The sequence below is a fragment of the Diceros bicornis genome, chromosome 26 (genome assembly GCF_020826845.1).
Source record: "Diceros bicornis minor isolate mBicDic1 chromosome 26, mDicBic1.mat.cur, whole genome shotgun sequence".
Taxonomy (NCBI): domain Eukaryota; kingdom Metazoa; phylum Chordata; class Mammalia; order Perissodactyla; family Rhinocerotidae; genus Diceros; species Diceros bicornis.
The window spans coordinates 29,525,916-29,577,451 of record NC_080765.1 but is presented as its reverse complement, the minus strand read 5'-3'; the positions used below and the strand labels follow the sequence as shown (position 1 = coordinate 29,577,451).

General features: G+C 43.7%; 1 protein-coding gene across 1 annotated transcript; it reads right to left on the bottom strand.

Annotated features, from left to right (window-relative positions):
- Positions 1-7,399: 7,399 nt before the first annotated feature.
- On the bottom strand, positions 7,400-49,803 carry ACSM1 (acyl-CoA synthetase medium chain family member 1). Its single transcript, XM_058569882.1, has 13 exons — positions 49,568-49,803; positions 39,198-39,408; positions 36,662-36,869; positions 34,610-34,750; positions 32,213-32,372; positions 28,033-28,112; positions 25,282-25,405; positions 22,636-22,716; positions 22,024-22,125; positions 11,507-11,634; positions 10,338-10,437; positions 9,338-9,457; positions 7,400-7,577 (listed from the first exon to the last, which is right to left on the bottom strand). Exons 1-13 carry the CDS (start codon positions 49,757-49,759, stop codon positions 7,491-7,493), a joined length of 1,734 nt encoding a protein of 577 aa, XP_058425865.1. The 5' UTR covers positions 49,760-49,803; the 3' UTR covers positions 7,400-7,490.
- Between the last annotated feature and the right edge of the window lie 1,733 nt (positions 49,804-51,536).

Below are 51,536 nucleotides of genomic sequence, written 5' to 3'. Positions count from 1 at the left end.
AGAAATCTGAGGGAAACAAGAATCTTTATTTCAATTATGAACTAAGGGCTTTATGGCAACAGTGACATCTTGATGAGGATAATCACATGCCCAGACTGTGTGATTTGAAAACATGCAGCAGCTCTGCGTGGACCTCACGCTGCCTTCACGCTCCCTGCTCAAGCTGCCTGCCCGGCTGTGAATGGCCTTCCAGCTCCATCTAAGGAACCCAACCAACTCCCACTGGGAACCTCCTTAAGGCTAAGAAGCCTGGGTCTTCTATTATATATTCATGAAGTACCTGGATAAAATTCTTTGGAACATCTCTAAAAATATGCCCAAATGTAAAAACAAGGAAAAAGGAAAAAATAACAATCAAAAATGTGTGAAAGACACAAATGAGAATAATATATGGAGAGATGTTTATGGACATGCACATAACTGAGAGACATGGGCAGCTGCTCTCATAATAACGCTGGGGTTATTATTCATACAAAAATTAATTCCAGATTTTTGTTTAGCCAAAGTTTCTAAAACCACTGAGGTGTTCTTTCAATGTTCACTTTGATTCTGAAGCAGAGCACACAAGGTCAGATTTCTGAAGTACATAAAGATTTGCATAATAGTGTGACCTTATATATTGTGATTAAAACCATGAGAATTGAAGTTAGTTAAAAACACACTTCCAAATAGCCAATAAAAAGAATTCACACTTGCATTTTACAGTATTGCACCTAAATCAATCAATAGCAACCATGAAAATTAATTTGTAAAAGAATGCAAAATTTCTAGAATGTATGTTCACCAAAACAAAAGGCAAGCATGTCGTTTTACGAAAACTAGACCCATAAGTATTTTAGAAGAAAATAAACTCACAATGTAATTCATACTAATCTGTACACCAAGCTTCAGTTTTGTGCAAGTAAAACTTCTCTAGAAAGTAGCCTCTGAAATCTATAACATTTTCATCTTCAGCCCTCACAGCTGGGGTCAGTCAAATGTGTGCTCATGGGAAACATACACTGTCTTTGAGTCGCCACTGTCTGAGAGAGCAGTAGCTCAGCACAATGGTTAAACACGTGGATCAGATGCACAAAAAAGACAAAGACCGTCTGGTCACTAACTGGTAAAACATCCCCAGTCATGGGCACTCTTGTTACATCTGGCAGCTGTCGGGAGCTGATATCAGTAGTTCACTCCCACCTAGATTCGATCCAATGGGCCAATAAAGCCGAGGTTCTGATATTCAATGACCATGAGCAAGGGTGGATGTGGGAAATGCAAGACAAGTGAGTTTATCCAGGTGCTCAAAGATGAGGTAGGAAAGAGAGTTTAACTCATCTATGAGAATGCAGCCTGGGTAGAGGGGGGAAATTCCAATAAACACTATCAAAAAATTTCTTCCTGGGGCTAGCCTGCTGATGTAGTGGTTAAGTTTGCTTGCTCTGCTTCGGCGGCCTGGGGTTCGCAGGTTTGGATCCCAGGCACAGACCTACGCACTGCCCATCAAGCCATGCTGTGGCAGCATCCCACATATAAAGTAGAAGAAGATGGGCACGGATGTTAGCCCAGGGCCAACCTTCCTCAGCAAAAAGAAGAGGATTGGCAACAGATGTTAGCTCAGGGCTAATCTTCCTCACCAAAAAAAGAAAAAAATTCTTCCTTTGTAGACTGAAAGGAAACAGAATAGATTCTTCTTTGATTGAAGGTATTCATTGGGATGATTCCTGACCACTGGACCTTTCCAGATCCCTAAGAATCTGCTACATGCCAATCAAAACAAGTCTACTTATCTCTAAGGGCTGTTCTCAGTCTCTCTCTCGCTCTCCCCTGAGGGTAGAGGTGTTTTTAAATGAGAGAATAGGAAAACTTTCACGGAAGGAATCTGGAATTTCTTTAATTTTGGACAATCCTAAGGACATTAAGGACCATTTTTGCTTTGAGTAAATCAACACTCTGGACATGAACACTTTACTAAGGAAAGGATAACTCATTCACCTCCTGGGCATGTCACTCCTAATGATTTCCCCATTATAAACATCCCAGCAGGATGCAGCCGCTTATTTTCTGACGGACTTCTCAGGGCTCCCATCAACCTGGTTGGACACAGAGTTCCTGGGGGCAGCTTCCAAGAGCAGAAAGGAAGGGACGACTCAGAAGTTGCTAAAAGTCAACAAGTCAGAAAGCACAGAGCACAAATGACATTCCACTTTTTAACAGACTAGCACCAAGACCAATGCTTAGATACCCCTGTTCCCAGGGCTGCCAGCCTTCACATATATGAATCATGTACTTACAGGAAAACAAACTACACGTGAGATGGACCCTACACTTGCATAGCTTGAAGCAGGATCTTGACAAGGCTTCCAGGAACCTAACTCTCCTGACTTCTGTTAAATAAAAGTTTCTTATGTTTTTAAAAACTTTATTGAGATATAATTCACATACCATACAATTCTCCCATTGAAGACTTACGACTCAGTGGCTTTCAGTATGATCACAAATCCTTCCTTCTTGATGTTGTAAAGTTACTGTTTTCAGGTTTCGATCCTGTTAGCCCTGCTGTGTCTGGTCCAAGCAGTGCTGACAGAACCCAGAACTTGATGTGGACAGCTGTGGCCAGAACCCATTCAGGCTGGTCCAGCAACCTGCCCTGAGGTCCTCAGTCTTCAGGAATGTCTCAGTTCCCATCACAGATTCCATGAAAAAGCTGTTATTTAACCACCATGTGAAAGAGCCCAATAAAAAGGAGGAAACATCTGATGTCCAATGTTTACTCACGTTTGTGTTTAGGTAACTGGGACACCGAAGCAAAAAGGAGCCAGAAGACCAACTTCTGTGCCTCCATGTCCTGGTCCTCTAGGGGACCTGTGGTCACGAGGAAGGAGGTGTGGAGGGAGGGATGCAAAGGGCGTGAGGGGAGGGGTGGGAGAAGAAGGGGGTGAGGGGAGAGGTGGGGAGTGGGTCGGGGGGGAGGTTGGAATTGGGGGTGGGATTGGGGAGGGGGTGTGGCAGGAAGGGGAGTTTTGGGCACCAGGGAGGAGGAAAAGAGGGGTGTCAGGGAAAGTACTGGGTCAGATCAAGTCCTAGAGGGGAAGGAGGAGGGTTCAGACAGGTCAGTAGGTCAGTAGGTCTGCGGGACACAAGGAACAGTGAAGTGGACTCTCAGGAGCAGTTGGAGGGGATGAGGGCTTCGTCTTCCTCCGAGTCTTCTCCTGTCTGGGCGCTGCCTTAGCAATCCCGATGCTTTATACTCGCCTTTGACCAATCCCCTGCCTTCACCCCTGGTTCATCACAGTGGACACCGTGTGACCTCATTTTTAGAATGCCTTTTCCCCACCCAGAGCCCGACCAGGACCCATCCCAATGACAGGTCCTCTCTGGAAACTTCACAGACCTTCTGGTTTCTGATCCTTCCTAACCCAGGGCCACTGTCCCCCACTTCTGGGCACTCCCTCCTTCCTTTCTGACCTCCCAAGATTTCCAGTGGCCATTGGCTGAAAAGCCTACAAAGCAAAGGATGACAAAAGTGAAAGAAGAATCAGATACACAAGCAGAGTGGGAGGTTCTCACCCCCCTCTCAGCAACTCATACCATAAGCAGACAGAACATCAGTAAGATGCGGAAGATCTTAACAGCAAACCGTCTTAATCATGTAGATGTAGCCGTATATCCATCTATACCCATAAAACAACTGTTGAGGGCACATTAATTTAAGAAGATATGATACATTTACTAAATTAACTATTTTTATTTTGTCCATACAGCAAATTTTAATATATTTCAGAGGAATGAAATCACACCGAGCACATTTCTGGTTATGTAATTGTGCTAGAAGTCACTGACAGAAAGCTAACTAGAAATTCCCATATGTTTGGAAACTGAGAAGTACCTTTATAAATGAAATATGAGTGTAAGAAGAAATCCCAAAGGAAAAGAGGCTACATTTGAACTGAATGATAGGATCATGATTAAATGGTGATAAAATATGTCTTCTTTTAGGCAGGATATTCCACTTAGTGTGACAAGACTGTATGATCTCAAAATCATTCCTAATTAACCAGACATTTTCACACCTGAAACAACAGTGAATATGTCACTTATCTATGTCATCCTGCTACCTGTTAGCACGGACTTTACATTATGAACCTCAGTGGGGAAAATCCAAGCTGACGCTCATGATTGATCTCCAGGGATCTCCAGGAAAGTCAGCATTTTAAGAGAAAAAGTTCATCATCTTCTCTCCTGGGGGACCTGAGGACAACATCCAGAGCACTTGGCAGCACCAGGAGTGATGGGAGGGGAGACCCAAGCAAGTGGGTAGGGGCCCAGGGACCCAGGTGACCGGGACAAACCCCACTGGTGATCATCTCTCCTGGGCCCCATCCTGAGCTTCCTAAGGTGCTGTTCTGCATGACTGCACACAGTGTTTCCCCAACTCATTCAGGCCCATGACAGCTTAAAATCATTGCTTTAAATCCCACCACTTTTTATTATTATGTAAATTTATACTAAACAGGAAACATTCTACCACTGTTGTAATGGAAAATCAATGTCTTTTACCATAAATATAAAGAAACCATTAAAAAAAAGCAAGCAAAACAAGGACAACATAACAATGGTGCATACTAAATTCTGTTGAGATGCTGTTGCCTGCCTGAAGAGCCCCAGAGGGGGCCTGTCCTGGTTATACAAGGAGAGACCAGTACAGAAGGGGCGGAAGTCAGACTAGCCCAGAAGTGAATGGGAGAGAGGCCCAGCCTGTCAGGGACTGGGGGCTTCCAGGAAGGGTGCCAGGGTCACCCTGATCACAGCTCCAGCAGGGAGGAGGGAAAGAAGGAGAAGTGACAGAGATGGGGGTCTGGAACAGGTCATTCATGTAGCCAAGGAAGCACTTGTTCCCCAAAGCCAGTGTCAGCCTCATGCCGGGGAGCCCCTCATGACCCCTGGAGGCCAGGCCAGGAGCCTTGGGCTTGAGACCCAGCTGTGCTGCTTCCCAGCTGTGTGACCCTGAGCGGGTTTCCTTCATTAAAATGGGAGTGTCCATGCCTGTGTCCAAAGATTGTCACAAGGACAAGCAGCAGCCACGTGCTGAGCCCCTGAGCACATCAGCAGCATCATCTCCCAGGGACACCTGTCCTCCTAGACCTGGTGCCTTGCAGGTGTGCAGCCATTAAAGGCAATAATGATACAACCAAAGGCCCCTCCTGTTACGGGCCTGTGCTAAGCACTGCACTGTGCAGGCATCATCTCATGGGGTCCTGAGGTCAGTACCATCTCTATCCCCCTCGCACAGATGGGGAGTCAGGTTCAGAGTGGTCAGGGAGAGGGATGTACCCAGGCTGTGAAAAGGGTCAGAGGGGACTGGGGTCTGGGAGGGGATGTTGGGAGAGGGGGAGGCTGAGGCCTGGAGCCTCCAGAGGGAGAAGGGGCCAGGAAGAATCTGCCCTGCTCTGAAGATGAGGCTAAACCTGGCGGCCATGGTCACATCCCAGCTCCTCGACCTGGGACCAATGGTCAGTCATTGCTGTGGTGATGATAATATTGTCATATAATAGCCCTGCTGATGTATTATTGTTGTTGTTATTGTGGGAGAGGGTGAAGCCCCCTCTGAGGCATGGCAGGGTCCTGGGGACGCTCATCTCTCTCCCTCTCTTCTCCTCGGGATCTGCTAAGCTCCACGCAACACCTCCACTCTAAGTGCACCCTGTCAGGGTCCCTGTCCCTACCCTGGGCCCTTGTCCCCAGAGCAACCCTACTCTGGTCACTCTCTGGCATCTTAGGACCCAGGCACAGCCTTCCAGAAGGCCCTGGCATGGGGCAGATGCCCAGCACTCAGTTTGGAATGAGGAAAACACCCCCTTCCATGTCAGCTTAGGTGGGGCAGGTCATGCCAGGGTCTATTCATCCTGTCTGCCTGCAGTGGCCTCCACTGAGTGCCAGCGCTCAATTTGTGCTGTGGGCTGGGGTAGGGGATGAGGGTCTGGGAGTGTGTATGTGTGCATGTGTGTTTGGTTGTGTAATTCTGCATTATGGACCTGAGAGTCGGAGTTTCCGTGTGAGAATATTGATCGTGGATGTGAGTTTTCCACTGTGTGGGACTCTCTGTTTCTCTCTGTGTGCATTTTTGTGTCTGTGAATGTATTTCTGAATAACTGTATGTCAGTTGTGCAAATCTCTGTGTGTGTTTGTGTGCATGTGTGTCCCTGCTGGAGCATCTATGCATCTGTTTTATATCTCTGTGTGTGTTGATTGTGTGTGTGAATTCCCTGCCCCTTTTTGTGTTCCTGATTGTATCTGTGCATGTGTGTGTGTCTGTGTTCTCTGTGTGTGTGTCCACTGTGTGTAGGGTTTGCCCTGAGGGGCTGTCTCATGTGGCCCTGAGTGTGTGTGTCTGTGTTCTCAGGGGTCGTTGCCTGTGTCTGCAGTGTGGGTCTGTGTGTGAGCCCGTCCATGAGCCCTATGCCTGAGTCCCCAGATGGGGGTGATTTTGTGCCTGTGTGTCTCTGTGCTTGCGGTGTCTTATTTCCCTGTGAGTGTGTGTGTCTGTGCACCCCAGAAATGGGCAGCTGCAGAGGGGATCTCTTCAAGGGTGACCCAGTGGTGGGTGAGAAGGAGACAATATGTGCTTCTCCCACCTCCAGACTTGGCCCCTCTGCCCCTGCTCCTCCCAGCCTCTGGTTTTCCCCACAGTGGTCCCATTTCAGGCCCCAAGGATGGATGGAGTAAAGGATCAGTTCACAGGACCCGAGACCAGGGGGTCAGGGGGGCTCTGGATAGCAGGAGAGGGTTATAGAGTGTGGGGGAGGGGTGTGTGGCAAGGACACTGGGCGCCTGGGAAAGGGCTGGGGGAGTCCTGGGCCCTGGGGAGAGATGAGCGGGTGGGCTCATGTGGGGGAAAGCTGAGGGGTGAAAGCCTCTGGGTATGAATGAGGGACCGGGTACCTCTGGAGAGGTCTGGAAGAGTCCTATGGGACTCCTGGGTTCCCAGAGAGCAGGTCCCTCACTCACCCATGCGGGACCTAGGCTGAGACCTAGGACAGGCTGGTGCCTGGGGCTGCTTGGAGCATCTCTCCTGGACCTCTGTGTCCTGGCCATCTAGTGGGTGCACAGGGCCACCCAGGAAGCTGGGGCCAGCAGGGAGAATCAGGCCCTGGGCTCTCTCCAGTGGGGATTGGGGAGAATTATGGAGGGACTACATTTATGCACAGCTTCATCCACAGAATTAATGCACGACACAGGGGCACCGTTGATGTTCATATTCGTATTTTATTACCTCCAGCCCCAATCTGTGTGCTCATCTGGGCAATCCAGAAGGAACAGGAGACTCGGAGGAAGAAGAGTGACTGATATTAATCTGAAAGAAACAAAAATGCTGAAATATGGGCACTCCTGATACCCTTCCAAATCAACTCTCTCAACACCCCCATCCTCACCCTCGCCATATGGGGAAACTGTGGTGGCCAGGGATTAGCCCAAAGTCACACAGTGGTTTCTGAGTTTATTGACGATCACATCTGACCAAACTCCTTTTTCCGAAGTTCACTCCTTTTAATCTTGCCAGTGACGGTTTTGGGCAGCTCTGGGACAAACTCCACCTGGTTGAGCAGAAAGCAAATCCATCCTGACTTAGTCCCGCCGTCACTTCCTACCAGTCCCCCTCCCCTCCTTTGCCCCTGTACAGTCCCCCCAGACGGGTTGGCACCATGTGGTGGCCTTAAGGGGGCCCACCAAGGATGCCAGGTTCTCCTCCTGACCCCCTGAAGTTGGATGCAGTCTTGGGACAGGCTTTGACCAGTGAAATGTGAGTGGGAGGGAAGTGTGCCACCTCTAACAGAAGAGCTGGGAACCAGTGAGCCTGGCCGCCAGCTCTGTCCATCTCTTATAGCACCTGGCAGATACTTGTATGGTGGCTGCTCCGTTATCCTGGTCCCGAGATGAGGGGGTGTGGAGCAGAGGCCCCAGGAGAGCCTGGACATGGTGGACATGTGACATGAGCAAGGAAGATACCTTCCTTGTTATAAGCCGCTAAGACTTTGGGGGCTCTTTGTTACCCACAGTAACATCTAGCCCATCCTGCCTGCTACGTGCCCTCTGTTCTCCTCTCTGTGAGGCCACAGAGCCTGATGTTAGAAGCAGGAACTCCATTGTCAGATACACAGGGGTTTGTCAGATACACAGGGGTTTGAGTTCCTGCTCTGCTCTTTATTAACTCTAATCTCAGGCAATTTACTGGGAGTCTCTGAGCCTCAGCTCCTCTATGAAGCAGAGTGATGAGACCATCTCAGGCTGTGGGGACGATGAAATGAAATAGTAACGCGTGTGCAGCACTGAGTCCAGGGCCCGGCCCACATGGCGCATGTTCACTAGACGTGAGCTCTACAGCTTTCTATCTGGATGGATTGTCAACGCTCAGACGACGGATCAAAGCACTATCACAAAGGAAGGAAATGGGGACTTTCGGTGTATGTGCCCTTTCAAACTCTGCTTTTAAACTGATAGGATAATATCATGTACATTCTTTCATTGCCTGCTTTTTTCTCTTAATAATACATTATTACAATATTTTAGTGTTAAAAATAAAAGATCTGCAATATCATTTTAAATTATAGGATAGTATTAAATTTCATGAATAACAATCATTTCTCTATTGTTGGACATTTTTGTAGTTTGCACACAGCAGTTAAAACAAATGAAGTAGGGAGACAGCCCGGTGGCATAGTGGTTAAGTTTGCCTGCTCCGCTTCAGCTGCCTGGGGTTTGCAGGTTCAGATCCTGGGTGCGGACCTATACACCACTCACCAAGCCGTGCTGTGGTGGCATCCCATATACACAATAGAGGAAGATTGGCACAGATGTTAGCTCAGGGCTAATCTTCCTCAGAAAAAAGAAAAAAAAACAAAAGAAGTAAAGAATATCAGAATGTATGGCATGTTGTAAGGATAAATATCATTTTCTTAATTTTTGTTTGTTACATATGTATATATGTATTGACTTGCAATATAGAATGTATTTCCTAGCATGAGTTATTTTTAAAAACAGTTTAGAAGCTGCTGATTTGGATTTCTTTCTCAAATTTTGAAAGATTTTAAATACCCTTCTTGGATATCTTTGGGCACGTGTCTGATTTTTTTGCTTTAGGTTAACGTGCCAGCAATGGATTCCTTTTGGGTTTCTGCCACAGGTTCCATCTGAGTAAGTTGGCTCCACCCCACCCCTATGCCAATCGTTTCTTCTGAAGAGAAAAATGCAAGTTCTACTGGCTGTTTAAGCTTCAGCCCAGCCACCCGACGAGACTCGGGCAGCGGAGCGCCAGGACGGCTCAGGGGGACCAGCCCCGTCCACCCGCCTCACTCACCTTCCTCGGGTACTTGTACGGGGCCGTCACTGACTTCACGTGCTGCTGCAGCTCCTTGGTGAGCTGGTCCCTGTCCCAGGACAGGAACTGTGGGGCCAGGACAATAAAGGCCTTCACCACCTGCCGTGCAGAACCAGAGCGGAGGCTCAGGGTGAGCGCCAGTGAATTGTCTAGTTTACAAAGTGAATATTTATTTAATGAGCGAAAACACCAAGCTGACACTTGAGCCTTTGGAAAAGGACAGACCAGGTTCTAGTCCCAATACTCCAGTCTCCACTCTATGATTGGAAAGTTACTCAACCTCTCTCACCCTCAATTTCCTTCCCTGCGAAATGGGGACAGTACAGGTTCATTCCTCACTGGGTTTATGTCAAGATTTCATGAGATGAAACATGTAAAACATGAGGCTAGTTTAACTTTATTATTATTCCTATCATCAGCGTTATCTTCATCATTTTTACTAGTGTTGTATGTATACTTTGTGCCTGGAACCTTGTGGGTATTTAATAATTGTTGGTAATTTATAATTCTTATGTTATTATTTATGTCCCCACTTAATTGCACAGGGCCTTGCACATAGTAGGTGCTCAGTAAACACCTACTGAATCAATGAATGCATGCTCTGGAGCCAGATTGCTTTGATTCCCGTTCTGGGTCCACCACTGTGCCATCTGGGCAACTTATTTAACTTCTTTAGGCCCCTGTTTCCTTATCTATAAAAGGGTATAATGAGAGTCCTGAAGTCTTTAGGTTACTGGGGGGAAAAACGAGCAGGCACATAATAGGAGCTCATTAAATGTTAGATGTCAGCAGCAGCATTTTCAGTCACAGATGAGGCCACAGTGCTCCCTGGTGACCACATAGTGTAAGTGCACACACACATCAACTGCGCCCTCTCTCCACCCTAGGTCCTGGGTAGACATGGCCTGGAAGTTTCCCCTGCACCTGCCTCCCCAGTGCCCACACACAGACACGATGACCCCCGTGTTCTCTTCCTCACCTCCCCTCGAATCGGGTCCGGGCTGCTCACCACAGCTGACTCAGCCACTGCTGGATGCTCGGCCAGGGCATTCTCCACCTCTGTCGGCCCGATGCGATACCTGCAGGATCAAAGGTTCCTTCTCTGGTTCTGAGCAGATGCCAGGGCTGGGGTGACCAGGCCCTCAAATCTCATGTTCTGGAGGATCGTATCTTCCCTTGGCACAGAGGGAAACTGTCACAGGGGGTCAGAGGCCTGTGACAGGCTGTGTAGTGGGACCACTGCAGGAAGACCTGGACGCTCCATGCTAAGAAATACAAGGCACAGGTGCTCTCTTCTCACTCACTGCCTCTGGTAGGAGGAGAGAGAGAGCTCTGTCCTCCCAGAGCTCTGTGGCCTGGCTTCAGGAGCTTCCTCCAGCATGGAACCTCTTGGAAGCCCCAAACTTGATCTTAAACATTCATGAAAATTCTCCACCCTATTCCCCACTACGTCAGCATTTGTTTTAGAAATTAAAAAATTAAAAATAAATAAAAAAACAAACTTGATTTCCCTGAAATAACCAAGAGAACTTGTTACTTGTGTCATTTTTTTCCCCTAAATCATGTAAGGGTTAGGGACAACGGGCTGGGAGCCAGACCACCTTGGTTCAACGCTGGGCTGCATCCCGTACTGTCTTTGAAACTTTACTCAACTTACCTCGCATGTCAGTGACTCAGTTTTCTCCTGTGTAAAATGGGCATGATAATCACATCTACTGGGTTATACAAAACACTGAGGAGAGTGCTTTCACCTAGTAAGCACTCCATAAATGTTAGCTATTATCATCATCATCATCATCATCATCATTATGTTCTGTGACATGTTGTGCCCCATCAGAGGAGCACAGAGAATAATTTCCTCCCACCAATAGGGGTCAAAGCAAGGTCTCCCTTCCTCTTTAAATTGCATGGTGTCTTATTATGGTTGTTCTTCCAGACCTTCCTGAACTTCATTTTGACTATTTCTTCCGGATGCAGGGGTTGGGGGAGGTGCACAGACACCCACGGCCCAGGGCCCCATAGACATGGCTCTGTTCAGAATTAGGCTGAGGGTCCCATCACCAATGCATGGAGTAACGTCTGGGCCAGCTAGATCCCACCAGGCGTGTGAGGGTGACACCTTCCTGGCTCAGGGTCAGCCACACCTACCCAGAGGCATTGATGACATCATCGCCCCTCCCCAGGAACCAGATGTGGCCCTCTGCATCCATGGTTGCTCTGTCCCCAGTGTTGTAAAAGTCCCCACACTCCACTTCGGCTGTCTTCACCGGGTCATCCTGTAAAGAGAACAGCACCCCTCTGTGGAGAAGGCAGCGAGTCTAGAGATGAAGAGCCACAACCTGGGGCTCAGATCTGGGCCCGAATCCTCCTTCTCACGCCACCTGGCACCTGGCAAGTTTTGTCATCTCGCAGAGTCTATTTTCTTTACACGCAAACACTCAATGCACTCTACTGCTGAGTTAGTGGGCAATATTACGCCAATTTTAAGGATAATTTTTAAAAATAACACCTCGCTTTTGTGTGGCTCTCCAGCAGAATACGATTTCCTAGACCACGAACTCTGTGTATTTGATTCACTGTGAGAAGCTCAGTGTTCACACAGTAGCTGGACAGACGGGAGGTGTCAATCAACATTTGCTGAATGAATTTTCTTCCCAAACACCACCTCATTTGATCCTCACAGAAAGCCTGTGAGGCTGGTATTACTTTAATTACACTTTGATTTTAGGATAATGGTAGATTTGCATGCAAGTTGTAAGAAATGATACAGAGCGATCCCGTGTGCCCTTTACCCAGTTTCTCCCGATGGTAACATCTCATCTTCCAACACTACGTAGTTCAACATCACAACCAGGATACTGACATTGATGCAATCCACCAATCTTACCCAGATTTCCACAGTTTTTCACTTGTACTCATTTGTGTGTGTGTGTGTGTGTGTGTGTGTGTAAGTGTATTTAGCACAATGCAATTTTATCACATGTGTATATCAACCACCAGTCAAGAGACAGAACAGTCCCGTCATCACCAGGAGCTCTCATGTTGCTTTTATACCCACGTCCACCTCCCTCCTCCTCCTTCTCTCCCTCCCTCTCCATCCCTAACCCCTTGGCAATGCCTAAGCTAGTCTCCTTTTTTTTCCTTTATTTTCTTTCTTTCTTTCTTTCTTTCTTTCTTTCTTTCTTTCTTTCTTTCTTTCTTTCTTTCTTTCTTTCTTTCTTTCTTTCTTTCTTTCTTTCTTTCTTTCTTTCTTTCTTTCTTTCTTTCTTTCTTTCTCTTTCCTTCTTTCCTTCTTTCCTTCCTTCCTTCCTTCCTTCCTTCCTTCCTTCCTTCCTTCTTTCTTTCGTGAGGAAGATCAGCCCTAAGCTAACATTCAATGCCAATCTTCCTCTTTTTTTTGCCAAGGAAGACTGGCCCTGGGCTAACATCTATGCCCATCTTCCTCTACTTTACATGGGACACCGCCACAGCATGGCTTGACAAGTGGTGCGTCGGTGTGTGCCTGGGATCTGAACCTACAGACCCCGGGCAGACACAGCGGAGTGCATGCACTTAATGACTGTGCCACCAGGCCGGCCTCTCCATTTTTATAATTTTGCCATTTTAAGAATGTTACATAAGTGGAATCATATAGTATGTAACCTTTGGGAATAGCTATTTTTTGTTTTCTCATTCAGTGTAATTCTCTGGAGATTCATCCAGGTTGGTGTGTTCATCAGTAGTTCAGTCCTGTTATTGCTGAACAGTATTTCATGTTATGAATGAACCACAGTTTGTTTAACCATTCACCCATTGAAGGGCATCTGGGTTGCTTCTACTTTTGTTTTGTGTTATTTTGTTTTTTTGCTGAGGAAGATTCACATCTGTCGCCAATCTTCCTCTTTTTTTCCTTGAGGAAGATTAGCCCTGAGCTAACATCTGTGCCGATCTTCCTCTATTTTGTATGTGGGTCACTGCCACAGCATGGCTGACAAGTGGCATAGGTCTGCGCCTGGGATCTGAACCCGTGAGCCCGGGCCACCAAAGCGGAGCACACCGAACTTAACCACTGTGCCACGAGGCAGGCCCCATCCAGTTTTTAGCTATAGTGAATAAAGCCACTATAAACATTCATGTACAGGTTTTGAGTGAGGCTGGCATTTTTTATAGCCCATGTTACAGAAGAGGAAATTGATGCTCAGCGAGGCACAATCACTTGCTCAAAGCCACTCAGCTAGTTGGTGGAAGGGTTGGTATTTGAATTTAATTCTTGCTCTACAGCCCATGCACTTGACTGCTAAGCAATGTGTTAGGATCTTACCTGTTGTGGGACATGACATGATTTTAAGAGGTTCCAGAAAAAAACATTTTAAAAACATTGGATCACAACCCTTTTTAGATTCCCTTCCAATTCTACTTATTTGGCTCCAACACATTTTTAAAAGCTCTGGAACTACCAAGAGGAAGGTAAGTTTAAAGATCAGAGTTTTTAGCAGAAACAGCATGAAGCTAAAATTTAAGAAAGTTGTTTTGTTTGTATTGTAGTTATGGTTACAATTGCTTTTTGCTTTTTGCAAGTGATACTGTTTTCCACTTGTGATACTACATCAACCTTTTTTTTAAACAAATGTTTTAAAGTAAAATAATATGTACATTTAGAGAGAAAAATTAAGTGAGTGATAATATAGATGGTGCACAGATAAGGTAGAAAATAGTGGATGTGGACACGGATGACTGAAATTTAGGAAACACTGCGCAAGGGGTACAGCAAAGTCCCACCCCTATTCACGTACCACTTGAACTGCTGTCCAGCTCAGTGTGCTGTGTGTTGGTACAGTTGGCCTGACACACCCCCATGGACACACCTTCCAGGAGGAAATGAACTTTCTTGATATCAGTCATCAGAGACTGGAACCTGGACGATGGGACTCACACATCCAGGGAAGGAATCATGCTCCCAGGGCCAAAGAAAAGCTCCTTAATGGTAGGGGCACAGTATCCTATCTACCACACAGACGTGGGCAGAGTCCACAAAGACACCCAAGTGGGTTCTCAACCTTGGCTGCTTTTCAAAAGTGCTACTAGGGAGCGATGTAAAGAAAATGGCCTACTAGAAAGCTGTGAGCTCTTGTTCCCCTACAAAACATCAAAAACAAACAAGCAAACAAACAAACAAACTACCAGGAGCTGTCTGAGCTGACTTTGTAGGAGCTCTGGAAAAGTCAAAGGTTTACAACAACCGTGCAAATACCCAATCAAGAAAAGCCACCTTCAAAATGGTAGGGAAGTTTCATGTCATTTTCACTCACCCTTGTCCCACCTTTCTCCAGCATGGCAGATTTGGTCTTGAGTAGACAGCAGCCCGGTTCCCAGTCCCCCTGCTCCCACCAGAGGGAGCAGAGCAGATCTTATTTGCAAATTATTGTGTAATCTGTTCTAACCTCTCTGGGGACACCTGAAGGGCTGATGCAAGGCCCTCATTTCACACAACTCAGAATGCAGACGGGAAGAGCAGCAGGCACTGCTCGTAAAAGCTACACTGTGGACTACAACTAAAGACGCCTGAGATGAGAGACTGTGGGGGAGATACACAGTAGACCATCAAGGTCTGGGGGAGAAGCTAGGGTAGACTTTCCAGGAAATTGAGATATTCAAGACAGCTGTGAACATGCGGGATTTAGAAAGCCATCACACGCCCAGGCAAGACGCATGCTCAGAACGTCCTGAGAAGACCTGAAGCTTCCACCTCAGGCTGATCCCCAGGCTCAGAGCAAGGCTGGCCAAGTTGTGGGGGAGTTCCTCACACAGAGCCGGTCTGCACAGGGATCGTTCTCTGTTGTTGCTGTTGTTGTTGATGTTTGTATTTGTTTGTTTGAGCTCCTGGCACTCAAGGAAATCTCTGTCAAAACATTAGCTGAGGGGATTGCCAGGAAGATGGCAGCGTAGGGGGACTCTGAACTCACCTCCTGCCACAGACACAACAAATTTACAACTACCTGTGGCACAATCACCTCTGAGAAAGATCTGGAAACTGGATAAAAAGAACCCCCACAACAAGGGACAACACTGACAGAGGTGGAAGAGGCAGAAATACCTTTCTGCTGAGGAAAAAACTCTATTCTAGCTGCAGCACTTCACGGCTGGGAGCAACCTTAAGATACGAAGCTTTTCCTGGAGGAACAGGGGTCTGAGCAGGAGAGCTATGCCACAATAAGAAGCCTTTGAATTCAGCACAACAGAGATGTCTGTCATAATACCTGGCTTTGCTGGCTATTAAAACCAATGGGGAATACCCCCCAGAAAAGCTATCAAGCATAAGAGAAAGAAAGGTTTCTCTTAAAGGGCCCACCTACAAATTCACTATTCCAGAAACCAACAAAAGATCACCAGAAAGAAAGGTGCATAGCCCTTTGGTAACAGAGACTCACTTGAAAAGCTGTCTCAGAGAGGCAGAAGGCAGCTAGGCCCACCTGCCCAGGGACTGAGTCACTGAGGGCAGCCATTGTTGTGACCTAGTACAGGCATGCTGACACAAATGCTGGCAGATGCCATTGGAGTTCTTCCCCCGGCCTGTTAGCCCAAGGGTTTGCCCCATCCACTAGAGCACTGATTTAATCCAGCTCAGCCAGGGCAGGAAGTCTGCCCTAGGGACTGGCCCCACCCACCAGCAAGCCCAGAGAACTTGTGGGCCTGCATAGGTGGGGTGTGTGGGACCTCTGCAGTGGAGTAAGTGGGTCTGTTTCAGCAGGGTGGGATGTGCGCATGGAGCAAGACTGCATTGGCCAGGTGTGTGGGCCTGCGGGTGGTGGGGCATGTCAGCTGCAGCAGACTTGTGCCACTGGCCTCCTTACACAGCCACACAGGAAATCTGTCCCACCTTCCAATGCCTGAAACCATTGCATGCTGCCATGCCTGGGGCCGGCCCCACCCAGCTGCACTCCTGAGAGAGCTGACAACAGCCTCGCATGCTGGAGGCCTAGAGCAATTGTGAGCCTCAGAGCCTAGTAACAAGCCCCAATGGGGGCCTGACTCACTTAACAGCAAATCAGCAGCAGGTGTGTGCTATTAGACCTTGCAGCCAGCTGTGCTGGGGTTCCCCCTGCACAATAAAGTGACTAACGTGACCATAGCAGCTGCACACAGCTGAGCCTTACAACTAGCTGACCCAGGGGCCAGCCTAGCCTTCCCACGTACCTGCAGCAAGAGCAACCCTGCCACAACAGAAGGGCACACATAGCCCACACAGGTGACACTCCTGGAACATTTGGAACTGGTGAGGAGAGGGAAGTACATTGCTGGGCTCCATAAGCCACTTGTTACACAAGGCCACATCTCCAAGGTTGGGAGACATAGCTGATCTACCTAATACATAGAAATAGGCACAGAGAAGTAAGCAAAATGAGGAGACAAACGAATATGTTCTGAATAAGGAAACAGGACAAATCCTCAGAAAAAGAACTAAACAAAACAAAGATAAACAGTCTACTTGATAAAGAGGACAAACTAATAGTCATAAAGATGCTCACTGATCTTGGAAGAAGAATAGATGAACATGGTGAGAACTTCAGTAGAGAATTGGAAAATATAAAAAAGAACCAATCAGAACTGAAGAATACAATAATAGAAATGAAAAATTCACTAGAGGGAATCAACAGTGGAGTAGATGACACAGAAGAATGGATCACTGAGCTAGAGGAAAGAGTAGAGGAAATCACCCAAGCTGAACAGAAAAAAAAAAACAATTAAAAAGAATGAGGACAGTCTAAGGGATCTCTGGGACAACATCAAATGCACTCACATCCATATTGTACGTGTCCCAGAAGGAAAAGAGAGAGACAAAGGGGCAGAGAACTCATTTGAAGAAATACTAGCTGAAAACTTCCCTAACCTAAGGAAAGAAATAGACATCCAGGTACAGGAAGCACAGAGGCCACCACATTAGATGAACCCAAAGAGGCCCACATCGAGACACATTTTAACTAAAACATCAAGAATTAAAAATAAAGAGAGAATCCTAAAAGCTGCAAGAGAAAGGCAACAAGTTACATACAAAGGAAACCCCATAAGGCTATCAGCTGACTTCTCAGCAGAAGTCTTACAGGCTAGAGGGAGTGGAACAATATATTCACAGTGCTGAAAGTAAAAAAAAAAAAAAAAAAAGCCAAGAATACTCTACCCAGCAAGGTTATCATTCAGAATGGAAGGAGAGATAAAGAGTTTTCAAGCAAAAACTAAAGGAGGTTATCACCAATAAACTGGCCTTATAAGAAATGTTAAAGGGACTTATTTAAGTGGAAAAGAAAAGACCACAAATAGGAATAAGAAAATTATCAAAGAAAAACAATCACTAGTAAAGGCAAATATACAGTAAGTGTAGCAGATCACATAAAGCTAATAGGAAGGTCAAAAGATAAAAGTACTAAAATTATCTATTTCCGTGATAAGATGTTAAGGGATACACACACAAAAGAGGTTAAATATGATATCAAAAACATAAAATATGCAGAGAGGGAGTAAAAGTGTAGGGCTTTTAGTAAGAGGTCAAACTTAAGAGACCATGTACTTAATATAGATTGCTGTTTATATAGGTTATTATACATGAACCTCACAGTAATCACAAAACAGAAACCTATAATAAATACACAAAAAATTAAGAGAATGAAACCCAAACATAATACTAAAGAAAGCCATCAAATCACAAGGGAAGAGAGCAAGAGAAGAAGAAAGGAACAGAGAAGACCTACTAAAAGACCCAGAAAAAAAGTAACAAAATGGCAATAAGTATATACTTATCAACAACTACTTTAAATATCAATGGAGGGGGCCAGCCCCATGGCATAGCAATTAAGTGTGCACAGTCTGCTGCTGGTGGCCCAGATTCGGATCCCAGGCATGCACTGATGCACTGCTTGTCAGGCCATGCTGTGGAAACATTCCATATAAAGTGGAGGAAGATGGGCATGGATGTTAGCCCAGGGCCAGTCTTCTTCAGCAAAAAGAGGAGGACTGGTGTGGATGTTAGCTCAGGCCTGATCTCCCTCACACACACACACAAAATAATGAATGGACTAAATACTCCAACCAAAGACATAGGGTGGGTCCGGCCCGGTGGTGCAAGTGGTTAAGTGCGTGCGCTCCACTGTGGGGGTCCGGGATTCGCCGGTTCGGATCCCGGGCGCGTACCGATGCATTGCTTCTCAGGCCATGCTGTGGTAGGCGTCCCATATAAAGTGGAGGAAGATGGGCATGGATGTTATCCCAGGGCCAGTCTTCCTCAGCAAAAAAAAGAGGAGGATTGGCAGATGTTAGCTCAGGGCTGATCTTCCTCACACACACACACAAAAGACATAGGGTGGTTGAATGGATAAAAAAACAAGACCCATATATATGCTGCATACAAGAGACACACTTCAGACATAAAGAAATTCACAAATTGAAAATGAAGTGATAGAAAGAGATACTCCATGCAAATGGCAATGAAGAGAAGCTGGGGTAGCATACTTATATAGAATAAACTTTAAAATAAAAACTGTAACAAGAGACAAAGAAGGGCAATACACAATAATAAAGAGAATGATCCAATAAGAGGATATAACACCTGTAAATACCCATGCACCCAATATAGGAGCACCTAAATATATAAAGTAATTATTAACAGACATAAAAGGAGAAATGGTAACACAATAATAGTAGGGGATTTTAACACTCCACTTATATCAATATCATTCAAATAGAAGATCAATAAGGAAACAGTGGCCTTAAATGACACATTAGACCAGATGGACTTAGTAGATATGTACAGAACATTCCATCCAAAAGCTGAAGAATACACATTCTTTTCAAGTGCACATGGAACATTCTCCAGGATAGATCACATATTAGGCCACAAAACCAGTCTCAATAAATTTAACAAGACTGAAATAATACCAAGCATCTTTTCTGACCACAATGGTGTGAAACTAGAAATCAACTACAAGAAGAAAACTGGAAATGTCACAAATACATGGAGATTAAACAAAATGCTCCTGAACAACTATTGGATCAATGAAGAAATCAAAGGAAAATTCAAAAAATACCTGGAGACAAATGAAAATTAAAATACGACATATCAAAATTTATGGGATACAGCAAAAGTGGTACTAAGAGGGAAGTTTATAGCAATATCGGCCTCTCTCAAAAAACAAGCAAAATCTCAAGTAAACAATCTAACAGTGCACCTAAAGGAAGTAGAAAAAGAAGAACAAACAAAGCCCACAAACAGTAGAAAGAAGGAAATAAAAATCAGAGTGGAAATAAATGAAATAGAGACAAAAAAAAAAAAGAAAAAATCAATGAAACTAAGAGCTGGTTCTTTGAAAAGATAAACAAAATTGATAAACTTTTAGCTAGACCCACCAAGAAAAAAAGAGAGAAGGCTGAAATAAGTAAAATCAGAAATGAAAGAGGAAAATTATAACACACACCTCTAGAAAAAAAGGATTATAAGAGAATACTACAAAAAGCTATACACCAACAAATTGGATAATCTGGAAGAAATGGATAAATTCTTGGAATCATACAACCTTCCAAAACTGAATCAAGAAGAAATAGAGAATTTGAATAGAGCAATCACCAGTAAGGAGATCAAAACAATAAACAAAAACCTCCCAAAAAACAAAAGTCCAGGACCAGATGGCTTCCCTGGTGAAGACAAATATTCAAAGAAGACCTAATACGTATCCTTCTCAAACTCTTCCAAAAAACTGAAGAAGAGGGAAGGCTTTTTTTTTTTTTTTTTTTTTTTTGGTGAGGAAGGTCAGCCCTGACCTAATATCCAATGCCTATCCTCCTCTTTTTTGCTGAGGAAGATTGGCCCTGGGCTAACATCCGTGCCCATCTTCCTCCACTTTATATGAGACGCCGCCACAGCATGGCTTGACAAACAGTGTGTTCGTGCAAGCCTGGGATCTGAACCTGCAAACCCTGGGGTGCCGAACTGGAGCGCATGCACTTAACCGCTGCGCCGCTGGGCCAGCCCTGAGGGGAGGCTCTCTAACTCATTCTATGAGGCCGACATTATCCTGATACCAGAACCAGACAAGAACAACACACAAAAAAAAGAAAATTACAGGCCAATATCACTGATGAACATAGATGCAAAAATCCTTAACAAAATACTAGCAAATCACATACAACAATACATTAAAAAGATCATACACCATGATTAAGTGGGATTTATTCCAGGGATGCAGGGATGGTTCAACATCACAATGGTTCAACATCCACAAATCAATGTGATACACCACATTAATAAAATGAAGAATAAAAATCACATGATCATCTCAACAGATGCAGAGAAAGCCTTTGACAAGATACAGCATCCATTTATGATAAAAACTGAATAAAATGGGTATAGAAGGAAAGTACCTCGACACAATAAAGGCCATATATGACAACCCCACAGCAAATATAATACTCAATGGTGAAAAACTGAAAGCTATCCCTTTAAGAACATGAAGCAGACAAGGATGCCCACTTTCACCACTCGTATTTAACATAGTATTGGAAGTCCTTGCCAGAGCAAGCAGGCAAGAAAAGGAAATAAAAAAGCAAACAAATCTCAATAGAAGAGTGACAGCGTCTTGTTTTCATGAGAGCGTGTGAAATGGGAGACATAGGTGTGGGCATATGTGAGGATATCTTTGCAAAATAAAATGTTATGTCCAATAAAAAAAAATGTCATTGCTCTGGACCACCCAGTTCAATTTAACTAGAATATCTGTCGTTGGATCCAAGCACTAATATATTTTTTAAAAATCTTCTCAAATGATTCTAACATGCAGGTATGGTTGGGAACCACTGATCTAAACACGTGTAACTCTGCGTTTATTTTCTCTTTTATCCAAACTTAAAGTTGTGCTGCTGAGAATTAAGGCTAGGGCCTGCATGTTTCCTTTTGAGCAATAGTATCACAAGAGGCCCCATGGAAGCCATTGTGTGAGGACAACAGTGGCTCCAAGAGACCTCCAGTGTCTGTGACTTTGGAGAAAGGAGATGGAGTCTGAGATGAATTTCAGGGTCTCTCCACCCTTCCATGGCCAATCTTAGGAGCTAAGAATTTCCTCTTACTGGCCACTACTAACCTGGGAGGGCTAGGGTTTGTCAGATTAAGAGTTTCAGCAGGTTACCTTATAGCCTATCACAGTTTCCTATAATCTCTGGATTTCTCATTCAGAGTTTGGGGCCAAAACGCCTATTCGTTGGTTTGAATCTTAGACCTGCCATATTGACATGGGGAAGACACCTCTTCCAATCTGCAGTTTCTTTCTCCGTAAAGTGGGGATAATGGTGCCTCCTGGAGGCTCAGTGAGATTAACAGATTTGTTCTCACCCTGTTGGTAAGTGGGATAATAGGATTTGAACCCAATCAAAGCCTGCATTCTTAACCACAAGAGATCACTACACCCCAAGTCTGGTGGTTTCTACCCCATCAGTCAGCCCATAAGCTCCAGATGGGTTAGGACTGGAAGGAATGTGGGAGCACACTATGAGCTTTGAGACTAATTAGAACAGGCTTCATTGAGTTGGAGGGAATAAAGGGAGATGTGAAGTCTCAGGGTGCAGAGTTGAGCCCACTCCCTTATCACCTCCACGGCCCCCTGCAGGGACTCTTGGGGCCTGGCTGAGGGCAGACGGGGTGCCCTTACCTGGTAGTACATGAAGAGGCCTATGGGCCTGGTGGGCTTGATCCTGATGCCAATGTTTCCTTCAGTGTTGGGCGGTAGGACACTGCCCTTGTCATCAATGATCTAGAGCAAAAGCCCTGTGAATACCAAGCCGCAGGGCTCCCCCAACACTCCTGCCCCGCCCCAGCACTGCTGGCATATTCATGTGACACCAGCGGGGATACCTGGGGGAGGAGCCCTGTCAGAAAATAGAATAAAGTGTCAAAAGTCTTTGAAATCAGCAAATGGTGAAACCCAAGTCACGGGTCTATTTGTTTCATGGATATATAGACATGGCAAACGTGCCTTCAGGTTAGAAAACATGGGTCAGGAGAAACTGAAAGCACCAGCTGGTGGAGAGAGCTGCCAGGGCTACCTCCAGGGCCTCTTTTCCCATCCACTCTGGGGGCCTCTAGCTGTCAGGGTGAACTGCATCCATGCTCGGAATACTACAGTTCTCAAATGAAACCTCCACAGGAAACTGGAGGAAAAACGGGAGGAGAGGAGGAAGGACAACTGGTGGGCACTGCTGGTGTCACACAATGGTCCACGCTGAGTCCTAACTGCTCCCTGCCACTGCCTTTAGGATCAGACCTGGATGTCGAAGGGTGGGATGGCCTTCCCCATGGAACCCGGCTTGATCTTCATTCCCCGGAGGTTGCCGCAAGTTATTCCCTGTTCACAAAAGAAAGAGAATTGGGGCTGACCAAGGAGTCCAGCCTGATTACAAAGTACCAAGAATAACACAGGGCATCCCTGCTCACGGATGTCATTTGATGTTGCACAAAGAGCCCTTGTGGGGAAGCTAGAAGGTCTGGATGCTTGGCTCAAGGCAATGACCCAACTCTATTCAGCAGACGTTCACTGTGTCTGTCACGGGCTGGGCCTGTGCCAGCTGCTGGGGCTGCAGGGTCCAGTGGGGGAGGCCGAGAGAGAAGCAAAGGGGTGAGCCCGGGGCTGTGGGCAGGTAACGTGGGGTGTGGAGTGTCTGCCTTTTGCCAGGCATGTGTCTGTCCGCCAGGGGAAGGCCGTGAGTCCGCTTAACAAACATTTTCTCAGGGCTGTTGAACAGCAATAGCAATCTTGCCCTAATTACTTCTCAGAGCTGTGTTGAGATTATTCAGATTGGTCATGGTGTCCCCTCTGCCACCACTGTCCCACCCCCATTTATCCTCCTGATGAACCTTATTCCTCCTTTATGGTTCTCTGAATTATCATTCTTTCTAAAGCTAACTGCTTTACAGTCAGATCAGCGTTTGAATCTTGACTCCACCACTCACTAGCTGTGTGCCAATCAATCCCCTGGATCTCCTCCTCTGTCAAAGTGGGTAATTATCACACTGACCTCTCAGAGTGCCTGTGAGTATACAGGAAACCCTTCACACAGTGCTGGGCACACACCAAGTTAGCTCAATAAATGACTACTACTAGCTATTACTCAGGCCCCAGAAAAGTCTTGGGGAGATTCTCCTTCTGTAGTATTTTCCGCCATACATCTATTGTAGCCAGCTGGGCATTACAGTTACTCTTGCTCGTCTGTTCCCTCAGAGGATAGCAAGCATTCTGAGAATAGAGATTGCCCCGTTCATCTCTGCACTCCCAGCATCTAGCACAGCACCTACCTACAAACAGCAAAGACAACAGTAGCTGCAACGTGAGCACGTCTAGGGGTTGGACAGTGGCCAGCACTTTATATACTTCCTTTCAGTGACTTGATCACAGCCCGGCAAGACAGGCATTGTGGTTTCCATTTTGGAGAAGGGGAGGCTGCGACTCTGGAAGGTTCAATGATATGCTAAGTCTTGAAGCCTGTAATTGGCAAGGCTGAGACTTGAACTGGGGTCTGAGCTCCTGGGAGAGGAAGCTCTTGCCCCTCTGCTGTGTCGCTGCTCAACTACAGGCACATGGAAAATGTTGCACAGATGAGTGAGTAGGTGTGACAGTGCTTGGAGAAATAAAGCACCACACGGGTGTAAGGGAGTATTCTGTTGTTGCAAATAGTTAATGCAAAGGGACTGGGGCCATGAGTGTCGTGTAGTTCATGGGTGAGTGCAGTTCTCACCCCACCCTTCTCCTTGTTCAAATATAAACTGAGCCATGCAAGGACAGGCCCAAGTCTTAATATTTCTCAGGCCTGGAAGCAGACCAATTCACTCATTATTTAAAATTTTTTTGCAAAAAATTTACAGACAAGTATGTGAATTGAGACTAGAATGCCATTTTGCTAGAGGTCCTGAGATGGCAGTCATCCCTCTGTCAGCCAAAGGGATGATGGGGAGTGGGGGGAGGGGCTCTGCCCAGCCTCAGAAGTGGATGGAGAATGTATTGGAAGAGAGATACCCGTCCACACTGTCATTGATAAAGTCCTTGAGGTTCAAGACGGGCATGATTCTCTGGACGCCCTGCCCACCTGGCTGCTCAGTGATGCTCTGTGGGATCACACTTTGTGAGTGTGTGTTTGTGTTTGCACACGTGCACACACAGAAGGTCTCTGCTCCCTCCTCCACTCCTGCTAGTGTCCCACAATCAAACCTGTGTGCTGTCCTCATACACACCCAGAAATGAACTTCTGGGGCCAGCTCTGCCTGCACCTGTGGTTGCTGCCTTAGGATGGGATGGTGAAGAGGGCAGGACATGTGGGTAGTGGCTTCCACGTTACTGGAGAGACCTTCCTAGCCCCTCGCCCCTCCTGGGCCCCCCTGAGCTAATAATCACAGGGACAGTGGCACCAAGTCCTTAGACCTCCCCCTTTTTATTTTTTTTTTGTGAGGAAGATCGGCCCTGAGCTAACATCTGCCAATCCTCCTCTTTTTGCTGAGGAAGACTGGCCCTGGGCTAACATACGTGCCCATCTTCCTCCACTTTATATGGGACGCCGCCACAGCATGGGTTGCCAAGCTGTGCGTCGGTGCGCACCTGGGATCCGAACTGGCAAACCCCGGGCCGCCGCAGTGGAGCGCACGTACTTAACCGCTTGCACCACCGGGCCGGCCCCCTTAGACCCCTTTTTAAGTTTTTGTCCAATAGATTTCAGCACATTGGTCTCTTGACAAATCGAGGAGCTGTGAATTGTCTTTCTGCAAGTTGACTTGGGGCAAATTAGCCTAGAACCTGGAGCCTCCCATTGGCTTCCATCAATGCTGGGGGGCCTCCGCACACACTCATGGCATAATTCAGCTCATCTGCTGGGCTCAGTGGCTGAGCACATCCTGCCTGGCCCAGAAGGGACCATCCACCTACCGTCTCTGACTGTCCGTAGACCTGGTAGAGCAGAACCCCTGTCTGTCTTCTCCACTGCTCTTGCTCTTCGGGCAGCAGGGCCTCCCCGCCAGCACAGCTGTGCTCCAGGGTGGGGAACCTGAGACTTAGGGGAAGGCAAGGTGTCAACAGAGCCTCAGGTCAGGCCTTGGACCCTCTGCCCCACGCCCAGGGTGTTAAGAGCTCACAGCGTTGTCATCCGGATCCTTCACCCTCCTGCTTCCTCACTTTCTTATTTGCCTTCTGGGCAACTTACTGATGGTCAAGGCCATCAGGTGAGTGGAAGTCACTCACTTCCTGTCAGTCCCTGTTAACTCTTCTGGCAGAGGGTGGGTGGTGGTGGTGAGGCTACTGGGTTAAATCAGGGAGGTTCACATTAAATTTGGATATTGATGTAACAAGAGGGTGAAAAATGAGTTTATCAGACCTTGTGTTAAGAAGCATTCTATGCGGCTAAGAGAGATATTTTCATAAACCATAAAGGGGTGAGGGATAAGGCCCCAGGGACATGCTAGGATGGCAATAGAACTGTACTGCCTTCTCTGGAGAGTGGGGTTATGTGAACTGAAGGGCTTTTGTGTTCCTGAGGGGAGAATGCAAGTTAGGGGTTGGAAATGAATTGCTCAGGTCATCAAGGAAGGTTGGGCTGAGTGTAGGAAGAGGGAGGAGGAGGGACATAAGTAACAGCCCCGAGGGAAGAAAATTTGGAGAGAACAGAAAAGTCTGCTGTAAACATTTGCAGCAGTTTGCTAGGTACCTTGTGTGATGTAAATCCTATCCGTATTTTCACCATGAAATTTTCCATAAACAATACAAAAACAAGCACAAAATAATGATGGATCCCCTGGAGGAAATGGGAGAAGTGATTGAGGTCTGAGTAGTGCTGGCATGGGGATGGGCCGGGCCAGCTCTTGAGAATGAAGGAGGTGGCAGATGTCTGGTTCACCTTTCCACCCTTGTCATCCTCTCCTGGTACATAGAGTCAGGAGTGATGGACAGGAGGGCTGGTCTCATTGAAGGTGTCCTCCTCATTCTTCTGGATCTTTATCCAAGCAGATAACGTGGGCAGAGTCTCTGATGGAGTCATTAGTTATGCCCTGGGTGGATTTTTACTGGGTTTGGACGAAGGTGATCATCTGAGGAATGTTGCAAAAAGTGGCTGTAATGTGAACTTTGAAATATAGATGGAAACAGAATCCAGCGAGATTGAGGCTTTATGAATAAAATCAAGTTGTGTTTCAGAGTTAGCTTTGTAAGGTCAGTCGTTGAACTTCTTGGTATTTTAACTCATGTCTAAAACATGCTAGCTCTGATTCTTTTCTTTTTTTGGAATGTGTTTCCCTTTATTTGTTTTCCTGTGCACTTCTATTTATGCTTTATTTTTGAGCCAATACATGTTTAATTATTTTTTTAAAATTTTTTGTTTATTGCAGTAACATTGTATAAACTTCAGGTGTGCATCGTTATACTTCTATTTCTGCATGGATTACATCATGTTCACCACCCAAATACTAATTACAACCCGTCACCACACACATGTGCCAAATTATCCCTTTCGCCCTCCTCCCTACCCCCTTCCCCTCTGGTAACCACCAATCCAATTTCTCTGATTCTTGAAGTAGCTATTTCAATTTCACAGTCTCTAAAAGATGCATAAATGCCCATAAAGTTCAAAGAGCAGATTTCAGTTCAGCTAAAAATTAATCCACAAACACAGCAAAATGCAAAAATAAAACCATAGTAAGATAACACTACACATCCATCAGATTAGCAAAAATTTAAAACTCTGACAATAACAAATATTGCCAAGGATGCAGAACAATGGCAATTCTCCTACCCTGCTGGTGGAGAAGTATTGGTTCAATACTTTGGAAAATAGGGTGGTAGGGTGCAGTGTTAATGTGACCTAGCAATTTCTCTCCTGGAAAAACTCTACAAAAATGTATGCTTAGATGTCCCAGGGTGCATATGCAAGAATTCAGTGCAGCATTAATCAGCAATAGCCCAAACTGTAAACTACCCAAATGTCCATTAATGGTAGAACTGATAAAAAATGTAGTATTTTCATAAAATGGAATATTATACAGCAATGAAAATTAATTATAGCAATATGCAGAAACATGGACACATCTTAGAAACAGAATGTTGAAAAAAGAAGGCAGGTGTTACAGAATGATGTGATTACATAAAGCTCAAAAGTAAGTAAAATAGAATAATTTGTTTAGGGATAGTTCCTGACAAGGTTAACTGCAAGAGAAGGTAAGGAACGAAACGCTATAAAAATAAAGGTACTGAATTCCTTTAGGGGAGATAGAAAGGCATGAGGAGGTCTCTGGGATGCTGGCAATATTCTATTTTTGTGACTTGGGTGATTAGTTATATAGGTGTTTCATTTTCAATAATTAATTAATCTGTAAATTTGTCATATATTTTTCTGTATGTTTTTTATTTCACAATAAAAATGTTTAAAAAAGAATAAACCCACAATGATGCAAGCCTCACTGAGTGTTTCACTCAGATTTCTGAGTCCCGATTTAATGAACTAATTAGACTGATAATCCTGATAATTATCAACACCACTTACCACATGCACACACACACGTGTGCACACTCCCCCCCACACACACTACCCTCAAAGAATCAGAGCTAAAAACAGGCAGACCACAGTGCATTGGATTCCTTAAAATCCTACCCAAAGATGGTTATTACCAGCCACAGCCACTTCTGCCATACCTGGTTAAATTCTGCTGCAGAATCATTCGAAAAACAGATGGTGCAGCAAGGCACTGGGTGATGGGGTATTTGAAGAGTGTCTAGAAAGTGAAGAGAGAAGGAATTTTATTTTTATAGTTAATATTAAAAATATCAGCCAATTATTAGCATTTTAATTCTGATCCCTCCTCTAGGAAAGCCCATTTATTCATTTGTTAAGTCTTTATATATATATATATAGAGAGAGAGAGAGAGAGAGAGAGAGAGAGCAAGAATTTTCTACATGGCATTTGTCAGGTACTGCTGGGGGACAAAAGAAGAGTAAGATAAAGTCCAACTCTTATGGAGAGTAGGTACTAATAGAGCAGATAAAACAGGACTCAAATGATAAGGCAGAAGTTGGGAGATGTCATACGACAGATTTGAAGAAAGTTCTGAGAGAACATAGCAGAGGGAAACATTCCTTCTGAAGAGCTGGTCCAGGAGCATCAATGGAACAGGTGGCATTTAGTTGGAGCATTTAACAAATGGCTACAATGTCTACAGGCAAGGGATGGGGGAGTTTCTTGAAGATAGAAGGAATAGTTTCAGGAGCTGAAGAAACATTGAAGCAAACTGAAATAATATGATTTATTTAGACACATAGGAGAGGAAAAAGAAGTAAATTTATTGATGTAGTCCATGCAGAAATAGAAGTACAATGATGTACACCTGAAATTTTTACAATGTTATAAACCAATGTTACTGCAATAAACAAAAAATTAAAAAAAAAAAGACATTATGGATGGATAAAATAAATAGTTTGAATATGAAAAAAAAAAAGAAGATTGGGGGTTTGGAACAGATTATTTAGGGTCTAAAATGTCTGGTTTTCAACATTGTTTAGCTAGAGATGAGAGTCCTTGAGAATTTCGGATCAGGGTGGAGATATGCTGGGAGAGCCAGGAACACTAAAGGGAAGAGAATGTGGGTTTGGGGGCCTGCCTGGTCTGAATTCAAATCTTGTTACTTCATTTCTCTGCAACTCTGTTTCCTCATCTGTAAAGTGGGAATATCCACATCTCCCATATAGAACCATGATGGGCACTTAGGAGAGGTCTGCCTCCACCCTCCATCTCTCTCTTTCTGAGTCTAAATCTCTAGATTCTACTTCTGTAACATCTAACATTCATATTCTCTCTCTCTCTTTCTTTTTTTGTGAGGAAGATAAGCCCTGAGCTAACATCCATGCTAATCCTCCTCTTTTTGCTGAGGAAGACTGGCTCTGAGCTAACATCTATTGCCAATCCTTCTCCTTTTTTTCCCCAAAGCCCCAGTAGATAGTTGTATGTCATAGTTGCACATCCTTCTAGTGGCTGTATGTGGGATGCCACCTCAGCATGGCTGGAGAAGCGGTGCATCAGTGCGTGCCAGGGATCTGAACCCGGGCCACCAGTAGCGGAGAGCGTGCACTTAACCGCTGAGCCACGGGGCCAGCCCCACGTATTCTCTTTTTAAAAAAATTTAGATCTATCCTCACCCCTAGTCTCACTGCTCCACCGCAAAGTGTACCTCTCCATGCCCTGTTTCTACTCCACTCCAGCCATCTAGGTGTCTATAACTCCAACCCGGGCATAGAGCATTGGATCTGTGACCTGGTGACAGACAACTGACTTAAACTGGGCCACTCAGCTTCTAGTTGGTCTGGCCTGGTCATCTGGAAAGGAAGAATATCAACCTAGGAAAGCTGTGGCCACCATGTTTGTCTCAGCGCATGTCCAGAAGCAAAAGTATGTCAGCAGATAGAAAGAAGGGAGCAGATAGAGAAAAGCATGGGGGAGACGCAGAAGCTGCCTCGATTCCCGGTGTCTTTCTGGTTCCTGTTCCAGACCCTTGTCAGGCTCAGCCTCTCCTCCTCTCTTCCAGCATCATGGCATGTCTCAATGTCCTGCCTCCGTATGTTCCTTTTCCCATTAAGCTACTTTGAAGTGAGTTTCTGGTACTTGCACCCATGGGAGTGTTGCTTAGTACATAAGGATCAGAGATAGTGGGTGTTAGGGGTCTTGCCCAGTGCCTGATGCTTACTAAGTCCTCACCAAATGTCAGCTCTGGTTGTTATTGTCTAAGTTGTAATTTATGACTCATCTTAGTGCTTTGCAGTTTTGGTAGGGGTGTGGAGCAGGGAACAGGGGCTCTTGCAACAGATGTGGCAAGAAAGTCCAAGTTGAGGGGGTGGGCAGAAAGGAAACGGAGGGGAAGTTTTGTTTTGTGAATTTGAATTGTAAATTTTTAATTTAACATTTTTTGTTTTAGTCAATATCTCCCATCTTTCATAAGAGGGACTCAATAAATTAAAATTAAACTAAATTAAAATTTTATTATCAAAAATTCACAAAAGTAATAAGTGGAAAATAAATCAAAATAACTAAACTTTCTTTTTTTTTTTTTGAGGAAGACCAGCTCTGAGCTAACATCTATTGCCAATCCTCCTCCTTTTTTTTTCCCCCCAAAGCCCCAGTAGATAGTTGTATGTCATAGTTGCACATCCTTCTAGTTGCTGTATGTGGGACACGGCCTCAGCATGGCCGGAGAAGCAGTGCGTTGGTGCACACCCAGATCCGAACCCGGGCTGCCAGCGGCGGAGCATGCGCACTTAACCACTAAGCCACGGGGCCAGCTCGTAAATAACTAAACTTTCAAATGCTGTTTTTTTTTTTTTTTTAATTTGTAGAATTAATACTTTGAAATAATTCAAGCTTAAAACACACTAGCACTGCTGGGACACCCCGTGTAGTGGAGAGAGAATTTAGACCTGGAAGGGTGGGAGGCAGGGAGGTGGGTTCAGTGTTGTTTGTGCAGCTTTAAGCCTCAGGGACTGGCAGAATGTGGGCAGTAAATAATGACGGAGAGGCAGGTATTGATATGGGGGCAGGAAGGAGAAATGGGAAGTGCAGTTTGAGGTGCTGCAGGGACGATCAGATGGACTTGACCCACCAGATCAACATGGGAGAATTCGCATGGGGAGAGAAGACTAGACCCAAGGTGCCATTTTGAGAGCCACTTGAATTGATGTGCTTGCTGGAGAAATGGACGTGGAGGAGATTGCTTAGGAGGGAGAGGAATGGTGAGAGCAGACCCTCAGAGGACTGCAATGTTCCAGAGTAAGCTGGGTGAAGAGGAAGTGGCTGCAGCAAGTGGAGAATGTTCTATGGAGAAGTTTGATATTAAGGGAGGAAAGACAGTTGGTCCCACCTGTACCAGGACGAAGGGAAGGTATTTTTAGGATGGGAAACTTTGAACATGTTTATAGACTAAGGGAGAAGAGTTAATGAAAAGTGAGAGATTGAAAATATGGGAGAAAAGATTTAATAGATTAAAGTCTAATAGAGAGGGACTCCTAACAGAAGGGCAGGGAAAAGAACAGAGTCCCCATTGGTTGTGTGGAGGTGGGTGAACTTTGAGAGGTGGAAGGGCAAGTCTGCCTCTGAGCAAGGGTGCGAGTGGCTAGGCAAAGAGAATTTTCAGGTGGAGGGAAGTACACTGAAGAAGTTCATGCAGGTGATCTCAATTATCATCATGATGCTTGCATAGCGATAACAGCGACTGCTACCGCTTATTGAGTGTTTTCTATGTGCCAGCCTCAGGGCTAAGCACTTTACACACTTTGCCTGTATCATCTCATCAATATTCCCAACAATTTTATGAGGTAGTAACTATTAACCAAAACTCCCATTTTATAGATAAGGAAACTGAGGCTCAGAGTGGCAAGTAAACCACTGATCAATGTCAAACATGGGATAAGAAACTGGATCTGTCATATTCCAAGGGCTCTGTTTGTAAACACTGCATTAAATTGAGTAGCCCCCCCCCCCCACACACACATGCCAGCTGCCTGGCCCTGGTGAAGCCAGGAGAGCTGAGCTTGTTCTGGTTGCTTTAATTTCTCAAAATGCATATTCTGGGTCCCAAGTCCACAAAATTTGATCCACAGGTCTGGGGAGGGGCATGGAAATGTGTGTTTTCTTCAGGGTTACATCCTGATGTGATTCTGATACAATGATTGATTCAGTTCTTCACACTTTGAGAAACCCAGAACCAGGGTTATATTATGCTCATTGGCTTCTTTGCTAAATAAAATATTTCTCAGCAAGGTCCAGCTTTTGAGCTTGAAACATGAGTTTCTTCTGGGAGTTTGTTGATTCTGGAAAGTTTGTCTTCTTACCTGGACAATGACGTTGGGGTCAAACTGGGGCAGATGATGGACAAAGACTGTAGACCCTGCTGTCCATGGTTCAATCAGGGACCCCACAAGAGCCAGAATCCAGCCTGGGTCCGATAGGCACCAGAAGACATCAGACGCCTTCACCTGCAGTAATTTCCTGCTAACTCCAAAACACAGTGGCCTCAGCTATGTGATCATGGGAGGACGGGATCACGGGATGGGGACTCTGGTTTTCAGGGGCAACCCATTTGTCTCACTCTCAGTTTCTGTGGTTTGTGTGAGGATCCAGACCCACTCCCATGCCAGATCCCCAGAGTATGCCAAATCATATTTCCTGGTCACATGCAACTTAAGCTGGTTCAATCATAATGATTCTTAAGGCTTCTGCTGGGAATGCTGGGACAAAGTCTGTTGTTCTCCTGGGATGGAATCTGTTATTAATATAGTCCTGGGTGATGCTGGCAGGACTATCCATTGTGGGATAATAAGGGATGAGCCCTTCTGAGAACAATATCAAAACACAGCAGAAACAGAGCTGATGGATGGAGAGACAAAAACCTAATCCAGAGGCTATCCTGCTATGTCTGAAGCCAAACTCTGGAGGGCCCTGCTTCATGATCCAATACAGTCCCTTATTCACTCTTTGGCTTAGTGATTTAGACTGGGCTTTCTGTCATTTGCAATGGAGAGAGACAGAGACAGAGACTTAATTAATACTCTGTCTTGGCAAAGGACTGGAAACAATCAACCAAAAGGCAATAATTGGAAGGTGGACTGGAGAGGGTTTCTCATTTCTCTACCCTACGCTCACTGTTTCTGAGGGACCTCTGTGTGCATAAGTCCTTGAGAAAACACAACTTAGCCGACTACGGCTTTGAGGAGCTTTTCTATTAGTAGGGAAGGACTTGGATAAGCCATCCACACTCCCTCATCTCATCTCTCTTAGGATTGTGGCTCACTCACCAGAAATTACTAGCTAGGAAGACCTCTCTTCTGAGCTTTAGACCCAACTACCCACTGACCATCTCCTCTGTGGTGTCTCTCAGGCACCTCCCCCTGAGCTGATTCTAATCTCTCCTGCCCCCCTTGGACTAATTCTCTCTCCTCCAGTGTTTTCTGTATTTCATTGAATGTCATTACTGTCCATGAAACTGTCTAAGCTCAAAATCTGGGAGTCAACCTTGACTTCCTACCTCTTATCTCCCACATCTAGCCAGAAGATCCTGTCTATTCTATCTCCTAAGTCTCAAATGTATTAACTTCTTTCATGTCTCTGGCACCTTGTCCAAGCCACTGCCATCCTGGATTATTCGAAGACCCTCTTACTGGTCTTTCTAACTCCATTTTAACTTTTTCCAGTCCATTCTCCATCTTGCAGGCACAGTGAATCTTCTCAAAATACAAATCTGATCAGGTCTCTCACTTACTCAATACCTTCCCCCTTGTTTTCCTAATAAACTCCAAACTCTACACCAAGGTCCACAAGACCCTGCGTGATCCGGACCCCGCTCACTTTCCCGAATCCTTCCACCTGTCCCTCACCCGACACCCTGAGCACCAGCAATTCCCAAGTCTCTGTGGTTCCATGAATGCTACTTTTTGTATCTTTGTGCCTTTGCCTTTATTTCTCAGGCTGCACAGAATTCTCCCCTTCTTTCCACCCCCATTCCTCCAGGGTTTTGCTACTTAGTTGCTACCATTAGTGCAGATACCTAATGTCCACAAGAAGCCTTCTCTGCCCCTGGTCTGGTTAATAAGTTAGCAAATATATAGAACTTGGTTTAGTCTAATTATTACTAGCTGGGGGAGAGGCAGAGCAGAGAAGATGTTTGGTTTAAAATTGATTAAATGATTAACCCAAGGCTACAGCTTCAGCCTCTATGGTTGTTTGTTCTAGGTTAGGGGCAGGGGCTTGGTGTGGCTTGGTTCCAGGTGGGATTTTCCCTAAGAGCTCATGATTGAAAAACTCCAAGTCTGATTTGTCCATAATGGGAGAAAAGAGAGGACCTGTCACCTCAGGTCACATTGCTAGAACATTCTGTCTTTTCCCACCAAACCCTGGAACCACTGACAGGGACACAATGGCTTGTCATTTGTGTGGTTTGCAGAATGCCTGCTGCCTCCACCCTCATTTCCTCCACACCTCCTGTGAAGGTGCTCAGGCAGGACCCAAATGTGCCTCATGTGTCATCCAGAGGCCTCTGTCAGCAAACACTTAGGATTCCCAGCCTTCACCCTGTAGGCCCTCGGGGGTCTGAACCAAAGAGAGCAGAAGGGAGAAACAGGATGGAGTCAATTCTACTCAGAGCTCCTTTCCCAACACACATACACACACACAGGCACCCACACCACCCCAGATCTGTGGCCCAGCCTCTAAGTCGGTGCCCTCTTTCCTACCATGCAGGGAAGCAGGATCGTAAGGCAAGTCCATGACTGTGTTTTGCCATCTTGGGCAAGCCCGTGGTCCCACTGGTGAAGAAGATGGCCATTGGGTCCATTGTCTTTGACTTAATACAGGTGTGATCTGGGGATGCTGATCTGCAAAGGGATTCAAAACAAAAGGAGAGAAGTCATATTTCCTGTTTTTCCTCCTCTAGGGAAGCAAAAGAAACAATATGAGGCTTGGGGATGAAAACTGGGGGTTTGCAACACTGGAGGAAAGACTGGTTCTCCCAGTGTTAGGCATCAAATGGAGTTTATGAGTGCCTTGGAAAAGAGGACTGCCGCTTCTTCATTGAAAAAATGGGGAAAATACAGTGGATTATTCTTTAATTGAACAAACACTGAAATACTACTGACTATGTTTCAGACAATGCTCTAAATGATTTACAAATAAGAACCCATTCAGTCTTCAGAGCAACCCTGAGAGCGGAGTACTGCTCTTATCACGCCCTTTTGTGGATGAGGAAATGGAGGCTCAGAGAGGGTAGGTAACTTGCCGGAGGACATACAGCCAGCAAGTGGCAGAGCCAGGGTTCAAACTCAGACAGTCTGATCCATGGACTGTGCTTTCTTTTTTGTTTGTTTGTTTTGTTTTTGTGAGGAAGATCAGCCCTGAGCTAACATCCATGCTAATCCTCCTCTTTTTGCTGAGGAAGACCGGCTCTGAGCTAACATCCATTGCCTATCCTCCTCCTTTTTTTCCCCAAAGCCCCAGTAGATAGTTGTACATCATAGTTGCACATCCTTCTAGTTGCTGTATGTGGGACGCGGCCTCAGCATGGCTGGAGAAGGGGTGTGTCGGTGCGCACCCGGACTCCGAACCCGGGCCGCCAGCAGCAGAGCGCATGTGCTCAACCGCTAAGCCATGGGGCCTGCCCTGGACTGTGCTCTTTATCACACCACTAAGATTGTTTTTTTACACAGACTAGCTTTACAGGAATTTAACTCCATAACTGGTGATGAGGGGTGGGGAAGAGAAAGTCAGGGAGAGTGAGTGAAAGAAACACATCGTGCATCTGCCCTAGCGTGAGCTTGAGATGTCAGATAGAACCTGCATTTCCTGCAGTCGGCCTGGAGTCCTGGGCGCTTCTCCTAGACTGGGAGTCTCTTGGGACTTCTGTGATGGTAAATCCCAGCTTCCTATGGTGTTCAGTCAAAGAACTGCAAATCATCCCAGTGTTGGAGGAAACAACAGCTCTACTGGTCTTGCTGAGAAGGCAAGACCATACTGACTGGGCAATTTAAGGGATTTTTAAAACGTAATCTTTATTTAACTGTTTCATCTAATTCTCTGAGTTCAGAATCTAGAATAAGATGTGAATTCACTGTAATGTTTGCCTTTTGGGGTTGAAGTAAAGAGCTTTAAGACTGAGGAGTTGTCTCAGGAAAGCAGACCCAGTGTGGTTTGTGTGTGTGATATGAAAAGTGCTTGGAAGGCTCACAGATTCAGACTTTTGGTGGCGGAAGTGGTCTTCCTAACTCCTAACCTCCAACACTTCCCTAACTTTCCCTGCAATGTCCCTAAAGGCCCCTGGGAGATGGAAAGTGTTTGCTCCCAAAGCTTCCTGCCAGCCACTGCCTCAATTTTCCTTGCAGTTTCCAGTTTCACCTTAAAAATTCATTTTAATCTTTCATCCAACTTCTTCATATATTTATTTCTTATATAAAAATAATATTTTAGATTTCCCACCTACAAGGAAGATGTAACACAATAACCATCCGACCTTAGACATCTCCTTTGCACAGTCCCAGGGTGATTATACTTTAGTGAGAGAAGCACAGAAGTTCAATTTCCTTATATTACAGATAAAGCAACCACAGCCAAGAGAGGAGAAGGAACCAGCCCAGGGTCACACAGCAAGGCAGTGGCATAGCCGGGAAGAGAAGTTTTCTGGCCTTAGACCTGGTGAGCTTCCCACCACTGGCTGCTCGTCTACCAGCACTTGGGAGTGGAGGGCCTTCTCCCGCCATTCCTCAGAAAGCACATTCATCAGACCAGGAACTCACTCAATCAGTGATCGGAAGTCCAGCCACCCTTTACGGCTGTGGTCAGACACCAGCAACTTGATTTTCAGGGTGGGACACTCAGAAGCCATAGAGTCCACCTCTGGGGCAAGGGTATCAGTGGTTACGATGCCCTTGGCTTTAGACACTTGTAGTCGGTAGAGAATGTCCTTGGCCTTCAGTAGGGTGGTCCCTGGCATGAAGACAATCCCTGGGGATGAGAAAGGAACAGTTTGTTTCAGTTTCTCTTTCACAACCATGGTTCAGGCCTGGCTTATCTGCATAAAAATCCCCTAACCTCTTACTTGCAAAGTACAGTCTGCAGACCAGCAGCATCAGCACCAACTGATCCACAGAATCTCACGCCTCACCTCAAATCTACGGAATCAGATCTGCATTTTAACAGGATGCCCAAGTGATTCCCATGCACGTTAAAGTGTGAAAGTGCTGCCCTAACCTTTCCTACACTAGATGGATCCAGCTGGTAGACAGATGGACCCTACTTTACACAATTTCACATGGGGTCTGGAAATACAGGTGCAAGTAGGACAGTGTCCCTGACATCAGGACTAGCACATCCCCATCCCCGTCTTTCTCCTCTCACTTCTCTCTCTGTCAGTTCCTTCTTGTCATCTTGAATCTCTTCTCTTTCCTTAATTCCTCATATCCAAATTTAATCCTTTGAACTTTCCTCCCTTCCTTTCCATCTTCCATCACCAACAATTAGGTCAAGCCTTTGTGTGCTCCTATTGGATTCTAATCTCTCTGCCAGATACCCTTCTCTGAATCTTCCTACCACCCATCTTTCATATTATTACCTGCTTAAGTTCCACAGAGCACTGACTTTTCCCCACCACACTTCTTCTCTGCACTAACACCTGTGCCCTCTCTCCAGGAAAGCACCACACTCTCCATCCTGATATTGAAGGTGCTGCCCACTCTCCACCTTTCTCTCCCACAACTCTAATCTCTATTTCAAAATGGCCTTTCTTCATCTAGGCTACTCCTGACTCTAAGCCTTTGCATGTGCAATGTCCATTCATGGAATTCCCTTCCTTTGCTTCTACTCCTCTGTAATTCAGCTCATCCCAGGGGGCTTTGCTCATGTCTTAGATTTCCCATGGGCTTTCTCTTAGATCTACAGATGACACAGTTTCTCTATGCTCCCTCTGTCATTGCTACAAGTTCTTGATTCCACATGACCTTGATGGATTAACCAACTATTTTATTTGTGAGAGAATATGAGTGAGAGAGAGAGAGAGAGAGAAATATGAGCAGGAGCATGATGGATTGTTGTATGAGCATGCACAGAGGAACTGAAGTGATTAAAAAAATTCATGAATCCCAGACTGGTTCTAAATTATATAGCTAAATGAATAGATAGGTATTTAAAAGGGGAAGGGAAATCTCTAAAGAAAAATGCTAACTAATAAATGTATGCTAACTAATAAATGTAGAGGGAATGATATAAATAGAAAATCCTCATATAAAACCACCATAATAATAGTCAATTCAGTCAAGAATCATCAATGGATACTCAAACCATAGGGTGAAAGACTGTTGGGGAAAGAGATATACACACAATCTCATAAATATTAGACCACAGATTACTTATTAATTACAAGGGGGAAAGGTGCCTTTACAAAGGTAGATACCACCTTACTAGAGTGATAAAACAATATCACTGGTCGTGGGACAAACCAACTCATATACCCCCTGATGTGATGCACTGAGAAAGACACAACATCACACATCTACTACTCCCGCTAAAAATGTTTAACCTGAATATAATCATAAAGGAAGAGTCAGAAATACAAATTCTGAGGGACATTCTGTAAAACAACTGGCTTAGATACTTCAAAAATATCACTGTCATGCAGGAAAGGCTAGGGAACCATTCTAGATTAGAGACTGAGGAGAAATGACAACTAAATGCAATGCATGATCCTTGGTTAGATTTTGGATTTAAAGAAAAAAAGGCTATAAAGGACATTATTGGGACAATTAAGGAATTTTGACTATGGATGTGTATCAGGTAACTATATTTTTTCAATGTTAGACTTCTGTTATGATCACTATGTTGTGGTTACGTGAGGGGAATGTCTTGGATCTTAGTAGACACATACTCCAGTGTTTATGGGTATTTTTCTGGTATTTATGGATATCACAATGTCTGCAACTAATTCTTAAATGATTCAGTGGAGAAGGGGGGCTTAAATATGCCAAAATGTTAACAATTAATGGATATTTTAAAAAGTAGTAATGTCTGAGACTGTGCAAGAGAAAGTGTGTGTATGTGTCTGTGTGTGTGTGTGTGTGTGTGTGTGAATGGGAGAGAATTACGATATTGTGTTTGAGAGTGGATGAGTGTGAGGGAGAGAATGAGTGACAAAGAATAAAAGAATACATGAGGGAGTCTGAGAAAGAGAAAGACAGTGAAGAAGAAAGAACGTAGGGGAAGAGACAGCACCTAATATTCCAGGACCAATTGACTCTAGGCCAGCCCTAAGTTCTACTGGGGTCTCTCCGAGCCACTGACCTGTTCGGATGCAGCCCACAGTCACCAGCCACCACTCAGGCACTCGAGGCAGAATCAAGGCTAGATGGTCTCCCTGCTGCAGGCCACAAGTCTGTGTGAAGACGTTGGCTGCACGGCGGGTTAAGTCTGTCATCTCTCTGAAACTCCACTTCACTTCATCTCCTTGGTTATTCACCCACCACAGGGCTGGGTTTGGACCTCTCTTGCCCTCCTGGTCAAGATCATACACCATGTATTACTTCCTGCTTCAAAGGAAAAGGGCACTTATTTGGCCAACCCACTGCCATAGTCATATTCCAGTGTGAGCACAGCTCAAGCACTAAGACCCCATTTTAAAGCAATTAAAGAGCCAAGAGAAGTTAGCAGTGGGTGTGATGCAGCCGAGTTCTTCTGGCCTACCATAGCCACCTCCTCTCAAGTCACATAAAACCATGAATAGCCTTCATGTCTTCTATTGAAGACTTAAAGCTCCATTCCCCCATGTGTCTGTCTTAGTTCCATATAGACAGTGGGTTCCCTTCTATGCCTCAGTTTTCTCATCTATGAAATAGCAACAATAATACTACCTAGAAGGTAGTGAAGTTCAAATGAGTTATTTAAATGAATAAAGTGTATATAACAGTGCCTGGCCCAAGTAGGTGCTCAATAAAAATTACTATTGTTATTATTGCTATACAATAAAATAAAAGAGGCTAATTTAGTTCCGGAATATTTGGGGGAATATTTTTAAATAAATTACTTCTAGAGGTGAAGTCAGCAAGAAGGCAGACTAGCAAGCTCCAGGCCCTTGTTCCTTCAGAGAAACATCAAATAAACAACAGACCAAAATGGTTTTGTGGGAGCTCTTGAAATAGTCAAGGATCTGCAGCAACCAACAAATGCCCAAAAAATAAGAGCCATACTCAAAATGGTACGACATTTTGTGATGTTTTTGCCTACTCTTGCACCACCCCTTCTCTGATGTGGTGCAGCACAATCAGGAGGAAGCCACCCAATTCCCAGCCCGTCCTTGGGACAGAAGGAAAAGAGTGGAACTTGTTTGCAACAGTCCAGCTTGTCTGGGGGCTGCCTGAGGGACTGCTTTCTGTCTCGTCTGACTTGGTGCTCAGATGGGAAGGGTGGCATAGTTTGAATATCAGGTTGAAGGTCTCTGGAAGCAGTGGCAGATGCCAGGGTATGCGAAGACTGCAGATTTGTAGCCACTTAGGGGCAAGAAACTGCAGGCAGAAGAATACAATAGAACATCTAAGGCCCCAAGAAGAAGCAAGGATGAGACTTTTATGGAAATTAAGGTATATAAGATTAGCCATGTGCATGGGAAAATTGGAAAAAAGAACATGCACAGGCCCAGGAAAGAAACATGCCAGAAAAGACCTGAGAAGGCCTTAAGTTTTCACACTGAGAAAATTACTGAAGGTCTTCCCCTGCATGGAGCCAATCTGCAAAGACTGAGAGAGGTGGCTGCTTTTTTCAAATGTCCAATTTTCAACAAAAGATCACAAGGCCTACAAAGAAACAAGAAAATATGGCCCATTCAAAGGAACAAAATAAATCTCCAGAAACTGACCTAAAGAAACACAGGCTTCAGTTACTAGACAAAGACTGTTAGACAACCATCTTATGTATGCTGAAAGACCTAAAGGAAAACACCAACAAAGAACTAAAGCAAATCAGAAAAATGATATATGAACAAAATGAGATGATGAACAAAGAGATGGAAATTACAAAAAAGAACCAAACAGAAATTCTGGATCTGAAAAATACAATAACTGAATCAAAAACCTTACTAGAGCAGTACCAGAGCAGACTCAAATAGGCGAAAGAAAGGATTAGTAAACTTGAAGACAGTTCATTTGAAATTATTAAGTTTGAGGAGATAAAAGAAAAAAACATGAAGAAAAGTGAATAGAGCCTAAGGGATGTATGGAACAGTACTAAGTAGACAAATATACATATTATGGGAGTCCTAGAAGAAGAAAAGAGAGAAAAAAAGGAACAGAGCGTATTTGAAGAAATAATGGCTGAAAACTCCCCAAATTTGAGTAAAGACATGGATATACACATACAAGAGGCTCAATGAACTCTAAGTAGGAAGACTCAAAGAGATCCACACAGAGACACATTATAGTCAAATGACAAAAGCCAAAGTCAAAGAGAGACTCTTGACAGCAGAAATAGAAAAGTGACTCATCATGTATAAGAAACACTTAATAAGATTAACAGTGGACTGCAGGACAGAAGGCAGTGGGATGATATATTTAAAGTGCTGAGGTGGAAAAAATCTGTTAACCAAGAATTCTATATCCAGCAAAATTATCCTTTGAAAATGAGGGAGAAATTAGGACATTCCCAGATAACCAAGTTGAAGGAGTTCATTTCCACTCAACTTTCTCTGTAAGAAATGCTAAAAGGAGTCCTCAAGTTGAAATGAAAGGACAGTACAGAGTAACTCAAAAGTGAAAATAGGAAGTTCTTTAATAAAAGCAAATACATGGACAAATATAAAAACCAGTATTATTGTAATTTTTATGCATAACTCTGCTTTTTATACTTTCACAAAATTTAAAAGACAAAACCATAAAAAATAATTATAAATCTATGTTAATGGGTACACAATATATAAAGATGTAACATGTGACATAAATAACATGAAGTGGAGAGGTGAGATGGAACTGGAAAGGAATAGATTTTTGTATGTGGATGAAGTTAAGTTGTTATTAGTTTAAATTAGATTGTTACAATTTTAGGATATTATATGTAATATACACAATAAACAGAATATACAAAAGGAAATGAGAAAAGCATCAAAACATATTACTACAAAAAATCAACCAAGCACAAAGGAAGGCAGTAAAAGAGGGAATAAGGGACAAAAAAAAGCTATGACATCAGGAAAATAATTAACTATATGGCAACAGTAAGTTCTTCCCTACCAGTAACTACTTTAAATGTAAGTGGACTAAATTTCCCAATTAAAAGACAAATATTGGCAGAATTGATTAAAAAACAGGATCAAATTGTATACTGCCTACAAAATGATAGACTATGATAAAACCAATAAAAAAACTCTCAAATTTTCTTCCAGTAAAAATGCTCACAATATAATATCAATTTTAAAAAGCAAAACAATATTTACATTATAATCCAAATTTATATTAGTAATATTCATTCATTCATTCAATATTTCCAAGTTCTCATTATTTCTAAGGCCAAATGTTTTTAGAGACCATTATATTCTTAGACCTGAAGGATACAATGGTGAACAAGACACACATATACACACATGGTTTTAAATATTTATGGCCAATTTTTGTTTTCTTGTTTAAATCAACTTTCTATTTTCCCCATGTTTTCTGTAATGAGCATGCCTTTTTTAAAGATTTCCTTTTTTTTATTCCCAAAACATATTTAGAATAAAAATTCAGGCAGTGCAAAAGCTTATGGACAGAAAAGTTTCTTATAGACAGAAACATTTCTTCAAATTTCTCATCACATTTTCACTCCCTAAATATTAATACTGATAATTGTTTGGTGTATAATCTTCCAGGAGTTTTTTTCCACATATGTACAAACATGATCCTACTACCTTTGACTCAGATGATTGGAACAAAAGAATGTATCTCATTTGAGATAAGATTAATAAATATGTATATACATATATATGTATTCATATCTATGAAAAAAATCAGTGCTATGAAAAAATTCTTGCCCAACAGATTAAAGAATATTAGCAAGTGTAAATGACTGGTGTGCACTGCTTATATAAGGGGAGCAGAGCATGGAATGTTCCTGTAGGAGTTTAAAAAATGATGGAAGAGCCGGCGTATCAAGGTAGAAAACAAGTGTTGTTGCTCAGAATTCAGACAGTATTTTAGCCCTTAACTTTCACAGCTCGAAGAAGATATTGCTTAAGCAGTTATGGATTTTTGTGCTGAGGATTAATCTGATAACATGATATTAAGAGAAGGGTGGAATAAAAAATACAACCCTTAAAGTGGATTTGAACTTTAAAGTTTTATGCAGTGAGGTTTGAAGCCAAGGGAAATTGAGAAATCATTTTAAAAGATGAAATGCTGGGTAAGCAACTCAGCAATAAAAAGAAATGACCAACTAATACACAAAGCAACACGGATGAATCTCAAAAACATTATGCTGAGTCGCTGAGTAAAAGAAACCAGACACAAAAGGGGGTCTCGTGTATTATTTCACTTCTGTGAAACCTAGGAGAGAGAAATATGATTTCTAGTGACAGCAGAGTGGTTGCCTAGGGCTCAGGGTGGGGATGGGTGAGGATTGACCAGGAAAGGACAAAAGGAAACTTTTGAGGTCATAAAAATGTTCTAAAACTCATTAAACTTTACACTTAAAATGTGCGCATTTAATTTTATGTAAGTTATACATCAATATAGTTGATTTAAATAAACAGAAACCTACATGGCTACCCCCTGCTAATCTCTAACTAAAATATGCTTTCAAAAAGAAAAATTGGAAAGGCTTATCAATTACTTAGGTGATTTATGAGTGAGAAGATTCTTTCCGAATATTGAAACACACAAGAGTTTATTGTCTATAGAAAGGGTTTGCCTCAGTATTAATTAAAATGAAATATAAGTTGAAATTTAATGATTTCTTTTTTTTGAAATTTAATGATTTCTGTAAATTAATGATAGAATATGATAGACTAAAAAAATCTAAATCCTAATTGACGTAGATAAAACACTTTCCCCAACGGTGATATAATTCATATTAACTTCCATTGCATTTGGAACGTTTACCAATCTCAAGAAATTTCAGAAATTTAAAATAGAGCATGTTTTCTGACCATAATGGAATTAAGCTAGAAATCATTAACAATAAGACAATGAGAAACCCACCCCAACTATCTGGAAACTAATCAATATACTTCTGTATAATCTATGGGTCAGAGAAGAATCAAAAAGGCAAATGGAAAATATTTTGAACTGAATGATAATAGATTATGACATCAAAATTTGTGTAATGCACCTAAAAGGAGTGGGAAATTTATATTTTTAAATGCATATATTAAAAAAGAAAGAAGACTAAAGAGTAAGGACACAAGCTTCCATCTCAAGAAGCTAAAAAACAGACCAGCAAATCAAATCAAAGGAAAGTAGAAGAAAAGAAATAATAAAGATAAGAGCCTGCATCAATGAAATGGAAAACAAATACACAATAGAGAATAGAGGTAAAGCCAAAGCTGGTTTTGAAAAGATTAATAAAATTGATAAACTCTTAGACTTATCAGGAGAAAAACAGGGAATAAACATATTAACAGTATCAGGAATGAAAAAGCATACATTATACAATTCTTGCAGGCATTAAAACAGCAACAAGAGGGGCCGGCCCGGTGGTGCAGCGGTTAAGTGCGTGTGCTCCACTGCAGCGGCCCAGGGTTCGCAGGTTCGGATCCCGGGCGCGCACCGACACACCGCTTGCTAAGCCATGCTGTGGCGGCGTCCCATATAAAGTGGAGAAAGACGGGCACGGATGTTAGCCCAGGGTCAGTCTTTCTCAAGAAAAAAGGGGAGGACTGGCATCGGATGTTAGCTCAGGGCTAGTCCTCCTTGCAAAAAAAAAAAAAAAAAAAAGCAATAAGAGAAAATTATAAATAACTTTATGCCAATAAATCTGACAATTTGGATGAAATGGACAAATTGCTCAAGAAAAAAATACAACTTGCCAAAGCTGATATAATCAAAATCTTGATAACCTTGTATTTATTAAAGAAATTAAGTCCATTACTAAACGCTTTCCTACAAGGAAAACCCCAGACTTTATGTCTAAAATTTTTGGTATGCATACAAGTGTGTTAAGAATTTGACTTGAAAAACCGATGCTTTTTGTTTTTTTTAAGAAAACAGTGATAGTTGTATGTCAACTATATCGCAATAAAACAACAACAAAATAAAATAGTAATAAACGTTTAAATTCTTTATGAAAGCACTTAGAAGAGCACCTGGCACACTGTAAATGTTCAATAAATATGTATTGAAGGAATAAATAAAAAACAACTCTGGGATATAAATAAGGAACTTCAGGGTTAAATTAAACCTAAAGATGGGATCAGGCTTTTCTTTCTTTGGATAAAGGAAATGATTTGTTTTTCTAAATCGGGCAGTGATCAAATTTTCTGGATGTAGATTATGACCAAACTATTCTTTTTAAATATGACTACATATAAGATTGATTGTAATTTAACTTACAAAGAAAGTAGTTTAAATGTAATTTAAAATGATAAATGGCATGCTATTCCTTTGTAGATTGCCATTGATAAAAAATGAATGGGGCCGGCCTGGTGGCCTAGCAGTTAACCGCACGCACTTCACCGCCGTGGCCCAGGGTTTGGATCCTGGGTGCGTACCAACGCGCTGCTTGTCAAGCCATGCTGTGGCGGCGTCCCATGTAAATTGGAGGAAGATGGGCACGGATGTTAGCCCAGGGCCAGTCTTCCTCAGCAAAAAGAGGAGGATTGGTGACAGATGTTAGCTCAGGGCTAATTTTCCTCACAAAAGAAAAAAAAAAGGGATGAACTCCTTACAGGCTCATCGAATGACCAATATGTAGCATGATATGTCAAACTGGGAGACACAGTCATGGAGAATCAATTCACATGGGTGAACCAGTAATTGATTGATACCCAGACTGTAAAAGAATTTACCATGGAAGATTACTCTAAAGGTCTGGAAGGTAAAACTTTTTGCATTATGTTTAATTGGGAAATAATATGTATTATTCCATTAATATTTAGATAAGTTGGGATAATCTTGTTTTTATTCCAGAGATTGCAAACCCAGAGCCTACAGGAACCAGGCAAGTAACATAAATGAGAGAAGCCTGCCAGGTTCCTCCAGGGCAAACTGGAGAGCCACACACCTCCCAAGGGGGCAGCAACCATTTAGCTCTACCAACTGCTGCCATACGGGAATGAATGTTTAGTTATTTTGAGATGTGATTTCTACATAAGAAGCCCCAAAGCCCAATCCTGGTTCCTGAACTCCGTTGCCTTCTCTGCATGAGGCCCGCCTGTGCCAAAGCTTCCCATATTCCCCTATGAATGTTTACAATACACCCGTGAGAAAGTAAACAGCCCTTTGCTGAAATAAACCAAGTCACAGCCAGGCACCAATGTTGTTTATCTTGTGCTGGTTGTGTTGCTGTCCAGGGTGCTGCACACATTTACATTCATTCAACAAATTGTGTATGTGCCAGGCGTGTTCTACACACTGGGGATACAACAGTGAACAAAACAGGAAGAAATTCCATGACCTCATGGAACTTACATTCTAGTGCCAATAACACTACGTGTGTAAGAATTACAAAAGATTTAGACTCTCTGTGAATACCATGGAGGAGTCCTTTATGGGATGCTGGGACAAAAGTCTAATAGTTTCAGAGGAACATGAGGACCCTTTTAAATTGTATAGGTCCTAGGACTGTTACTAATTATTTATGTAAAATTATGGAATTAAATTCAGGAGCCACAAAACACATCCACTGGCTCAAAGAATCCCAGGCAGACCTGACTATTGGATATTAAGGAATTTGGAATGTTTGGCAGCATATAAATTAATTTCCTTCAGCAAACGTTATGGGACAAAGAGCCAGACATTATGTATCAATGATATTCAGCTGGGTTTTTTTTTAAATCTTTGTGGTTAATATATTTTTGACTATATTTCTTGAGCAATGTTTAATGTTAAATTGCATCAGAGATTGGTAGGAAGAATTTGCTCATGTCATGATTTTTTGGCAAAACAAACAGAAGTTAACAGATGCTGTACTCAGCTCTCCTAAGACATAAAGCGGGGAATCACATCATCTAAAGAGGAAAAATGAAGAGTTGTGTGTTTTGTTTACTTTTCTATTTCTATTATCTAGAATAATGCTTGGCATATGTGAAGTGCTCACCAAGTCTTAGCTGAATGAATGCAGTATTAAGGAGACAGAATGAATGAATTTGGACATGAATCTGACCTCTCCTGTACAGACTTGGGAGGTTGCTCCAGGAATCAATTGAAGTTGAGTGTAATATCCTAGGAGCCTAGAGTAACATAGGGTTTAATTTCTGAGGACAGTCAGGGGTTATAAGCTGGTGGCCTGAACAAGCAACTGTATTCCACCCATGGACCTATGTTGTCTAGCTTATAAGGCATTTTCTTTTGTTTTATAATGAATTCTTTGTCAACACTAAAAAAATAATTAGAAGAGTTCACATAAAATTGTTGGATTTCTAACTTACATTTTATAGGTAAAATGTGTTGAAAAGTGAGTCAAAATAAATTCTGTCAATCTGTTATGTTTTGGGCTGTGTTGTTGGTTAACCATGGATCAGCTTCTGGGTGATGCTTGTTAAGCTGTAACGGGAGGTCCAGGAAGCCAGAGTGGACTGCGGTGGCATGCCCTCTGGAGGGTCTTTCGTAGCAGCAGCAATAAAGCCTATAGTGCTTATAATGCAAGTTTCAAAATTAATTTAGTCCACAAATGTTTATCAAGGGACTGCTAGGTGTCAGGCACCATGGGTCACTAGAAAGACACTGACCATGATCAAGGAAATTGGAAAAGTAGAAACAGAAAGATCAGCAGTGTTGTGAGAATGAAAATTAATGTGATGGGGATCCTGGGGGTGGGAGAAATTTGGATATATGGAGGAACTGACCATGACTGATAACGAGGTATAAAGCCCAACAAAGACTGGTGTTCTCTGGGGGAATTTAGTTGGTAGTTATCTCCACGGGTTGATGTCTGAACTAACTGATAAGGACTTTATGAAGAGAAATGAGGGAAAAGTGATGCCATCACTTCCTCCTCTCTACCTCCTCCCTCTCCAGCCCATCTCGTGATTCAAAAGGTCTTAACCAGATTTCTGGTGTGGGCAGCGATGAAAGTCAGTTTATAGTCTGAAGGCAGAGATGTTTTGGCATCATCAGTTGTGAAACTAGCTTAAATACAGTCATTAAATACTATTCTGAGTTCTGAGAAATGCATCATTTGGCGATTTCATCATTGTATGAACATCACAGAGTGTACTTAAACAAACCTAGATGATATAGCCTACTATACACATAGGCTATATGGTACTAGTCTTATGGGACCACTGTTGTATATGTGGTCTGACGTTGACCAAAATATCCTTATGTGGTGCATAACTGTAATAGATTATAGACTCAGACAGCCTGGACCCAAATTCTGTTCCTTCACTTGTTAGGTATGTGATTTCCATAGGTTATTTAAACCCTTGGAACCTCAGTTTCCTCATCTGGAAACTGGGGATAATAAAAGTGCACATCTAATCGGAGTATTAAATGTAAAGTGTTGACACAGCACATAAAAAAAGTTCTCCATAACTGAGGGCTCTATTTTCCTTGGGGTTATTATGGAAATTCAGAGGAAGGAAAAAGAAGGAGGTGGGGAGGAAGCCCCCATGAAAGGCATATAAACTTTGAATACTAACATATGAATACATGTTCATAGGAAACTTAAAAATTATATCAACTCTCTGACTCCATCTCAGGTGAATTCTCTCTTCTGTACAAAGACAATGTTGAGCGAGTTTTCACACTGTGCACATCACCAGCTAGAACTTAGTAGCTAGAACACCACCCATCATCTACCCCAACTCCTAGTGTCACCAACACTGCTCTCTTGGTCTGTCTCCGGGGAAAAAACAAACTAAGAACTTCGGTTTTTCTGCAGAGATATGTAACCTCTAGAGGCCACAGGGACTGGTTTCTCTGGAAATACCCTAAAGCCATGTTCCCGTAGGTAGTTGATAGGGAGGACGTCAGTTGGACTTGACTGGTTTCTCCAGAAATACCCTAAAGTCATGTTCCCATAGGTAGTTGATAGGGAGGATGTCAGTTGGACTTGCCGTCCTCGCAGGAAGATGGATGACATGACTAACCTACAAGTGTCAGATGCTTATGTGCACAATGAGGTAGTCTGCCCCCTCTGAGTGTAGCCTGAAGTTAAGCCCAAGTTTGAGGAGATGAATTCCAGTGAGACTCACAGTCCCATTCATTGAAGACTAAGAGACTTAGACTAACATCAATTTGTGGATTTTGTGATTAGAACTTTGTAGTTGTTCACAATTATGGAGCACTGACTGTGTACCTGATGTATTGTTTCTTAAATGAGATTATCCCCATTTCACAGATGAAACCACTGAGGCTCAGAGAAGTGAGGAAATGGCTAGGCTGAGAATTGCATCCCAAAACTTAAGTTTTTTCCATGACACTGATAAGCTGAGGCAGAAGCTGTTCTTGATTCTGCGCCCCTCAGCCTACTAGGAGCAGGATAAGGGCAGTGAGGTCACTCCTGTTCTCACCCCCCCATCACAGATGCCTCCTCACCTTCTCCATTTGAGTCCAGTAATCCAGTATATCACTTGCAAAGTTAAATTCCTCAGTTGTATCGTGGTCATTCCATCTCGGGGCTTCAGCTCCTGATAAAGGCTGGCAGCGCAGGTACCGAGGGGCAGGGAGGAAGCCATGGCAGGATTTGTGGATGCCCCACAGGACCCGGAACCTCATCAGCCACTGCATGGTGGGGCAGTCCTCAGGAAGCAGGCACAGAGTTCTCCAGTCACCACCTGCCTTGGGAAGAGATGGTTAATAGATTGGTCACGGAATAGGAATTTCCTCCACAAAATGGAGGGACGTTCCTGGTTAATTGCTAGAGTTATAGCTTTGTTTCAGCTCACTGGAATGTGCAAGGCACAACTTATTGATTTAGGTGGGGATGTCTCTTCCCAGCTGAGGAAGAACAAGGCAGAAAACGACAGGGAGAAGCTGTAGATACTAGATGAGTTTGGTACTCATTCCTGAGAGTCTTCTCCTTCTCTTTAACTCCTGGGATTTAAGCTCAGGATGGCAGCCACGTGGACATCCATTTGTGGTAGAAACTCACCATTTTGAAGGTCTTATATCCTGTGTTATCCTTGCTCTGGAGACCTATCTTCCCGCTGAGCCCAAATGTATGGTTCTCATGGAAGCTGTCATGTTTTTAGATGATTTCAACTCCTGTCTAAAGTTGATTGGTCCAGGGTTGAGCAGCAATTCCCCAGGGTTGAGCAGTAATTCCCCATGATTTTTAAATCCAAACTGGGCTAATCATAATCCCTCTCCAAAATTTTTGTGTATGTGCTTGTTACCAAAGAGGCTATCAGGCAGTCTCTCTCTGGCGGAAGCCATAAAATGCACATTTTGGGAACTGACTGTGGTTATGATTTCCGTCATGTGGAGGTATCCGCTCTACAGGAGAGAAGAAAACTGATGTGCAGAGACGTGGGGATGAGGGGCAGAGAGTATCTCAGAGGAGCTCAAGTCACTGATTCACATTGTTCCGGAGGCCCGTCTACACCTCTACTCCTCTCTTGTTAGTATCCTGTCCTGGATTCTATGAGCCAACCAATTTTCCTGCCTGAGATTAGGTTTCTGTCACTTGAGACTATAAGGATGTTGACAAATATACATCACCATACTCAGGACAGACCAGGTTAATATCACAGCACCTTCTCTACTGGACTGGGATCTGGCTTCAGGGTCTTCCCCAGGACAGCTTCCAGGCAGGTATTACCAATCCATTAGAGTTGACACATGAAATGAAACTTCTGTGCTGCTCTAGATCCCAACAAATGCCCCTAACATGGGAACAGGACCCTCATTTATTAGGGCCTTCTGGAAGTTTGATTGTGCAAATTGGCTTAAGCAAGAACTATCTTTCCGAGAACGTTGCCTGAAGAAAGTCACTTTGCAAACAGCTTTGAGATTCAAGCACTTTATCGCCGCAAACAATTAAACCCCCTCCTTCTCAGTTTCAGCAATAAGATAATCCTGTTTGACAACAGACCCATAGAATGGGTCAACAAAACTTGACTCAGTTTATTTTTAGGTAGTAAAGACCCATAATAACCTACCTCCAATTAATTTGGATGTTGTCCCCTAGAACCCTGCTATGTATTTCTAGTAGAGGAGGCAATGCTCAATATACAATTGGGTTACTGTCTGCAGAAAAGAGGATAGATCTATGGAAAGTTCATCCCTTAGAGTTTGCTTCTCAGCATGGATCCTTGGGCCACATGAACTGAAGTATGCCCTCTTTTCTTTCAGTGCCTGTCAATCAATCAACAGTACCTACCATCTTTGGTTTTGTCAGCACTTTGGGGCAAGAAGACCCTAAGATATCAGCTGGCCCAGACCTGGCCCTTGGACATATTCCTTTTGACCCTCAGTCTTTGGAAATAAAATTTGAACTGCCAACATTTAAAATTTGGGAGATTTCTTTTAAAAGTCTTGAATGAAGGTTTCTCTTGAGGAGTGA

Coding starts and splice junctions, on each gene's coding strand:
- ACSM1 (XM_058569882.1), bottom strand. CDS start 49,759: ATGCAGTGGCTGATGAGGTTCCGGGTCCTGTGGGGCATCCACAAATCC. Junction 36,870..39,197: donor TGTGGGCTGCATCCGAACAG/GTCAGTGGCTCG, acceptor TCTCATCCCCAG/GGATTGTCTTCATGCCAGGG. Junction 32,373..34,609: donor CGATCCTGCTTCCCTGCATG/GTAGGAAAGAGG, acceptor TTTTGGAGTTAG/CAGGAAATTACTGCAGGTGA.